Below are 72,089 nucleotides of genomic sequence, written 5' to 3'. Positions count from 1 at the left end.
TGGGGTATTTCTAATTTCTCGGAGAACATCCGGGCTATATATGAATGGGTTGCCCGAGTTTAAATAGAACAGTAGCACTATCTTGAAAAATGCTAACGACTGTCGAGGCATTTGCTACGTCCTCTTTGGTGAGTGAGTAGATCCTCGCATTCGCCATAGCTGGAGGGGCTTCTAATCGGCCCTGGCTGATGAGTGGACCTTCTAGAGCGGCCTGCATCTGATGTAACTGAGTTGGCTGGCCTGTATACTGGATCTGTTGTGGCTGAGGAAGACCGGTCTTGTTCGGGCACTGCTTGGTCATGTGTCCTTCTTGTCCACATTCAAAGCATCCTCGTGTGCCCTTGCGACAAACCCCTGGGTGGAATTTCCCACAAGTGGCACACTTTGGATAACTGGGTCGCTTGCTAGATGGTCCTCCTTTTGAGTCACTCCCTGATTTGCGCTTGCTATTGGAGTTCCCTTTCCAGTTAGAGCTGTGGCCTTGCTGTTTTTGAGTGTGAGAGTTTCCTTGGCCCTTGGACTCTGAGAAGACTTGCCTCTGCTGCTTCATGCTGTTCTGGTAGTGCTCTGTGGTCAAGGCACTGCTCACCAACTCCTCTGTGGTTTGTGGCCTATGTATGCCACCAGCCACGTTCACTGCTATCTCTGGCCTCAGCATCTTGAGCATCAACCTAATCCGTTCCTTTTCTGTGCTGACCAGCTCTGGGCACAGACGAGCCAACCTGTTGAATTTCTTCACGGCTTCCTCAACTGATAGGTTGCCCTGGCGAAACTCAGTGAACTCGTCATAGTGGCGGTTTGTAACCCGCATATGAAAGAACTCCTCAAAGAATTCTTTCTCAAAGTCGGCCCATGTCATCTGGTTCACTGGGCGCTTCGTTCTGATTCTTTCTCACCACATGCGTGCGTCTCCTGTCAGGCAGAAGGAGGCACACTTCACCTTCTCGTGTTCTGGCCAGTCCAGAAGCTCCATCGTGCTCTCCAGTATTTTGAACCAGGCTTGTGCATCCCATGGTTCACTAGCGCCTGAGAAGTTCTCTGGCTTGACTCGCTGCCACTGGATCAGATAGGCTTCCTTTCTTGGCACTGGTGCTGGCGCTGGCGCCGTAGGCTGGGCTGGTGGAACCTCTAAGACTTCGGAGTTGTCGGTTCGGTTCCGGGGTGACTGTGGGGGTATTTCGCGATTAGCCTTTAAAGTGGCTATTTCCTGTTGCTTTAGCTGAATCGAGCCACTAATCTGTAAGATTCGGAGGAGGCACTGAACTGCCTCTTGTTGGGGCTCCGTAGCTAGTGCCCTTCTAGCTGGGCGTTCTCGTGCCATTTCTAAAGACCTAGAGAACATATGTATAACTAATACTATCACGGTTATATAATTACTGATATCATGTTCAAAGACGATCTCATACTAGCAGGAAGTAGGCATATAAACATGAACTGTAACTAGAAAGCAATAACAATAAGGAGAGTAGAGGTATTCTTACTTGGAAGCTGCAGGTACAATGCTGATGTGTGTGTAGGAAGTATGGAACACTGCTCTGATACCAATCTGTAATGACCCACCTTCCACTACTAGGCTGTAAAGCGAATCGCTACAGTTACTGTGCTAAGCTGCGCGGAAAACTGATCTAATTTGAGTTTTTATGCTACTGATATCTGACCTAATACATGTTATTGGTTCTACCTGTGCTAAGGGAGATGATCTAAGGGATACCTGGTGTATCCTACATCCCCTACGGTTAAGGAGCTGGACTGATAAGTTTCTTGGACGAAACCTGAGCTTCCCAATCGATCCGAGCTGGACTGGATCGATTGCTCTTGGTTGGATCGGTCCGTGGATCGATCGGAGCTGGGGAACGTTCTGTTCACGACTGGATCGGTCGGCAGACCGATCCAGGTGTGGCTGGATCGGTCGGTCGGACCGATCCAGGTATGTCTGGATCGGTCGGTTGACCGATCCAGGCACCTGAAATCTCCTGGGACGCTACTGTATCGTGCTGGATCGGTCGGCTGACCGATCCAGGAGGATACAGTAGCATACTGTATCTGGCTGGATCGGTCGGCTGACCGATCCAGTGACACAGCCAGGCCCTGATCGGTCGGGAGACCGATCAGAGTCTGATTTCAGCCGGGGACTCGGATTTCAGCACTTTGGCGTGCCAAAACCTCACTTAACACCTAACTAATGCATCATAACTATTCTAACAACATATAATAACATTCCAACGACATAAACTAGTAATCTGACTTAACATAGGGCATAGTTTACGAATTCATGGCAACACATAACTAAAAGTGCCTAGAACATGGAAACCAAAACCAATAAATAAAATGCTAAAGTAAATGCTAAAGAGTCTAATGCTCAATTTGCTACGTCCCCTAAGGACCTTTGATTCCAGTTCCATACACACACATCCTCATCTGCATTGACCTCCAGCCTCCACTGTTAGTCCACTTTTCCTTTACCTTTATCTGCAGTATAAGAAAAGTAGTATCTGTAAGCTAACAAGCTTAGTAAGAAAGCATCTACCTCACAAAAATATGCATTCGGTGCAATATGGTTTTTAAAGCATGCTATTTGAAAATATGCACTAAACTTGCTAAGTCATGGTATACTGAAATCATAAAGCATAACACATAAGCATGGCATGAGCACTGAATCATATCGTAGCAAGCAATAAAACACTGAACTGAACATAAGCTAAACTAACTGAAACTAAATCTGTAACTGGAAACAAACTCAACTAGCATAATTAATTTTGAGTTTTGAAATCTAATACATAATAGGTGAAAATACTAAACATGCTGTTGGGCCCGGCAACTGTACTTGCTGTGCGCGCATCCCTACTTGACCCGGGGTTGCAAGTCCCGAATTTAGCAGGGTTGTCTAGGCTATCTGAACCTAGGGACGACTGTGGGAGTCCAACCCAATGGATATCTAATCCAGTACAGTGCCACTGAAAATAAAATACTGATATCTATAGCTAAGCATATAATATTGCTGTTTCTAGGTTATCTGAACCTAGAGCTAGGTTATCTGAACCTAGAGGCAACTGTGGGAGCCCACCCATTGGACCGTAGTCCCATAAAACTAAACTAAACTAATGTGCTGGTTTAAATGCCTCTAATGCATTTAACTGAGCTATTAAACATAACTGAGGTGGTATTTAGCTACACTAATATTTTACCGAACACTTGGTGTGCTCCAACTCTCTCCTCTAATAGGGAGATCACCTCTAGGCACCCGACAACGTCTAGAATCTCCAACTAAAGGAGAACAACGTGTCCGGCCCGTCTAGAGGTGTTCAACTAGATCCCTAAATCCTCGAGGAGGGTTTAAACATACCCTATGTGCCGGAAAAACCTGCATATAACTAAAACTAATGCGTAGGAAACCAACCGGAGCTATTATACCGCAGGTGAGGGGTTTCTTACCTCGTACGCTAAATTCCTTACAATTCTATTCGCTAGAATTCCGGTTGAGATGACCTTCTCGACGACCCGCTCACGTCTTCGCGTTCCTCTCGCGGAGAAGAACCTCTTTCGTGTTGGAGTCGTTGCCGGAAGATGAGCCGAGAGTCCTTGGGTTTGGGCGCCGAGAGAGGAGGAGGAGGAGGAGGTGGCGTCGGAGTTGAGGGTTTGGAGAGGGAGGAGTTTGCCGAACCAAGCAAAATAAACCAAACCCACTTAACCCTTCTATTTATATTAAGTGGTAATTCCGGTCAACTCTAATATAAATATAGATGTTTCTCCTTTCTCTCAGCACGGCCCTGCTGGGTTCACTGGTTACTAACATTATCCCTTAAACCATAGGTCTCGGGTTCGATTCCCGCTTAGGCCGTTTTTGTTTATATTTATTTTTGCTACTTCCGCTACTCGGAAAATTCCGAAAAAATATCTAAAAATTCCAGAAAAATCATACTATATTTCTAAAACAGTTTTGAGAATTTTCGGGCATTACACTTAGCCTTGATAGATATTCATGATCAAGGGGGCTAAGTAAGAGTTATCTTCATCTCACAATGATTTGCATTATCTTCTAACCTTAAATGTGAGATGATAGGATGATACAAATAATTCACTTATGCTTATTGCATCTTGATGAGTTATGAGATGTATCAATTTTTAGTGATCATAGCCCAACTATGGGGAAAGCAAATGTTTAATTAATGGATATCTTGCCTATAGATCATAGTTGGACATTTCAAATGTTTTATTTACAATGGATATTTATTTTGAAACATATGAATTGAAAACTAGGGTTTAATTTGATACAAACTTGAGTGTTTTTCAAGGTGTTTGAGTTTTTATCAAAACTTAAAAAAATATGATGAATTTTCATGGAAGCATATTTTTCCTTGTTAAATAACATTATAAGAAATATGTGTTCAAAATTTCATGATTTTTCGAATTTTCTAGAATTTTTTATGTATTTATGAAGTTGACTTCAGAAAGTTGAAATTCAGCCTAGTAATATGTCAGTCGACTGGTACCTATTTTCCAGCACTCTCAAGAGCTGATTTAGGGTATTTTTAAGTCTACATTGATACCATAGAATGTGTACATGTTTAGTACAATTTTTGATGGTGTCAAAGGGGGAGAAATGGGTAGGTTTAAGTTAGAAATCTAATTGTGTGTAAAACTTGAAAATTAAGGTTGAAGAGCATATGTAATGGGGAGCTTGGGAATTATGCTTCATGTTTACATATTGCTTTTAATTTTCATGTTGTTATTAATGTCTAACTTAAACATATTGACACACATAAAAAAGGGGGAGATTGTTGGTGCAATCGACCCAAGTTTGTGTTAGCTAGAGCCCTAGAGCCAATCATTTGATGATTATATTTTGGACTTGTTGTATCATATTCTATATAAATAAATCCATTTGGTTTTTGGTTATTATACTTACTTGTATTGGTGCCAAATAAACTAAGTATAATAACGTCATTAAGTAGAAGGTTCTTACCTATATCAATCGATTGGTTGAATCGATAGTGAGATGATATAGGGAACACTACTCTTAATCATTCCTAGTCGAGTATTAACATTCAGGGACAATGTTAATGCAATAAGACTAGCATGTAGGTCAACTCGATGACTCGATCTCACAAGTCATGGATATGAAGATATCAAGTTGACACATGGGTATGCATTGGAGAATGTATACTGAATGACCCGCCATGAGAAAGTATCATGGATCATTATATGAGTGTCATATACTTTCTCATGTGGCTATTAGTATGACTATTAGTCCTTAGACCTGAAGTCACCATGGTTCCCTACATAAGGAGTTATATACTTTGGTTTCGTCAAACGTCACCCGTAACTGGGTGGACTATAAAGGAGATTACTGGGTATGTAACAAATTATGCGGAGGGATGTTAGTGATGTAGATGGGATCTATCCCTCCTATATGACGGGAGAGACATCGATATTCTTGATAGAGTGAGACCACGAAGTGCATGGTCATGCCCAAATGAGTCAATATAAGATATTGAGCTCATTTGATTTAGTGAGTCTACTTGGAGTTCAAGATTTAGATTGATCAGAGGATGACACGGTCTATGGCTCACATTGATCAATCTAGATGTCTAGGATAGAAGGACACTTGTCATATATTGTGAGGAGTCACAATTAGTAGTCACAAGGTGATGTTGAATCTCAACATTCTTGTAACTTGGGTAGTAATGATGTATTGCTAGATACCGCTCATTACTTATGCTTCTAAATGAGTTTAGGGGCATTGCCAACGTTACAAGAACCTATTGGGTCACAGACAAAGAACAAGTGGATGGAGATTAGGTTCATATGATGAACCAAGAGGATTAGATTCATGTGATGAATCAAATTGGATTAAGAGTCATCCTAATTGGGCTAATTGAGTTGGACTCAAGTTGATTCATGTGTTTAATGAGTTTAATTTAGATTATGACTCATTGAATCAATTTAATTAAATGAATTAGATTCATTATATTAAATTGGCTTGAATTAAATGGTTGGATTAGATCAACCATGAGAGAGATTAAGTCAAGTTTGACTTGACTTGAGAGGAAGAGGAAGAGTCAAGTTTGACTTGACTATTTGCCACATCATTAGTGATTTGGCATTAGGAGGACTAATGATGATGTGCCACATCATCAAAGTGTGTCACCTCATGGGGGTTACAAATCTATTCTCTTTAATGGCCACATTTAATGAGACTGGGGGTTACCTTTTTGGTTTTGAATGAGAATGAATTTTTCATTCACTCACATTCACATCATCTTCTTCCTCAAGCTCTCTTTTTTGCTTCTTCCCTTCTCTTGGTCGTGGGTTTCAAGCAAGGGAGAAGAAAGGAGAGTGAGTCTAATCTAAGAAGAAAGGTTAGTGAAAGTCACATAGAGATTTTTTAGAGGAGTGTGTTCTCTTCTTTTCCTTTCTTCTTCTTCCAATCCCATCCGAGAGCATCAAGAAGTGCTAGCACACTTGTGGTGTTCTCTTCTCCATCCTTGTTTGTTAGAGAACACATCTTGTTCGTGTGGATACTTCTAGAGGATTGTCTACGTTGACAATCTTGAGATCCGACACTTCCTTGGACGAGCGGGATTCGAAAAGGGCACGCATCAAGGGTAATTTTCTAAACATATAGATCTAAGAGTAGATCTAGTTAGTAAACTCGTACATGTAAAATTTTGTTATATACTCTTCGCACGGATCCGTTGGCTAGGGAGTTTCGGGGTTTCCGCGATGCGAAAAAGCGGTTTTCGCGGCCCGAAAAATCCAACAGTTTGATCGGTACGATCATGGTTTTGATGTGTGTGTCAAAGAGTTTAAGTTAGACTTTCATATGTGTTTGATATGTGTGTTTGAGTCTTGCAGGACTTGGTCAAACACACATGAGGAGCTTGGTGCAACTATGCTTGGGAAACTCATCCTAGGGCTCAGATCCTTGAGTCGGTGAAGGATGGTGTGGAAGGCATCCGAGGGACCGTCGGACGAGGAGCAACGGAGTGGAGCCGAGGGAAGTAGACTTCAAGGCAACGTGAAGGATGACACAGAAAAGAGTCGCGAGCTCGAGTGCATCTGAGGGACGAAGGCCGAGGAAGAGGACTTCAAGGGCGACTCCGGAGAGGATGAATGTGAGTGTGTAACAAGGTGCAGTCCAGTCGATTGTAACTTTTAGTAGTCGACTGCACCAGTCGACTGCGCAGTCGACTTGCAGCGAACAAAAACATTCTGTTCGCTCATTCGGCAGTGACCAGTCGACTGATAAAACATGCAGTCGACTGGTAAATGACCGTTGGCAGATCGTTGGTGTTGCAAAGTAGCCGTTGGCTACCTCCAATGCTAGCACCAGTCGACTGATGGTTTTGTCAGTCGACTGGTGCCGAGATGAGTTGATATGATGATCAACTCTCTCCTCTTATTTAAGGGAAGTTTTGGGGCTTGAAGGAGGTTACTCATGCTTGTTGAATAACTCCTTGTCATTACCCAAAGCTTCCAAGCCTACTCTCTTCCTCCTAAACCTAAGTTCATCATTGTAAAGAGGAAGAGATCCTTTGTGAGAGGTTTGCTGCACCGAGAAGGAGAAAGATCTAGCCGGAGATTGCCAGGGAATGATCCACCGAAGGATCAAGGGCTCGTCCACCTCAAGGACACGCCGTGGAGTAGGAGCAAGCAATCTCCGAACCACGTTACATCGAGCTTGTTAGCGATTTGGTATTCTTTCTTTATTGTTTTCATTAGTTAGTTGTATTTCCACGTGTGCACAAATCTTTTGTAGAGAAGAAAAGAAGTTGGGGGAGACCTAGCTATCCAACCCCCCTTCTAGCCGGCCACCGATCCCTCACAGAAAGCATATAAGTGAAGTTTGATGTTCTCAAGATGTATGCCACAAAATTTCAAAGGACAGTCAAGTGAATATCAAAACAAGCAATTAAAGCAAGACAATCGAAATAAAGTGCAAAACAAAAACTAAACATGAAGAAAACAAGAAAACAAGCAAAACTGGAACTAGAATGACACCCCCCTAGACTTAAACTTTTCATCATCCCGATGAAATCAATATGGTGGAGGTGGAGGTGGAGGGGGATGAGGAAAAGGGTGGCTATGACGTGGTTGGCCAATGGGAAAACTAGGGAAACGGGGAGTTTCACTCAGGATTATATGATACTCAAACAAAGCATCTACTTGTTGGCTAGTGACACTCATGCTTTGCATAAATCCCTCATTCTAGCTTGATCCGTATCATAATCCTGGACAAATTCGGCCACTTGACCCTCAAAGTTCCTCGTGAACTGAAAGTGCTCTTGTACTTCTTTAAACTGATTATCTGATAAAGAAAAGTGACCTTCCAACATTCTTCATTGGGCATCATGCTTCTCGTGAAGCGATTCTAGAAAAGTACGAAAATCAGAAAAGTCAAATCTGGAGGGACCCGTACCATAGGCAAAAGAATGCCTAGCAGGATCCGGATGTCTAGAAGGCTGCGGATATCCAGATGTCGAGGGCTCAACATGTGGCTCTGTGTCTCCGGATATGGAGGGGGCATTCTCGGGGTCTACATCGGTGATTATCCAATTAGCTGGATTACGAATGGAGGTACGTTCGGGACAAGGAAGAGGTAGAGGAAAACCATTCCTCCTAGGAAATGCAAAACTGTTCTCATCCCTAATAATCATTTTCATGGCAAGACATGCATCCATATCAATCATATCATTACCATGAACAACCTCCAACCCATCTAAATCAAGTTCCAAGTTAACTGCTACTTGAATAATCAACCCACCAAAAACTATTGATCCCGAGGATGCCCTCGCAGTTCTCACTAAGGTTTGTAAGAAATGAAAACCGGAATCAAAATCAACCTTATGTAGCATAGCCCATAGAGAATAAAGTTCTACTTTTTTTATGGCTCCATCACTTTCCCCCCTACCAAAAATAGTTTTGCTCATGATTCTATGTAGATATCTAAAAACAGGGTTTTGCATGTGAGAAGTCTTGGCTCTAGAGGGTTCATAAGGGTGATCTACTTCGGTGATTGAATTCCAAAAATGATTCTAATTAAACCTATAATCAAACATTCGAGAACTACCGGAAGACAATCCAAAACAAGTGTTAAAGTCACTAAATGTCCATTGAAAGTCTTGATTCATCAGCCTAAAAGTTATCTTGCCAACAAAATCATCTTCATTGGCAAAATGGACATCTAGAGAACTTTAAAACTCCAAAACAAGTCGAGGATCAAGGAGGAAAGCTTATATAGAGGTGAGGTTTGGGCGCCACACAACCCCGAGGCACAGCCGTGTGAGGTTCACACGGCCTGCCTCAATTCCCTCTCTGCACAACTCACACGACCGTGTGTGAGACACAACCGTGGCACACCCTGCATTTGCTACCTTCGCATGGCCGTGTATATCTACACGGCCTGGGCAGTCTCTGGCACTGGAGATCTCGCATGACCGTGTGGTGTACACGGCCAAGCCCTTCATGGTCTCTGGAAACCTCACACGACCGTGTAGATCTACACGGCCATGTAAGTCTTCAACACTGGAATGCTAGTACGACCGTATATTGTACACGGCCTGCTCCTGCTGGGCTCCATATCTTGACACAACCGTGTGAGGTTCACACGGCCGTGGCAACTTCCTTCTCTGTTTCAGCCATATGGCCAGAAATCTCCACACGGCCAGGGCAAGCCCCCATGGCAGGGTCGTGTGAGGTTCAGGAATGATGCTTTTTTCCTTTGCTCTGCTTGCAGATTTGGCCTTGAACATGAAATCTTCACCAAATTCGACTCTTGTGTAAAAAAAATGTACCAAAGGAAATCTTCGAACAAAAAGAGTAAATATGCTAAAAGGAAAGATGGAAGTATGAAAATACGTAGACAAAGCATGTACAAAGTATGTGAATGTGCATCAAAATATGTTAACAAGTGTATACAATCTACGCACATCAGGTTATCATCCCCTAGGACTTTTGCCTGAAGCCCTCGACCCACCAAGACTTTCTGCATAGGGTTACCGCCCCCTATGACCTTGGGTTACCACCCTCTAGGGTTTTTCTTCTGCCTAACTGCATCTAGGACTTTTGCCTAAGTACTACTTAGGACTTTCCTGAAAGCTCCATGAACCTTGTTAGATAACAACATTACTTTAACTTTGAATTCCTTTGCCATTATCAAAACAACGGTTCGATTGTCGGATGCTTCCCGCACCAACAATCTCCCCCTTTTTTATTTTGACAACTGAAATTCAAGGTTAAGTAAAATAGATGCATTAATATTTTTCAAAGTTTAAGCAAGTTAAATAAATTTAAATGCAAGCATAGTTAAGCTAAGACTAACTTAAACTTTGTAATGCAAGGCTATCTTTATAAATTTTACTTTTTCTAATTTGAATTTTCTTATTCTCCCCCTATGCCATTTATCAAAAATAAGCAAGTTTGAATAAATCTAACTTTTCAAACATATTTTATAGTTAGAAATTGAATAAATATTAGGCTTTAAAGAGGGATAAAGATATTTTGATAATACTTAGCCTTTTGAAATTAACTGTAAAATTAGCCTTTTGAATAATTCTTAGCTAAGTGAAATAAGGGTCTAAGAGTTTTTTTTTTCTTTCAACTGAGTGTGAGAAATAAAACGTTGACTTTGAAAGATAACGTTAGCCAATATTTGAAACTTAGTTGAATTCTGTGTTGTAAAATTTGAAAAACATATTGAAGCATACTTCAGGTGAGTTGAAATACTTTGAAAGTCTTAGATAAATTTTGAATGTCTGTTAGAAAAATACTTAGTTAAATTTTAGCTAAAGTTTCAAAAATCTATTGAAAGACTTAAATAAATACGAAAGGTTCTATTGGTAAATATTTTCTTAATTTTGAAAAAACTTTTTGAACAATAATTTGGAAAGATACTTAAAGGCAAAGGAGGATTAATAGGCTTAAAACCTTAATGTCCAAGCATGAGCTAAGTTAGAGATATTGCTTAATTTCTTTTAGTAAGGTATTAGAGCCCTAATGTCTTAAGCATGAGTAATAAAAATTTAAAATAAAGCACTTAAGTTCTTGGCCACATGTCTAAGCATCTAGCTACTAGCTGATTGCCTAGTGGACAACAACTTTTCACTTGGCTAATCAAGTTAAGTCAATAGATCCAGTTAGATTTGACTAGTGTTGGATGACTTAAATTGATTAATGTAAACTTGATTTTTAACGCCCAGACTCACTATCATGCACAGAAATAAGAATTCTGGAGTCCAGGCTGTACCCTATGCATCTCACATCGTTCTAAGTTTTGCAAACACAAACAAGTTGAGCCTAGTGTGCTTGTGAGATGCTCTAGCTGAAACAAGGGGAGCAAGATATCTAGGGGTAAGATCCTAGGCTAAGCCAAAATTTTGAAAAACTAATAAAATTAGGATTTGAAAACATTATTTTTCCTAGAATTTTAAAACAAGTGAAGGATGATTTTGAAAACAAGTAAAAATATTTAAGAACAAGGTAGAAAATTTGATTTGAAATCCAAGATCTATTCTACCACACTTATCAAGCAAAATCGAAAACCATAAATGTCACACCCCAGATAGTCCCTGTCCGAAGAAATTTCGGCAGCATCTCCCCTGTACGGGTGACAATATGAATCCAGAATACATATATCTATACCTCGACCACACATGGCTGGAACAATACAATACAAATAAGAAACAAACCACGCAGTTTATATCAACATTCCACACAGCTCAACATATAATCAATCCACGCAGTTTAATAAGGAAGAACGATATAGAATCCTCGAAGATATATGTAAACATCCTACTCTACTACAACAAAGAAAACAAATCCACGAAGTAGTGAGAAAATCCGCAGCGGAAAACAAAAGTAGCAAACCCGAATGTTCAATGTCCACAATACAAACCCACAATACAAGTATATAAGATGTAAAAGCAAAATATAATCCGACAAAGAAAATCCTCGTGATAATGGGGCTAGCGACTGGAATATCTCCCGACGGCCTCAACCTGAAAAATAGTAACAACGGGGTGAGTTCAAAGAACTCAGCAGGTAATCCAATAGATATGCACAGCAACATATAACCACCATAGAGCCTACAGTACAGTTTCCTAACAGTACAACTTACGGTATAGTCTCCTAACAGTATAACAGATATGCATAGCTGAAATAAACTGTAATAACCAGCAATAGGCATAAAGTACAGTCTATAGCAAGAATAATAAGAAAATGCATAACTGAAATAAACTGTACTCACCTGCGAGGCTTGTGCAACTGACTGTGAACATATACAGATAAAAATAGTCAGAGCAAAAGCAAATAACCTGTATGCATGTCAATCATATGCAATCACCAAAATGCATCAATCACAAATAATGCAATCTATGCATATGATGCAAATGACATGTCCTGGTCACCCCTACTGCCATGCTCAGCCGTCTCACACGCAATGGCGAGACCGAGTGGGTAGGACTATGACAACCGTGCACTCTGCCGTCACTACCCCTGATGAGTGACCGAGTGGACGAGATGCTGTCGGAGTACACCTATCCTCCTACCTCAGACATAGTGAGGGAGCGCAATGCTCTCATCTCCCGGTACGCGATGACGGGGAGGGATCCCGGCTGCAACCCCGCTGTATCGTGCTACCCATGAGCACCCCGGCGGTGCACCACCAAGCAACCTGCCATACACACCCTGAGTGCTGTGTCACTACCCATGCAGTGGTCACGCTGTGTGCAGGCCCTCATGTAGCCGGCCGATGAGCTCAACAATAATGGAGTCGTCAATCGTCCAGCATGCAATCATGCAATATGGTGCGTGCGACTACATTATGTCATACCTGAACATATCCTCCTCCATATGCGTAGGTGCCAAAAAGGTAAACGCATATATAATAGAGATATAAGCAACATAAATCCAACAACATATAACAAGTACCTACAGCAACTAATCAAGTGTAGATAAGCATTATAAATATCCATCTCTATGAACCTATATACACATGGCAAAAGATAAAAGCATCCAATTCTAAAGTAAAGCAACTAACAGAAGAAGCATGTGATAGGTATCAACTAAGCCAAGACCAGGGAAGAGATAATCTACCATCACTAGTAAGTATATATAAACTGCACATATCATAAGACACTATCAAGAGATAAGTCAAAGGGTACCCGCCTCAAATAGAAGGTACAATCCAGTCCTAATCCAATATCGAGATGCTCGTCTCGAATCAGAGTCATGTGTAAATAAATACATTTACTTTTATTTAGCTAGAATACAAACAAATAGCTAAATAAATCCTAAATAGAAATTTAGGAACAAACCCTAAATCATAACCCTCAACCTTTCTAACGGTTAATTAGGGATAATTTCCTAATCTCTAATTAACCGTTAGATAAGCAAAGCAAACCTAAATCCATATAACCAAATTAATCTACACAACCTAATGATGAATAGATTATCAATAGGCATCAAGATCATACCTAATCATCTAACACATGATCATCTGACAAATATCCAAATTCGAAACATAATCTACAACTAAGAACAAAAACTCAACCCTTACCTTAGTTCACAGCCCTTCCTTCAGTGGATTAAAGTTGTATGCTGTTGGACAAGAATACCACAGAGCACTACTTCACCTCTAATCAAACCTAATTCTTGCTAACACTCCAACAATTCCAGTTCATAGAAAACAGAACTCACCTCACTGAAGTCAACCGGATCAAGGAGGAAGTGGTGATCGACAACAGCAACTTCCCACAGCAAACAACCTACTGTTGAGGCTGGAACCATGCAAATCCACAGATCCCAACAAAATGGAACAGAACCTCCTCTCTGCTGGATTTCTTCCCTACCATTCGGATCAAGGTGAGATCAAGAACACCACAGAACAACAACCTACTGGCTCAAAGAACACCACAACACCAGAACATCATAGTAACCAAAACTCACCTCACTGATCGGATCAAGAAAAGAGATCAACCAGTGTAGATCACTAATCAAGCAACAATCCTTTTAGCCCCTGTCCGACACCTCAATGATCCCAACATCTCCAATCCGTGACCTAATCAACCTCAAAGAAAAGGAGGTGCGTCGGTAATCTAGGGCAGAGACCAAAACGTAAAGAAGAAAGGATCGGTCGAGGTTTCTTACCCTCGGAGCCCTAAAGACCCTTCCACGCCGATGATCGGGTGGATCTGGATCGATCTAGTGGCGTCGGATCGGGGAAGAAAGGTCAGCTAGAGGAGATGCGACGCCATGTCTGCGATCCGGAGAGGAACAGCACCGCCCGGATCTGTGCTCAATGGCCGCCGATGCCGGTAAAGGAAGATCGCCGGAGCTGGTGCCTTGCTCCCGTCGCCGTCGCTTGTCCGCGAGAGAGAACAGAGAAAGAGGGAAAGAAGGGAGGTCGGCTTCGAGCAGAGGGGAGATCGGGGAAGGAGTTTGGGATCGACATTTTTGGGGAGGAAATAAAAAGAAAAGGTATTATATAATAAAAACATTTCCTCACTTAAACGGGTATCCCAAACAGACCTTATCCGTACCCGTAAATTCATCCCCTCGAAACCCGTCGTACAAGCTCCGAAAAATTCCCAGAAAATTTCTAAAAATTCCGGAAAAATTCTATAAGGCTATTTTCCAAATAACCCTATTAATTAAATTTTCCGAGATCTCACAATAAAGGACTAGTGTGCATAAATAAGTAGAGTAACTGACGACTTCTAAGCAAAAGTACAACTAGACGAAGCAAAGTAATGTCTGTGTCCAACATCCAAGGTACAATGCATAAGATGAGAGCGTCAAAGAGTAGGGTCATCAGCTGGAGGGTCGTCAGCTAGAGGTAGTGCAAGGGGCTGCTCAGGTGCAGGCTGGCCCTGGCGACGTATCTCACCCCGGAGAGAAGTGAATCCGACAACTATGTCAGATTGTAGGAATCGGAGGAAGCGATGGCTATCTCGAACAGCCCGTCGAGTCTCAATGGATTGAACCTCGAGACGAGTGAGTCTGTCCTCGATGGAAAGTGGTGCCGAAGTCGAAGGTCCGGCTGATGTGGAGGGCCCGACAGAGGTGGAAGGTAATGGATCTGCGAAAAACTCCTCGGCTAAGAAGTCGGGCCATTCCTCTCCCTCTCACGGTGCATCCTCGGCCTCTGGAGCAATAGGAGCAGCGACTGGCTGTGGCCAACCCTTTTAGGCTAGAATCCCCTCAGCGGTGACATCTATACTGGCTAATCGAAGACTACGCTATCGTAACTCGTCGTATAGTGTAAGGGGGATAAGTGTCCCTACGACCGTGTCTATCCTACAGGAGGAAAAGATCTGAGTCAAGATATGACAGTAGGGCATATGGAATACTCCTGATGTGACTGTACTAGATGCATGTATGATGTTATGGAACATATGCAGTGTAATATCTATATCTAAACGCTGACTCAGGGCATACAGAAAGAATGAGTGAGAGGATCGCATCTTCATGACGTCACGAGATGTGATCGGCAAAATGCATGTTGTCAGGACTCTATACATAACGTAGTCCTGAACCCTAAGAAGAGTTGACCTGAACTCAGTCAGGCCAAATGGTCTCTCCTCCACGAAAAAATGCATGTAGATGGTGTCTAAGGTGATATGGGAATAGGGATCACCGAATGGTAGATCCCTACCCGGGTAGCAAAGAAATGTACAGGTAGACTCCCTAAGCTCTAAACTAGTGTGAATCAGGGAGGGAGTAAACTGGATATCAGTTCTACCAACTCTGGTGGAATACGTACTATCATCAACCTTCTCGAGGTTTTGATAGAACTGTGCGCACAAATCCTGGTTTACTGTATTGTTGCAGTAAACCAATTTCCCTAACTGATAGTATTCTATCATTTGGACTGCGGGGTGACAGAACTGGGCAAAAAATGACCGACCTACGTACCTAGGTTTAATGGATTCAAATGTAAATCTAGCAAAGTCTACCCTATACCGCTCAGAGGGGAATCTAGGATCCGTAGAAGGGGTCCTAGCTGGTATAGGATCAGCATGTCGGTGTTTTCTGATTTTTGCAACATATAACAAAGAAATGCATAAAAATAACATATAAGGACAATAGGATGATTGAAGATATACCTAGGAGGCATTGTAGGATGAGGGAAGGAGTTGGAAGGGGTTGAAGGCGCCTTAGGTGTTGGATTTGCGCGGAGAAACACGGGAAACTCGTGTGAGTTTTCGGCCGAAAACAAACAGAATCGATTCTGTTCGTGTTAAAAATCTCAGGTTGAAGGCACCTTAAGTGTGTTTTAAGGCGCCTTATAAACGCCGTTGGAGGCGCCTCGGAAAGGATCCAAGGCGCCTTAGGTTAAGTCGGTGAGACTTTTCCCACCTCTGTTTAGGGCGCCTCCCTTGTGTGGGAGGCGCCTCCGAGAGATGCCACGTGTTTTTTTTCGAATAAATAAGTAGGTATAATTTTCATTGAAAATAGTTAAGTAATTTTCCATTTTAAAAAATGTTAAAGTTAATTATGATTTTGAGAATATTAAGTTCAACTTAATTTTTGAAAATATTAAGTCTAAATTAACAAAGATATTAAGTTAATTAAAGTTTTGAAAAGTGTTTAAGTTAATTAAATTAAATTAATTGAATTTTGAAAAGTATTAAGTTAATTAAAGTTTTGAACAGTGTTGAAGTTAATTAAATTAAATTAATTGAATTTTGAAAAAGTATTAAGTTAATTAAAATTTTGAACAGTGTTTAAATTAATTAAATTTTAAAAACGTTAAGTTAAATTTGAAAAAAAATAGATAGTTAAGGTGATTAAATTTGAGAAAAATATTAAGTTAATTTTAAAACTTTAAGTTAATTAAATTTAAAAACTAATTAGGTTGATTAATTTGAAAGCTTTAAGTTGATTAAATTACATTTTAATTTTAATTTTAATTTTAATTTTATTTTATTTTATTTTTATTTTATTTTTAATTTAAATTTAAATTTAAATTAAATTTAATTTAATTTTAATTTAACTTAATTTATCCTTAGTCATCTCACCCGATCTAAATTTTCAATCAGGGAATCCTATAATCTTATGAGATGAATTAGGTTCAATTTTCGGGTTTGGATTAACTTTGTGTTAGATTCAGGTTTACCTTTGGGTTCAATAAGTAGACATTCTTTGGATAAACTTCTGAATTATGGTGAGTCACTTGGACATCATTAAAGTAACCATGCCTTCAAGGTTTTCCAAATAGTTCTACCCATTGAACTTAGTACAAAACCTTGGTCTAACTGGTTAGGATCCATAAAGGGAAGCTTCAGTCAGTTCCACTTAGCTAAATGCACTAGGTCGAAGTCATATCTTCCTAGACATGCAATGAATAAGTTTTTCCAATGTACTATCATCCAATACTTCACTAGTACCGTGAGTCAAGTTAAACCTAGCCCTTTTTATTCTAACCTTAATTACCCTACCGGGTAGCCTACTCTTGGTTACCCTTGTCGGGTAGATTAAGTTTTGGAGGTGCCAGCTATTCTGGAGCCTTCCCTTGGATTTTTAAGATTTTGTAAGAATTTAATTTGATTTAAATTTTGAATTAATCTGAATTTGAATTTGAATTTAAATTTGAATTTGAATTTTAATTTTAATTTGATTTAATTTGAATTTTAATTTGAATTCTAATTTGAATTTTAAATTTAAATTTAAATTTAATTTGTTTTTTTTATTAATATAGTTTTTCTTCTAGCTCCCCCTGGATCATAGCCTCGATATAGTCTATCGAGGTAATGCATTTGATCCTTGGGGATCCAATATTGACCAAGTCCAGTTTGATTGATCAGGTTGGACTTGGGTACCCATGCTTGGACTGATTTACTATTTTGTCTGTTTACTAAGGATAGATAAGATCTATATTTCTTTTTGGTTTTATATCATAGCTCAGTTATATTGTAAACGGCTCTTTGTGTCCCAAGAATTAGGTCAAGGTTCTTGGAGGCCAAAGTAAACCGTTCTAACGTTTTCTCCAAATCCTTGACCTGAGTTTTCAGACTAGAATTTTCTTCCTCAAGTTTTTGGACTTGAGTTGAACTTCCAGTCTGAACTGGGTCAGGCAAGGTTTTGGGGTTGTCACTTCTTTAAGGACTGCTACTTCCTTTAGAAGTGACTTGACCCTAATATTCGATTTTGCTATTTTTTGTAATAAATAATTAACTAAATTATTTTGTCGAGGAATACTTACAGCGAGGTCTAGCCCTTCGGAAACGGATACAGATTCGTGGCTTCTTTCCGATTCTGCTTCTGACTCGCTTTCGCTCTCGAACACATCGATGTGGTCCCGGGCCATCAGTGCGAGGAGACTCGTCTGATCAAGTTCGTCGTCGGTATCTTCTGAGGACGATTCATCCCATGTCGCCTTCAGGGCCTTCTTTCTTCGCTTCTTTGCATCCTTCTGATTAGGGAAGTTGGCCTTGATGCCCCTTCTAGTTGCACCCATAGCAGATCACCTCGAACTTGGCTTTTGAACTGGGTTGAGTCTCCTTGGATTGTACTGCCTTCTTTAGGTCTTTTTTGTTGAAGCCCTTCTTCTTCTTGTAGAGCTTCTTCACGAGCTTCACGAGCTCGGTTGTCAGTTCGTCGTCTTCATCGTCTGAGTCGGGTTCTTCTTCCGACTCTGGTTTGGTTCTTCGTCATGATCTTGGTTCGCGAGTTCTACTGGTACCTGCAAGCAAAGCTACACCTTTCTCGATTGGATGTGCATTAGTCTACTCATGTAATTCAAACTCAGAAAATAATTCATCTAATTTTATACAAGATAAATCCTTGGAGACTTTGTAGGCATCTACCATTGATGCCCATAATGTACTCCATGGAAAAGCATTGAGAGCATACCTTATGATATCCCTGTTTTCGACCTTTTGCCCGATTCCGTGGAGGGAGTTGAGGATGTCTTGAATACGTGCGTGGAGTGAACTCGCCGTCTCACCTTCCTGCATCTTTAGATTATATAGTTTATTAAACAATAAGTCACGCTTACTTACTTTGGTGTCTGAGGTGCCCTCGTGCAGTTCTATCAGTTTCTCCCACAGCTCCTTTGCGGTTGAAAATGAACCAACTCTGTTTAGCTCCTCTTTGGTCAGGCCACATTGGAGGGTGCAGGTCGCTCTGGCATCGGCTTCCACATTCTTGATTAGGGATGGTTCTCATTTTTCGCAGGGTGTAGGCTTGCCATCTTCGTCAGTTGGAAGTTGCAGTCCAGTCTTGACCATCATCCACATCTTGAACTGGATTTTGAGAAAAGTTTCCATTCGTCCCTTCCAATAACCTAAATCTTCTCCGGTGAAGAGCGGGGGACAAACAGTGCTGAAACCCTCTTGTTGGACCATCGATAGTATGCAGAAAGAAAAAAAAAGAGATATCCCAAGACTAGGTCTTGGATTAGCAGTGCAGGAAATAAAGTTAAGATTGCGAGCTCGAATGGTGTTGCACCAACTTCGAGCAAAAACCGATTCGTAAAGGGAATTAGAATGTAGCTATTACGCTAGATTCTAATTGACTCCGTAAAATCGAAAACACCACGAAAAAATTGCGTGATTGGTGGTTGCACCAGATCAACGTGACCCCGCTCTGATACCAATTGTTGGATCGAGAAGTGCTAGAGAGGGGGGGGTGAATAGCGCTCGTGGCTTTTACTCGTTTCGGAATTGTAAATCGTTCGAGAGTTTAAGCAGCAGAAATAAAAGAACAGAGGAACAATCACAAAATGACACAAGGAGTTACTTGGTTCGGAGCCTATGACTACTCCTACTCCAAGGCCCATGATTGTTGATCGCTTCCGGTGGGCAACAACTATAAGCTCGAAAATTATTACAAACTAAGTACAGAGAAAGACAGTAATTAGATTAATACCGACAATAGAGAAATGAAAAACTGAAGCTCTGGGTCATTGGGAAGTCGTTGCAGCACTTTGGGATCGTCTCGTTAGTAGCTTGTAGCGTAAGGATTGCTCGGAAATTGATTGTCTAAGTGCTGCCTCAAACCATTCTTTTATACTGTGCTAGAGGCGCCTCCAAGCCTATCCAAGGCGCCTCCAGGCCGTCGAGTCGCACGGGTGGATCAGCACAAACTTGGTCGCACCTTATCAGGTTTAAGGCGCCTTCAAGCCTCCTCAAGGCACCTTCAAGCCTTGGTCCAAGGCGCCTCCAGCTTCATTCGAGGCGCCTCCAGCTCCTCTAGACAGCTGGCTTCGGCTTGCACCCGAGGCACCTCCAAGCTCCATGGAGGCGCCTCGGACACTGTTCATCCGAGGCTAAACTCTAGTTCTTGGCCCTGCAAAACATGTTATTCCACAAATATAAACACATCCTGCAAAATCAAGTTAGCACAGATATTAATCATGATAACAGAGTATTCTGACAGTCTTGGACTGTCCAGATCTGACTTCGAATTTTCGATCGGAAATCCTAGGTCGACCCGACGCCTACTCTTCCCTCTGCGGGGAGCACGTCCTCACCTACTCCACTCAAGAGTTTTACCTGTTGCCAGTACGATCCTCTAGATCGACTGGACTTTTGCTCGGCGCTCGATGCTTCCGGACTTTCTGCTGGACTCCCGCTTTCCGGCTCGTCCAGTCTTCCACCTGGTTCGCGACACCAGGACTTTCCACCTAGGGTTACCACCCCCTAGGACTTTTGCCTGAAGCCCTCGACCCGCCAAGACTTCCCGCATAGGGTTACCGCCCCATATGACCTAGGGTTACCACCCCCTAGGGTTTTCCACCTGCCTAACCGCAGCTAGGACTTTTGCCTAAGTACCACTTAGGACTTTCTTGCAAGCTCCATGAACCTTGTTAGATAACAACATTACCTTAACTTTGAATTCCTTTGTCATTATCAAAACAATGGTTCGATCGTCGGATGCTTCCAGCACCAACAATTTGTTCTTATTTTTATACCGCACTGCTAATCCAGGATCAAGTCCTGGGACATTCTTTTTGTTCATTTTTGCTAGATGTAAAATGGCTTTCCAAGAAGGTTTCAACACTGCTCGCCCACCGCTCTTCTCCAGAGATGATTCCGGGTACTAGAAGGGCCAGATGGAGGTGTATCTCCAGACTCACTTTGAAGTTTGGGTGATCGTCAAAACTGGGCTCGAAATACCAACTGACGGCACCGACAAGCCACTACCATATAAAAACTGGGATGCAACCCTTATCAAAAAGGTAGAAGCCAACGCTAAAGCGACCTGCACCCTCCAATGTGGATTGACGAAGGAGGAGCTGAACCGCGTCGGCCCGTTCACGAGCGCCAAAGAACTTTGGGAGAAGTTGATCGAGCTTTATGAAGGAACGTCCGACACCAAGGTAAGTAAGAGGAATTTATTATTTAATAAATTATATAATATTAAAATGCATGAAGGTGAGACGGCTAGCTAACTCCACGCCCGGATACTGGATCTACTCAATGGTCTACATGCAATTGGATAAAAAGTAGAGAACCGGGACAGCTTGAGGTATGCCTTGAACGCTTTTCTGAGGAATACCTTGTGGGCATCCATGGTAGATGCTTGCAAGGTTTCCAAGGATCTCTCTTCCATTAAGTTAGATGAATTATTCATAGAATTTGAATTACATGAACAGGTAAACTCACGTCCGACCGAGAAAGGTGTTGCTTTGGTTGCAGGTACAAGAAAAACCAGGGAAGCAAAAACAAAGCGCAGAACCGAACCGAAATTTGAGGAAGAACCAGATTCAGACGACGACGAAGACAAGCTCACAACCGAGCTTGTAAACTTGGTAAGGAAGATCTACCGAAAGAAGAAGGGCTTCAACAAAAAGGATGTTTGAAAGGTGATCCAATCCAAGGAGACTCAATCAAAGGTGAAGTTCGAGGTAACGTGCTACGGATGCAACCAAAAGGGGCACATTAAGGCCAACTGCCCGAATAAGAAAGACACCAAGAAGCCCAGAAGGAAGAACGCCCTAAAAGTGACGTGGGACGAGTCCTCTTCGGAAGAGTCCGACGGCGAAGAACTCGAACAGACGAGGTTTCTCGCAATGACGACCCGTGACCAAATCAATGACTCCAAAAGCGAGGATGAATCGAAAGCTGAGTCCGAGAGAAGCCATGGATCCGTATCCATTTCCGAAGGCCCAAAACCCTATGTAAGTAAATTTCGGTAATATAATTTGATAAATTATTTAATGCGTAAATTAGCTAAGTCTAATGTTCGGATCAAGTCGCTTCTAAAGGAAGTAACATCCCTTAAAGAAGTGACTAACTCCGAATCCTTGACTGACCCAGTTCAGACTGGAACCTCAACTCAAGTCCAAAAGCTTGAGGAAGAGAATTCCAGCCTGAAAAGTCAAGTCAAAGATTTGAAGTTAACATTGGAATGGTTCACTCTGGGTTCCAAGAATCTTGACTTGATTCTTGGAAATCAGAAAGTCGTATACAATCGATCTGGACTAGGATTTAGAACTAAAAAGAATATCAGTCTTATTTATCACTTATTAACAGACCGAATAGAAAGATAGTCCAAGCATGGGTACATAAGTCCAACTTGGTCAATCAAGTTGAACTTGGTCAATATTAGGTCCCCAAGGATCAGAACCATTACCTTGATAGACCATATCGAGGCTATGATCCAGGGGGAGCTAATAGAAAGACTATTTTTAGAATTGTTTGATGATTGTTTTTACTGTTTTTATACAAATGCTTAGATTAGGCTAGATTAAGGACCTAGGCGTAATTTACACTTGGATAGTTAGACCTAGGGATTTCAAAAGGAAAATTAAATATATAATTTCTTTGAAAGGCTTTGTCTAGAAGTGGTGGATGATCCCATACCCAAGAAGGCATAGTGCCTCGCCACAGCTTGGAAGCCTATATTTGAAATATATATTTAATTGACTAATTGAAAAACCCAAGTCTAACTCAAATGTAAATTAATCCTTAAACAATTTAAATCTAAGACAAAATTAACCATCTCACAACAACGTACAAGGTTCCATGATTGACAACTTAAAATCGAGTGAGACGGACCTAGGATGAACTTAGTCAAATTTAATTAACCTAATTCAATTTAATCAATTTAATAAATCTAACTTAGTTAATTTTAATTTTGAAATTATAACTAATTTTAAAAAACTCATAATTAATTTCATAATTATTTTAAAAATAATAATTAATTTGATAATTATTTTAAAAATCATAATTAACTTGAAAATTATTTTAAAAATCATAATTAACTTGATAATTATTTTAAAAATTATAATTAATTTGATAATTATTTTAACAATCATAATTAAATTTATAATTATTTTAAAAGTCATAATTAATTTGATAATTATTTTAAAAATCATAATTAATTTGATAATTATTTTAAAAGTCGTAATTAATTTGATAATTATTTTAAAAATCATAATTAAATTGTTAATTATTTTAAAAATCATAATTAACTTGAAAATTATTTTAACAATCATAATTAATTTGATAATTATTTTAAAAATCATAATTAACTTGAAAATTAATTTTAAAATCATGATTAATTTCAAAATCTTATTTAATTCCATAAATATTTTCAAATCATTTTTCAAAATGATAATTACTTTCAAATCATTATAATTGTCATAATTAATCTCAAAAAGTTTATTTTCAAATTATTATGAAATTAAAAAAGTTAACTATTATTAAGTTTCAAGTCTTAATTTCAAAAAAAGTTAATTATTATTAAATTTCAAATTTTAATTGATTTCTAAAAGTTAATTGTAACAACCCGGCCCTCTTGGCCCATTTGGCGACCTCTCATTTCGTCGACCATCGGCCCTTATGTCGTCGGCCTATTTGGCGATCTCTAATGTCGTCGACCGACGACCCTTGGCCGTGTCGTTACTCACTAGGACTTTCCATCCCTGGTCAGTGGATTTTTGCCTCCCCCAGGATTCGAACTCTAAACCTCCAGGCTTAAGTATTAGAGTTTATGAATCCTAGTAACCAAGTGATTCAGCCTCAGTCAGTGCAGATCCAAGAGGATCTTAGTTATGAGAGCAGACCTACACAGATAGTGGACAGAGCAGTTAAGAGATTAAGAAATAAAGAAGTACCACTAGTGAAGGTCATCTGGCAGAACGAGAAGCACGAGGAAGTCACTTGGGAGCGGGAGGACAGTATGAGACAGAAGTATCCAGAGCTATTCTAAGTTCAAGGACGAACTTTTTATAAGGTATGGGGGATTGTAACGACCCAATTTTTCATATTTCAAGTTCTAAAAGTCCATAAAAATATTTGGAAACACTTTTAAAATATTCTAGAGATTTTTAGAAATTTTTAGAGTATTTTTATGTAATTTTTGGAGGTCGTTTAGTATGGTTACAAAAGAAAGAAGTTTTGATCAAAAATTATTGAAGGTGAGACTCGAACCCAAGACCTCCGGCCGAACCTGACCCAACCGGACACAGCCAACCAGCTGGGCTACGTGTGGTTTGTTAATAAGTATGAAGCGAGATATATAAAAGTTATAGTAAAGAACAAAGTTAGACCTATTTATAAAAGGATAAGTTAAGAGGGATTAGGGGATATTTTCTCCCGAAACCCTTTCTTCTCCTCTGCTTCTCGCGTGCGACGACGCCGTTTCTGCCGAGTGAATAAATACGAAGCCCTAGCTTCATCTCCGGCGGCTGATGAAGGTCTTCTTCCGGCGAACCTTGCGGATCCGAGCTCCTCTCGTCGAAGAGAATGCGTGAGCACAAAGGAGAAGTCGAAGTCCTCATCTCCGCGAAGCCCAGCTGCCTCCTTCCGGTTGTAAGTCCTAAAAGCAAGGGTAAGTACTACTCACCTGTGGTAGGAGTTGCTCCGAACTTTGGATTTCGTTCCTTGCTTCTGGATCTTGCTGTGCTGAGTAGAAGAGCATGTTAGGGTTGCGTTGCTGAGCTAATTTGCTGTGTTAAAGGTTGTTGTACCGAATTTGCCATGTTAGGGCAATAGAGTTTCGGATTTTTTATGCTAGGCCTTCCTTTTCAATCAATTAGGGTTGTTGTGTGGAAAATTCTATGTGAGTTTCCTTGTAGAAGCTGCTGTGCCGAATTTTACCATGCAAAGTGCTGTGCCGAGAGTTCTCGCTTGGGTTTGCTGTTGAACAGGACTATAAGTTAGGGTTTTTCCCTTTATTCCTCACCTTCTGTAGCATAACTATTGAGCATGCTAGGTTATGGTTTGAGTTTAATTGTGTAGAAGGAGTTTAGCTCTTAAATGTTGTATCCGTGTAGGTCTACTTGCTGCCCATAAATTCCAGCAAAGTTGCTTTCTTTTGCTCTATTTTATAGCTTGATTAGTAAGCTCAAAGTTGCCTTCTTTTGCTCTATTTTATAGCATGATTAGTAAATTCAGATTTGCTTTCCTGTGCTTTGTTTTATAACATGCTTAGAGAGTTCAGATCTGCTTCCCTTATGTTATTTTTATATAGCATGCTTGGTTAGTTGTAATCCTACACTTGTTAGATATATCTACAGAATTCTAATAAGCTCTAATCAAGGAGTATGAGAAGTATGAGTAAAGAAAAGACTAGAGTTTAGTTAAAAAGAAATAACTAGTAAATTAAAGTAAGAGGCTAGTACCCGACTTCCAAGGTTGTCGTTAAATAAATCCAGGTGACCAATTCCAAGGTCTTGGCCCTGGTAAGACCAAGGTCTTTACCTCATAGGACTAGAGGCTCGCTACCTCAGTCACTATTAGAGAGCGCGCAAAACAAAGATGGTACTAAGCCTGGGCCCAAAGAAGAAGAAAAGAAAGAAGAAAAGAAGAAGAAAGTAAAAGAGAAATTAAAAGATTAATTTCTGGTATAAAGATATAAGAAAATGAAACAAGTATTATGCTTAGAATCAATAGAAGTTAGTTTCTTTAATTCTGAGCCTACAGTAGTAGTTTCATTATTTTCCTATCAGTTAGTGAGCATGTTTAGTATTCAATTTTATTTCTGTATACCATGAGTACATGTAGCTTTGCTTTTAGCATTTCGGTTTTAGTATTGTTGCATTCTTTTTATGCACTTCGAGTTTTGTGAGATAGATTAGTACTTACTAAGCGTTTCGCTTATAGTTTATTTTCCTCCTACTGCAGATAAAAGAAAAGCTAAAATATGAAAGGAAGGCGACAAGGAGATGCATGTGTGTGATGTCGGACAATGGAAGCTTGTGTTGGTTGCTACTCGGAAAACCTAGAGGTTCCACTGTACAAAAAATTTGTACAAAGGTCTGAACCTTTTCCTAGCTACCATGTGTTCTTTTAAATTAAATTTTGGATCGCCTGCGGAACTTAACACGTTTGATCCAAAACTTAATCTATTTGTTCTTTTAGGTTTTGACATGGATCTCCTGCGGAACTTAACACGTTCGACCCAAGTCACCTTAAGTTATTAATTCCATTAAATATTAAGTTCCATAATTAGTTCCCAATACTGATGTGGCGAGGCACATGGCTTTCTTGGATATGGGAGCAACCACCACTGACTAGACAAAACCTTTTATGGAAAGCTAATATTTAATTTCCTAAAATAACTTTAGGTTAACCGAAAGGAACAATCAAATCACAAGGAAAAGAAAAAACAAAAGAACACAACTTCGAAAAACATATTCGAAATCCTAGAATCGTAAGCCTCTTGTATTTGGTATTATTTCCAAAAATAACTAGTATGATGCGGAAAGAAAAATTACTAGTTATACCTTTTAGAAAGACCTCTTGATCTTCTACCGTATTCCTCTTCTAACGTCGGACGTTGTGTGGGCAACGATCTTCCGAGATGAGAAACCACCAAACACCTTCTTCTCCTCCTAGCTAGGTTCGGCCAAAACAAGAAAGCTTCACCAAGGAAGAAGAAAACCACCAACCAAGCTCCAAGGGATGCAAGCTTTCTCTCCTTCTTCTCCTTCTTCTCCAAGTAGTATCCGACCACCACAAGAGCTTCAAGGGAGATGAAGAATTCGGCCACCACAAAGAGGAAGAGAGAAAGAGAGGATGACCAGCCACAACACCAAGGAAAAGAAGAAGAGAACAATAGAAGTTGTGTCCCATGAAGGCACCCCTACCCCTTCTTTTATATTTCTTGGCTTTGGCAAATAAGGAAATTTATTTATAATAAAATGTCCTTAACTTTCCTTGACAACAATTAATTAAGAAAAATTAAATAAAATTTCTTAATCAATTAATCATGGACGGCCACCTCAAATAGACAAATTAGGAGAGTTTCAATCAACAATAAAAACTTCCTTATTTGTCTTTGGAAATTTTTAAAAAATAAAATTTCCTTTTAAAATCCCTTCATGGTTGATAAAAAGAAATTTCTATAATTTTAATTTTTCAACATGTGAATAATTTTCAAAGAGAAAATAAAATATCTTTCCAATCTACAAATAAGGAAAGAGATCTAATCTCTTTCTTTAATTTTTTGTAGATCTTTTAAAGAGAGATATTTTAATTTTAATTCTCTTTAATAAATTATATCTTCCACATAATAAAAATTAAAATTAAAAATCTTTTTAATTTTATTATGGTCGGCCCCCTCTAGCTTGGGTTCAAGCTAGGGTCGGCCACCCATAAGCCAAGCTTAGGCCGGCCCTAGCTTGATTCCAAGCTAGCTTGGCCGGCCCCCTTTAGGTGGGTATAGGTGGGTAAAGTACTCTATAAATAAGAGGCTACGATAGGAACCGAGAGGAGGAATTGGTTTTGGTCTCCCGATAAAATTAAGCATCCCGTGTTCGCCCTGAACACACAACTTAATTTTATCAATAATAATTCATTCCACTAGAGAACTATTATTGAACTACCGCACCAATCCCAAATTACATTTTTGGGCTCCTTCTTATTATGAGTGTGTTAGTCTCCCTGTGTTTAAGATATCGAATGTCCACTAATTAAGTGAGTTACTGACAACTCATTTAATTAATATCTTAGTCCAAGAGTAGTATCACTCAACCTTATCGTCATGTCGGACTAAGTCCACCTGCAGGGTTTAACATGACAATTCTTATGAGCTCCTCTTGGGGACATTATCAACCTAGTATCTCTAGGACACAGTTTCCTTCTATAATCAACAACACACACTATAAGTGATATCATTTCCCAATTTATCGGGCTTATTAATTCATCGAACTAAATCTCACCCATTGATAAATTAAAGAAATAAATATCAAATATATGTGCTTGTTATTATATTAGGATTAAGAGCACACACTTCCATAATAACTGAGGTATTTGTTCCTTTATAAAATCAGTATAAAAGAAACGACCTCAAATGGTCCTACTCAATACACTCTAAGTGTACTAGTGTAATTATATAGTCAAGATAAACTAATTCCTAATTACACTATGACCTTCCAATGGTTTGTTCCTTTCCATTTTGGTCATTAGCTACTGTTTATAATTTATAAGGTACTGATAACATCATCTTCTGCATGTGACACCACATACTATGTTATCTACAATATAAATTAATTGAATAACTACAAACAAATGTAGATAATTTGACCAAATGTGATTCTTTATTCAAAATAAATGTTTACAAAAACTTAGGCTTTCAGTATACACTCCAACAATCTTTCACTTATACTAACGACTAAGCTGCCATATCTTCTGTCATACATCTGATTCACATTCCCTCCACATGCCGATCGAAAGCTTTAGCTGGAAGAGCCTCAGTGAAAGGATCTGCCAGGTTATCTGCTGATGCAATCTTGGCGATGACAACTTCTCCTCGCTTCACGATATCTCGTATCAGGTGGTACTTGCGCTCTATATGTTTACTTGCCTTATGGGCTCGTGGTTCCTTCGAGTTTGCAACTGCACCGCTATTATCACAATAAATTGTGATGATTTTGGGCAAACCAGGAATCACATCTAAGTCCATTAGAAAGTTCCTGAGCCATACTACTTCTTTAGCTGCCTCAGAAGCTGCTACATATTCAGCTTCCATGGTTGAGTCCGAAACGCATTTCTGCTTAACACTCCTCCATGCAATGGCTCCACCTCCTAAAGTAAACACATAGCCTGATGTAGACTTACTGTTGTCCCTATCTGATTGGAAATCTGAATCCGTGTAACCCACAGGGAGCAAATCGTCTGCTTAATAAACTAGCATATAATCTCTAGCCCTTCTCAGGTACTTCAATATATGCTTTACCGCAGTCCAATGTCCTTGTCCAGGGTTACTCAATCATTCCCACAACAAAACAGATATCGTGTCTCGTACATAGCATTGCATACATTAAGCTTCCCACAGCAGGAACTGCTTTCATGTCCTCTATCTCCTTTGATGTCTTCGGAGACATCTCTTTAGATAGAGCTACTCCATGCCTAAAAGGTAAGAAACCTTTCTTGGAATCCTGCATGCTAAAACGAGCAAGAATTGTATCTATATATGAAGCTTGGGACAGACACAACATTCTTTTCTTACGATCCCTTATAACTTTGATCCCAAGAATGTGTGCACAATCTCCTAAGTCCTTCATATCAAATTGTTTGGGCAACCATACCCTTACGTCTGATAATACCTTGACATTGTTGCCAATTAACAAAATATCATCTACGTATAGTACAAGAAATACCACCACGTTTCTGTTACACTTCTTGTATACACAAGACTCATCCGGACACTGAATAAATCCATATGACTGGATTACTTCATTAAACCGGATGTTCCAAGACCTTGAAGCTTGCTTTAGCCCATAAATGGACCGATTGAGCTTGCAAACTATGCTCTTTGCCTTTTTCAATGTATCCTTCTGGTTGCTTCATATGGATGTTCTCTTCAAGACTTCCATTAAGAAAAGTTATCTTGACATCCATTTGCCAAATCTCATAATCCATATGAGCAGCAATGGATAAGAGTATCCGGATAGACTTAAGCATGGCTACCGGTGAAAAGGTCTCCTTATAATCGATTCCCTCTTTCTGAGTGTACCCTTTCGCAACAAGCCTAGCTTTGAAGGTTTCTACCTTCCCGTCTGTCCCTCTTTTCCTTTTGTAGATCCACTTGCATCCAACGACTTTTACACCATCAGGTGGTTCTACAAGCTCCCAGACCTTATTAGAGTACATAGACTCTATTTCAGAATTCATTGCCTTTTGCCAAGATGCTGCATCTATATCTTGGAGTGCTTCGTCATATGTTCGTGGATCAGGTTCATGTTTACCCGTGATCAAGTCCGAAGACTCTCCCAAAAACATGAATCTTTCAGGCTGCCTTACAACCCTCCCACTACGACGAGGCACTGTCTGTGGTTGCGTATCATGTGTGACACGTGTTGCAGTCTCTTGTGGTATTTCATCTTGTACTGTTGGTACTGAAGTAGACGTGTCCTCTCTAAGTTCTTCTAAAACAACTTTGCTACTGGGCTTGTGATTCATTATATAGTGTTCTTCTAAAAACTGGGCATTTGTGCTAACAATGACCTTCTGGTCTTTAGGACTATAAAATAAATCACCTTTCGTTCCTTTGGGATACCCTACAAACACGCGAACTTCTGTACGAGATTCTAACTTATCAGCATCTGGTTTCAGCACATGTGCTGGACTACCCCAAATCCGAATATGTCTTAGACTGGGCTTTCGCCCATTCCACAATTCTGTGGGAGTAGAAGAAACTGATTTAGAAGGTACTAAGTTCAGAATGTACACTGCTGTTTCCAGTGCATATCCCCAAAACGAATTTGGTAATTCTGAATAACTCATCGTCGATCTAACCATCTCCATAAGAGTCCTATTCCTTCGTTCTGCCACACCATTCTGTTGGGGTGTACCAGGTGCGGACAGTTGGGATTGAATCCCAGCCTCTGATAAGTAATTCCTAAACTCTCCTAAGAGGTATTCGCCACCACGATCAGACCGTAGTGTCTTGATACTCTTACCTAGTCATTTCTCCACATCAGCCTTGTACTCTTTGAACTTATCAAAGCACTCGGACTTACGGCGCATTAGGTAAATGTATCCATATCTTGAATAATCGTCTATAAAAGAGACAAAATATTCAAAACCTCCTCTTTCCTGGACAGACATAGGACCACACAAATCAGAATGAACCAATTCTAACACTTCTTTGGCTCTATATTCCTTGGCTTTGAAAGGCCTCTTGGTTATTTTACCTTCCAAGCAAGATTCACAAGTTGGAAAATTTTCCAACTCTAATGAACTCAAAAGTCCATCGGCTATAAGCCTTTGAATCCTACTTAAGTTAATATGACCAAGCCTTAGATGTCAAAGATATGCTTGGTTCATTTCCGAAGGTTCTTTTCTCTTATTAGAGTTAGAAGATGAATTATAAATTTACATGTTTTGCTTTGTGGGAGAAATTGGATTTAAAGTATACAAATTGCCAACTAATGCACCAGAACAGATAATCACTTTATTTCTCTTAATAACTACATCGTTACTAAATGAAACTGAATATCCATCTAAAAACAGTTTAGAAACTGAAATTAAATTCTTTCTAAAACTGGGTACATAAAGATAATTTCTTAAAACCAAATTTCTATTTCTATTAAAAGATAAGTAGACATCTCCCACTGCAACAGCTGCCACCTTAGTAGCATCACTACAAGAAAACAGGGCTTTAGAGACGAAAAAATCTGTCTCTGAAAATCATTTTTCCATTTCTAAAGAAAGTTTGAGACGGAATATTCCGTCTCAAAAATCCGTTAGTGAAAGCCCCGTAGCTAATTTTGAAACGAAAATATTTCGTCTCTAATTTTAGAAACTGATGAAAAAACTGTTTATAAATCTGTTTTCAAGTTAACAAAATAAAATTAATTTCAAATATAAATTCTGTCTCAAATTTTGTTTTAAATCTGTTATTAATCTTGTTTATAAATCAGTTTACAATTCTATTTATAAATCCGTATATAATTTTATTTTTAAATTTATCACTAAATATTATTATATTATATTTTTATATTTTTCATCAATATATTTAATAATTCTTCATTTCAAATAAATTAAAATTATTAAAAAGAAATAACTTCTAATTCCAAATATATTATACAATTAACATTAAAATAAATAAATATTTACATTATCCAAATAAATTTGACCAATAATCAAACTATAAAGACTAAATTTTCCTAGATATAAATAATTTGTAAATTTCATTTCTTGAATCATTTCCGAATCATCTCCTTAAGATTTTCTTCCCTCTGCCTACTTTCTGTATTAACAAATTTTTTTCCCCTTTCAAAAATTTGTTCCTCCATCCTCGAGCTAATAGCATCCATGTCTTTAATTTCTTCTTTTTGCTCTCCCTGTCTTTGAATTTCATGAGATAAATTGCTTCTCTTGTACAGATTAATGAACCAACCAATTTTGTTGAGAAAATCTAACAAATCAAAATATAAAATAAGTAAGCCTTACAATATCAGAATTTTTAATACAAAATAAATTAAAATTGTACAAAAGTCATAATCAGTATCAATTATCACCCACTAATTAGTCCATAGTTGTCAATGCTAAAGAATTAACTAGGGAGTTTGGATTTTGGATTCTAAGACTAAGATTTGAAATAGCAAAGCAAGTATAAAATCAAACCTAATGAATAAAATACAATGAAAGAATTGAGAGCTAAGTCTAACCTAACTACAAAATACAAGTATATTATGCTTACGTGGAATTCAGCTGAGCTATTGTGAATTCTGCATATAACAAAATAAAAGCTGCCCACTAAATTACACTTAACCTGAAACAAAGAATTACCATAGTTAAGTAACAATCATTGAATTTTTCATACATAGTTAAGTAACAACTACAAAGCAAATTTGGGACTTGAAGCAAAGGTATAACTAACTTTGATTACTTGAGAACAATAGTTACTACGAACTATTCGATTACTTGAAGCTACATAACCAAATACCAATGGAGTCCTCCATGTCCAAAAAAATAATCTTCTATTATTCAACAATCCCATCCAAATCAAGAACTGAGTTTGATTGTTTCAATCAAGAATTAAGAAAACCAAAGAAGCTTCATATGAGGTCAGGACAAGAGGTACACATATGATAGGTGAAAGTGCTTATCCAATCAAAAATACGTCCTGATTGTTAGGCAATGATTACCCTACCATTTTTCAAGTAAAACAATCCTTCTAATGACACATTGATTGAATAACATCTTCTCTGTATGAATTGAAAATGAAACTGCATTGGCCAATACTAAAGATAGCCACTACCCAAGGATGTACAGATGACCACTTATTACCACTCCCATCATTATCTTTGCAAACTCACTCAGAACTATACTTATGCTAATTCAGAGTATCTCTGTGATACATTTTTTCACATATTCAACTGTTTGGTAGAAGATTGGTTGAATATGTGCAATGGTGACTTTTTAAGAACTAGAATGCATTAGTCTCATTAGATGACATTTGTATTCATATCATCTCACAGCTATGTCAAGATGATTCTGTCAAAAAAAAAATCAATAGAATGCTTAAACAAAACTAACTTCTCCAGAAAAAATCCCTAAGAGCAACAAAATTGTATAGCCAAAAGGGTAGCAAAGCTGAAAGCAAGAATGACGTTCTACGACATATAGCATACTCATAATCATTTTTACATTGACACCAAGATTCAATGCCCTACGAATTGTTTCTATGAATTGTTTTTACACTATTATGTCTCAGGGGATCAAAAAGTGGCATGAGAAAAATGAATTGTCATGGGCCTCCTGGACTCTCTTTTCTTCCATATAAACTTTCTATATAGAATTACAATTAAAACCACGGAGCAAAGGTATATAAGTTGCAAAGTAATCCAATTTAGTGCACAACTACATAACAAATTTGGAACTTGAAGCAAAGATATAACTGACTTTGATCAAGGGTGTGAGAAATTTATATGCTGTGAATAATGATGAAAAGACCCAAAGCATGTCTCAACTGCTCCATTCACCTTCCCATCGATATCAATTTTCCACAATGCTGTGAGATCCCGCTACACCACAATATCATCATCCAAGAACACAAAAATAGTACACAAAAAACAATCAGTCTTACTTTCCATGGATTACTCTCACATCCAACAGGTCAATCCTATTGATACCAAACCTAGAAATCAATCAACCATATCCATGGATTACTCTCACATCCAACAGGTAGAGCAATTAAGAATGTGAAATCTTAGAAATTAGGAACACAACTTACCCAATTCCATTGCACTCCACTGTTAGTTTGTGATCGAAGCAACCCTACTACTGGAAATCACGGGTAATACTTACTGTTGCCCACACCATCACCCAAATCCAAGAAATATATCAACTAACCATATAATGAAATCTAAAATCAGTTCATAGGCTTACCCCAATTTAGTCTCCAATCACTGGTAGAAATCTTCATGTCGGACTAAGCAAGGAGATCAAACACTATCCCCAAAGGTAAGGGACTAACCAGAGTGGATCTGCTGGCGGGCACAATCAGAGACGACGTCTGCGCCCATGGGAACAGATCAGTCGCGAATGAATCTAGGCAACGACGTCTGCGCCCATGGGAACAGATCAGTCACGAATGAATCCAGGCAATCACTGGATCATGGGAACACGCACCCAATGTCACCGTGAGGGAGAGGCCGCGGATGGAAGATCGGGAACAAGGTACTGGATAGGCAGCGCTCAGGTGGCGCTCAGGCGACACTCAGCAGCTTGGAACGATCCGCTGGACTCGATCCCAGTGATGGTAGCTAGGGCTCGAGATGGGAAAAGGAGTTAGAGATGGGAAGTGGCAACGAACAAGAACGGCGGCGTCGATGGCTGGTAACTATAGGCGCCAGTATCTCACAGACAAGGTGCCACGACGACGGGTGAAGGTGAGATCGCGGTGGAAGAAACCCCTCCGTCGGCGATCTAGGGCAAAGACACAAGAGAGAGGAAGGGAGAAGAGGGCGTCGGTGGAGCACGCGGAAGGAAAGACTGCTGCCCGGCGATGAGCTCGTGGAGATCGGCGTGGTGGTGTGGACCAACGCCGGCGATGAAGGGGTTGGAGGAGCAAAATCGGAGAAAGGAACGAAGGATCGGGGAAAAATGAGAAGGATTCGGGAAAAATCGATTAAATACGTAGGTTTAGTTTAATCAAACCCAAATAGTTATATGATAACATTATCAAAATTTATCATCATAAATAGTCTAAAATAATATTTTAATATTTAAAATAATCTCTTTTGATATATATCATTAAAAATTATTTATAATGACATTTAAAATTAAATGTCATAAAAAAAGTGTCATAGTAGATGATATTTCTAGTAGTGAAATTCTGTTAAGATTATTCCCTAATTAAATTTTATTATTTAATTATTATTTTTTTATTACCGTAATTTACAATAAAAGTGTACAATTATTAATAAAAATTAATAAAAATAACAAGAATTCAGGGACTATAAGGTGGACGACCTCACAGTCGCATGAGGGGGCTAATTGAAAAGGTCACGAATCTTGCGACCTTGAGAAGCAACTGTAGATAACCTCAAGTGGTTGCGACCGACCTCACAACTACAACCGACCTCGTAGTTGTGAACGACCTTGCAGTCGTATGAGATGGCCACCAAGCACGAGAAAAAAAAATCAAAGCGGGGGAAAAAGAATTTGTACCTGCTCTGATAAAGCCAAAGACAAAGCCAAAGCCAAATTAGGACAAGGAGAAAGGGTTAGAAAATCTAATTCATATCTATTTTTGTTTATAAAAAGTTATATGTAATTTCATATTAAATTTGGTTTAAATTCTTTCTTAAAGTTTTTTCATATATTATATTATATTTCGTGCATCTGATTTATATAAATATAAAATAGATTTATTTTCGTTTAAAATTTTCATTAAATATTTAAACAGTCACAAATTCCATTTATAATTCATATTTATTTTTTAAATAAAATTTATACATAGTTTCGTATCAAAATTTGTTTTAAATTTCTTTTCAAATATTATATTTCATTAAAGTTAAACAAATTAATTATTATATAATAAATCTGTATCTGATTTATATAAATTCGAAATAGATTTTATTTTCGTTTTAACTTTTAATTAATTTATAAACTAAATTTGTCACAGAAATTATACCGTCTCAAATTTTATAATTCATATTTATTTTTGTTTATAAAAATTTATATGTAATTTCGTTTTACATTTGTTTTAGATTCAGTCTTATTTTTTTAAAAAAATATATAATTTACTAAAATGAAATGGATTAATAATTCCGTATAAAATCTGTCTCTGATTTATATAAATCTGAAACAGATTTTATTTCCGTTTTAACTTTTAATTAATTTATAAACAAAATTTGTCACAGAAATTATACAATCTCAAATTATGTTTATAATTCATATTTATTTTTGTTTATAAAAATTTATATGTAATTTTGTTTCAAATTTGTTTTAAATTTTGTCTTACTTTTTTTAAAAATATATATTATTTACTAAAATGAAACGGATTAATAATTCCGTATTAAATCTGTCTCTGATTTATATAAATCTAAAACAGATTTTATTTTTATTTTAAAAATCTATTTCTGAAACCCTATTTTTTTGTAGTGCATTGCCCATGTAGACTGTAATTTCTCCTTCAGATAGTCGTTGGGTTTCTTGGAACCCCTGCAAGGAATTGCAGACATGATCAGTGGCTCCCGTATCTACACACCAGGTGCTGGTAGATAACACCGCTAAACATGTTTCAACAACTAGAGCATGAGATATACCTTTGTTGTTCTGATTCCTACGAGGACAGTCCGCCTTCCAATGTCCTGACTGCTTACAGATGAAGCATTTGCCCTTCGGCTTCTTCATTCCAGCTTTAGATCCCGTACTCTGAGATTTATTCACTTTCTTTGCTGAACCAATTTGTTTCTTCTTCTTCTTTCCTTTCGGTTTAGAAGTAGAACCATTTTCAGCATAGTGAATATGAGAATTGTGACGAAACAAACCTTCTGCTGCCTGAAGTTCTGTCAGTAGTTCCGCCAATGAATATACCCTTTTGTTCATATTGTAATTCAGGCGGAATTGCTCAAAACTTCTAGGTAGTGTTTGGAGGATCATATCGATCTGGGTTTCCCCATCAATTTCTCCTCCAAGGATCTGTATCTCGTTCAGATAAGCCATCATCTTTAGGATATGATCCCTCACAGGAGTACCCTCTTGCATGGTGGCTGTCATTATCTTTCTCATGGCTTCTTGCCTAGAAGCCCGATCCTGATGACCAAAGAGTTCCTTGAGATTGTTCATAATATCATAGGCTGTTGGTAAATCTTGATGCTGATGTTGCAATACATTTGACATTGAAGCCAAAATGTAACACCGCGCCATCTCATCTGCTTTTACCCATTTCCTATGATATTCAATCTCCTCTTGGGTAGATTCCCCAGTGAGTGCATCAGGACAAGGTTCAGTCAGTACAAACTTATAGCTTTCAGCAGTAAGAACAATGTCCAGGTTCCTTTTCCAATCTATATAATTAGGACCAGTAAGTATATTCTGTTGTAGTATGATGGACAGTGGGTTGAAAGTCATCCTAAGAATCACAAATAACTTTTGGTCAGAACTCTAAATTTAGAATAATATTGATTCCTCAAACAATACTATTTTAAATTAACCAACACCTTAAAACACCGCGAATGTTGTATGCCACGATAGTATGGACGTATACAAATTTAGCATTTGTAAAAGGAGGGTTTAACCCATTAATTTTACTATCTTGTCAACCTAACTTTTTGACAAATAAAATTAATAGTTGGTATCCTTTGGTCACACGAATAATAGCAGTGACTCCGATGGGGAGGATACTATTAGACGTGCCTAAGTGTATACCACTACTTGACACTAAGTCCATTAATAAGATTGTGCCCCTTCCGATGGGGAAGATCACACGCTCTTAATTAACTTCCTATAGTCATCCAAAATGGAAGTTTGTTCTAGTGATCCACAAACAAGCTCATCCGAAATGGAGGAAGGCACTCAGAGCCAACGCGCAAGCTTGTTTGCATCACTTACAAACCAGTAATGGAGACCGTGGAATTTATTTAAAATCCCTCTCCCACTTAGTTATTTATAAATGAGGAATTTTAACTATGCTAGCCTACTAGACATGTATACTAACATGCACACACAGCACAATATAAAAGCAATAAATAGAAAATCTAATTTTCAACTATTATGGCTTTTATCTATGGTTGTCCTCCGTGTGTTGTCATCCCTAGCTGCTGCCATATTTGGCCACCGCCACCGGGTCTAGCTGTCGCATCCATCTTGCTCCTTGTTCCACTGCGCCTCTGGTCCTCAGAAGGTTCCACGCTTTGCAAGATTCGATCCACGACATAAATAGAATTTTACAATTTTGATCCTATATTCCTCGAAGGAATGTACATGTAAACTAGATCGAACATAAAATAAAAATTTACATCCATCGATCATATATTTCTTAAAAGGAATGTACATGTAACTAGATCAAAAATAAAATCCTAATAAAAACTAAATACAGCTCCTGCTGTATTTTATAATACAATCATGCACACACATATAAATTGCCCTTGACATGTCCAAGGGTCCAATCACACACATAAAAAACTATAAGCCATAATAGTTGGATCCTGCATCCACAAAATTAGCACATCCTACTATTAACCTGCCTAAATTATGTATGACATGTGCATAATTAAACTAATACCAAATACACAGAGGCAAAACCCTAGCTCTGATACTAATTGTTGGTTGCTACTCGGAAAACCTAGAGGTTCCACTGTACAAAAATTTTGTACAAAGGTCTGAACCTTTTCCTAGCTACCATGTGTTCTTTTAAATTAAATTTTGGATCGCCTGCGGAACTTAACACGTTTGATCCAAAACTTAATCTATTTGTTCTTTTAGGTTTTGACTTGGATCTCCTGCGGAACTTAACACGTTCGACCCAAGTCACCTTAAGTTATTAATTCCATTAAATATTAATTTCCATAATTGGTTCCCAGTACTGACGTGGCGAGGCACATGGCCTTCTTGGATATGGGAGCAACCACCGCCGACTAGACAAAACCTTTTATGGAAAGCTAATATTTAATTTCCTAAAATAACTTTAGGTTAACCGAAAGGAACAATCAAATCACAAGGAAAAGAAAAAACAAAAGAACACAACTTTGAAAAACATATTCGAAATCCTAGAATCGTAAGCCTCTTGTATTTGGTATTATTTCCAAAAATAACTAGTATGATGCGGAAAGAAAAATTACTAGTTATACCTTTTAGAAAGACCTCTTGATCTTCTACCGTATTCCTCTTCTAACCTCGGACGTTGTGTGGGAAACGATCTTCCGAGATGAGAAACCACCAAACACCTTCTTCTCCTCCTAGCTAGGTTCGGCCAAAACAAGAAAGCTTCACCAAGGAAGAAGAAAACCACCAACCAAGCTCCAAGGGATGTAAGTTTTCTCTCATTCTTCTCCAAGTAGTATCCGGCCACCACAAGAGCTTCAAGGGAGATGAAGAATTTGGCCACCACAAAGAGGAAGAGAGAAAGAGAGGATGGCCGGCCACAACACCAAGGAAAAGAAGAAGAGAACAATAGAAGTTGTGTCCCATGAAGGCACCCCTACCCCTTCTTTTATATTCCTTGGCTTTGGCAAATAAGGAAATTTATTTATAATAAAATTTCCTTAACTTTCCTTGACAAGAATTAATTAAGAAAAATTAAATAAAATTTCTTAATCAATTAATCATGGCCAGCCACCTCAAATAGACAAATTAGGAGAGTTTCAATCAACAATAAAAACTTCCTTATTTGTCTTTGGAAATTTTTAAAAAATAAAATTTCCTTTTAAAATCCCTTCATGGTTGATAAAAAGAAATTTCTATAATTTTAATTTTTCAACATGTGAATAATTTTCAAAGAGAAAATAAAATATCTTTCCAATCTACAAATAAGGAAAGAGATCTAATCTCTTTCTTTAATCTTTTGTAGATCTTTTAAAGAGAGATATTTTAATTTTAATTCTCTTTAATAAATTATATCTTCCACATAATAAAAATTAAAATTAAAAATCTTTTTAATTTTATTATGGCCGGCCCCCTCTAGCTTGGGTTCAAGCTAGGGCCGGCCACCCATAAACCAAGCTTAGGCCGGCCCTAGCTTGATTCCAAGCTAGCTTGGTCGGCCCCCTTTAAGTGGGTATAAAAGGTGGGTATAGGTGGGTATTGTACTCTATAAATAAGAGGCTACGATAGAGACCGAGAGGAGGAATTTGTTTTGGTCTCCCGATAAAATTAAGCATCCCGTGTTCGCCCCGAACACACAACTTAATTTTATCAATAATAATTCATTCCACTAGAGAACTAATATTGAACTACCGCACTAATCCCAAATTACATTTTTGGGCTCCTTCTTATTATGAGTGTGTTAGTCTCCCTGTGTTTAAGATATCGAATGTCCACTAATTAAGTGAGTTACTGACAACTCATTTAATTAATATCTTAGTCCAAGAGTAGTACCACTCAACCTTATCGTCATGTCTGACTAAGTCCACCTGCAGGGTTTAACATGACAATCCTTATGAGCTCCTCTTGGGGACATTATCAACCTAGTATCTCTAGGACACAGTTTCCTTCTATAATCAACAACACACACTATAAGTGATATCATTTCCCAATTTATCGGGCTTATTAATTCATCGAACTAAATCTCACCCATTGATAAATTAAAGAAATAAATATCAAATATATGTGCTTGTTATTATATTAGGATTAAGAGCACACACTTCCATAATAACTGAGGTATTTGTTCCTTTATAAAATCAGTATAAAAGAAACGACCTCAAATGGTCCTACTCAATACACTCTAAGTGTACTAGTGTAATTATATAGTCAAGATAAACTAATTCCTAATTACACTATGACCTTCCAATGGTTTATTCCTTTCCATTTTGGTCATGAGCTACTGTTTATAATTTATAAGGTACTGATAACATCATCTTCTGCATGTGACACCACATACTATGTTATCTACAATATAAATTAATTGAACAACTACAAACAAATGTAGATAATTTGACCAAATGTGATTCTTTATTCAAAATAAATGTTTACAAAAACTTAGGCTTTCAGTATACACTCCAACAGCTTGGGACCTTGTAACAGGATTTTATCAGATTCTTTCATTTAATTGTTAAGATAACTAGTCGGATTATTTCCCTTAGGTCATTGGACTTTGTTTATTTCGCATTATTTTTTTTATTACCATTGCTAGTCCTGTTGTTGAAAGTTCGGCCGAACTTGATTGCTTTGGTTGCATGTTAAAATTAGGTGCAGTATTATTATTCCTTGCACTACTGGAATTTAGTTATTTCTGAAATTTCTCCCATTTGAACTACCATATACGTACCTTTTTATTAATGTCGTAGCATCATTTGTGCTGGGATACACTGCTGTTTAAATTCAGAAAGATCTGCATGCTCAGTTGCTGTACCAAACAGAATTTCACGATACATCCGTAACCTGCATTTGTTCATAAATGTGATGCAATTGCTTTCGAGCCTTGAAATGAGAAAAATGCATGTTAGACTTGTTTATGTCGTGTTATTGGAAATACTCCTATTAGAATTGTTGCTATGGTGTCTTTAATTGTATGCTAAGAAGGTTATTTGTGTACCTGGAAGAAAAATGTTGCTCTTTTTGTTTTGGGAGAATAAATTGTTAGCTGTTACTTATTTTTTTGTATCAATCAGGTTGCTAGCACTACTAGAAGCAGCAACCGATCCTGTTAGTATATAATGCAGCTGGTTATTTTTGTTCCAGTTGCTCTAAACTGAGAATTCTATGCGAAACCGTAACATGCATGGACTTACCTTTAAGCTTGAATGTAGCATACTGAGGATTGGTTTTTCTATAACTCTGTCTATAACATTTTCTAGGTATGCTAGTTTATTGTTCGAGTTTATTTTTTATAGAAGGAGTTCTTTTCATTCCTTAGCATGTAATCACATATAGAAATGTTTAAATTGCATGATATGAAGGGCGTTTACAGTAAGAACAGTGGAAAAGTTTTGCATGGCAGCCCAAAATTTTTAAGCTTTGCTCTTACTAGCATACGCAACATTACTTAAGTAAAGTGATAGTTAAGTAGCATCCATCCTTAGAGATTAGTAAGAAGGGTGGCTGTTACAGTTGGTATCAGAGCGGTTCCCATTCTCCAGCATCACACACACATCAGCATCAGCCTTGTCGTCTTCAAGTAAGAAAGTATTTAATTTCTTTCTTTATTGCTTTCCTTTATTACTATTTGCAGTATAAAGTAATTGCTTATAAGTGCTTAAGTCAGATAAGAGTTTTTACTGTTTTCTTTATTCCTGTACAAATGTGTATGTTAGAAAGGATAGAGAAAATATCAAGTCTTTTTCCTTGAATAAATAGATGGCAAGAAGAGGGCGTCCCCGTACCGTTCGTGCTGAGGACCAAGCTCAAGAGAACGAAGTTCCTAGAGCAACTGAGCCTAATCTTTCTGAAGTTGTGGCTCAACTCCAGAAGCAAGTAGTGGAGCAGCAGCAATTAATTGCCAATCTGATGGCGAATCAGCAATCAATTCCTCCCCCTCCCCCAACAGTCACTACTGAGACTCCAGTGGTAATTGAGGTTCCACCAGCTGCCAAGGAGTCGCCACAGCACCTCAGAGACCAGAAGCTTACCTTATACAGTGGCTGAAACTGAAACCAGAGAGTTTCTCAGGCACGACTGAGCCCTGGGATGCCCAGGCTTGGTTTAAAACACTGGAGAGCACTATGGAGCTTCTTGACTGGCCAGAAGTCGAGAATGTCAAGTGTGCCTCTTTCTGCCTGTCAGGAGATGCTCGTATGTGGTGGGAGAGGATAAAGACCAAGAGAGCAACCGATCAGATGACTTGGGCTGATTTTCAGTCAGAGTTTTATGAAGAGTTCTTCCACCTACAGATCACCAACAAGCACTATGAGGAATTTATAGAGTTCAAACAGGGTGACTTGTCAGTGGAAGAAGCAGCCAAGAAGTTCAACAGACTAGCTCGTCTCTGCCCAGAGCTAGTAAGTACAGAGAAGGAGCGAGTCAGGCTAATGCTCAGAATGCTGAGACCCCAGATAGCACTGAATGTGAGCAGTGGAGCTCATCGGCCCCAGACTGGTGAAGAGTTGATCAGTAGAGCATTAATTGTTGAACACTACCTGAACAACATCAAGGCACAACGAGCGCAACATAAGCCAGTGAAGACAGAGGACAAAACAGCAGGAAGCCAGAAATCACAGTTAAGTAAACAGAACTGGAAAGGCAAAGGTAAAAGGAAGCAGTGGAACACAGGAGGTAGCCAGAAGGGAGGACCAGCAAACAAGCAGACCAAGTTTCCTCCCTGTCCCAAATGTGGGAGAACACATCCAGGAGCCTATCTTTTGGGTAAGCCTGGATGTTACTCCTGTGGTCAGGAAGGACACATGGCTAAAGAGTGTCCTGACAAATTCAAAGCACCTCAGCCACAGCCATTGCAATATGGAGGCCAACCTGCACAGTTGCACCACATGGAAGCAGCATTGGAGGGACCTTATATCAGTCAAGGAAGGTTGGAAGCTCCACCAGTTCCAGCATTTGATGGTGCCAGAGTATTCTCCCTCACCAAAGAAGAAGCTGCTAGTGCCTCCACGGTGGTAACAGGTCAAGTAGTTATTTTCCAGTACATAGCTACTGTACTATTTGACACTGGGGCGACCCATTCTTTTGTATTGATACCTTTTACCAGTAGATTACAGGTGCCTACAGAGAGTACGAACTCCAAGTTCTTGACGACCCTACCTTCTGGGGAAGTCATGGAATCCAATCAGTGGCTCCGAGCTGTATTGGTCAGGATTGCAGACCGAGAGCTATATGTAAATCTGATAGTTCTCGCCAATGCAGGATTTCGATATCATTTTTGGTATGGATTTCCTCAACAAGTACAGTGCCTCAGTGGACTGTCGCAGAAGGAAAGTGATTTTTAGTCCAGAAGGTGAACCAACTTTTGAGTTCACAGGAGTGCCAAGGAAGAAGACCCAGAAACTTCTCTCTTCTCTAGCAGCTCACCAGATGTTAGCTAGAGGGTGTGCAGGTTTTCTTGCATACATAGTGAATGCAGAAGAACAGAAAGGACTCAAGCAGGAGGACGTTTGGGTAGTATGCGAGTATCCAGAAGTATTTCCAGAAGAGCTACCTGGGCTACCTCCCAACAGAGAAGTGGAATTTGAGATTGAATTAGTTCCTGGTACCCGTCCAATTTCAAAAACTCCGTATCGCATGTCTCCAGCAGAGCTGAAAGAGTTACAAGAACAACTTCAGGAGCTGCTTGACAAAGGCTTCATCCGCCCTAGTCACTCACCATGGAGAGCTCCCGTGTTGTTTGTTAAGAAGAAGGACGGATCTATGCGAATGTGCATAGATTACAGAGCTCTGAATCAAGTGACGATCAAGAACAAGTATCCCCTTCCCAAGATCGACGACTTATTTGATCAGCTGAGAGGGGTAACAGTATTCTCGAAGATAGATCTGCGCTCTGGGTACCATCAGCTGAAGGTGAAAGAAAGAGACATACCCAGAACAGCTTTCAGAACCAGATACGGACACTACGAGTTTGTAGTCATGCCTTTTGGTGTGACTAATGCACCAGCGGTCTTCATGGACTTAATGAACAGAGTGTTCAGAGAATACCTTGACAAATTTGTCATCGTATTCATCGACGACATTCTGGTCTATTCAAGGACTCCAGAGGAGCATGACACGCACTTGAGGATAGTACTGCAGACTCTTCAGCAAAAGCAGCTTTACGCTAAATTCTCAAAGTGCGAGTTCTGGTTAGATCAGGTGGCATTTCTAGGTCACATAATTTCTAAAGAAGGCATCCAAGTGGATCCAGCCAAAATAGAAGCAGTCAACAACTGGAGCAGACCTAAGAACGCCAGGGAGATCAGAAGCTTCCTTGGTTTAGCTGGGTACTACAGGAAATTCGTGGAGGACTTTTCTAGGATAGCCTCTCCACTAACAGCCCTCACCAGGAAGAACAAGAAGTTTGAATAGTCAGATAAATATGAGCAGAGTTTCCAAGAGCTCAAGAAGAGACTGACCAGCGCTCCTATCCTGACAGTTCCAGAGAGTGACAAGAGTTTTGACATCTACAGTGATGCTTCCAAGATGGGCTTAGGAGCTGTACTCATGCAAGAAGGAAAAGTCATAGCCTATGCTTCCAGACAACTCAAAGACTACGAGAAGAACTATCTCACTCACGATCTTGAGCTGGCAGTTGTGGTTTTTGCACTGAAACTCTGGCGACATTATTTGTATGGAGTTCAGTGTAGAATCTTCACAGATCATCAGAGTCTTAAGTACTTTTTCACTCAGAAGGACTTAACCATGAGACAGCGTAGGTGGCTGGAGTTGGTCAAAGATTACGACTGTGAAATCCTCTACCACCCAGGCAAAGCTAAAAAAGTGACAGATGCACTAAGCAGAAAGTCCAGTGCATCCCTGATGTCTTTGTCATCATTAGCCCTGCCACTGCAAAAGGAGTTGTCAGATTTTGGACTTGAAATTATTGAAGGGAAACTCTCTGCATTAACCTTAGAGTCTACATTGCTTGAGGAGATACAGAGAAAGCAAAGTGAAGATCCAGACATCCAGAAGATCAAGCAAGGGATACAGAAAGAAGACAGATCATAGTTTCGAGTAACAGATAGCGAGATTCTTTATCAGGGAAGTCGCATTTGTGTGCCCAATGATGAAGAACTGAGAAAGAAGATTTTAGAAGAAGCTCATAGCACCCCATACTCCATGCATCCTGGTTATACCAAGATGTACCAAGACGTGAAACAAAGGTTCTGGTGGTCCAGACTCAAAAGAGACGTTGCTAAATATGTCAGTACCTGCCTGACATGCCAGAGAGTCAAAGAAGAACACCAGAGGCTAGGAGGAGTTCTTCAGCCTCTTCCAATACCAGAGTGGAAGTAGGAAGACATATCCATGGACTTCATAACAGGTCTTCCAAGAACTACAAACGGATATGACGCAATATGGGTAGTAGTGGACAGATTGACTAAGTCAGCCCATTTCCTAGCCATCAAGGTGCCCCACTCCATAGAGCAGTTGGCACAACTATACGTTAAGGAGGTGATCAGACTTCATGGAGTTCCTAAATCTATTGTTTCTGATAGAGATGGGCGCTTCACCTCACACTTTTGGGAGTGCGTTCAGAATGCACTAGGCACCAAACTCAAGTTCAGCACAGCTTTCCATCCTCAGACTGATGGACAGACAGAGCGAGTAAATCAGATTTTAGAAGATATGCTCAGAGCTTGTGCGCTAGATTTCAAGGGAAGTTGGTGTTAGAGTGTATACTAAAAGCCTAGCTTTTGGTATAAACATTAATCTAGAAATAAGAATCGCATTGGTCAAATGTCTACATTTATGATAAATGTAGTTGCTCAATTAATTTATATTGTAGATAACATGGTGTGTGGTGTCACATACAGAAGATCATGTTATCGGTTCCTTATAAATTATAAACAGTAGCTCACGACCAAGATGGAAAGGAACAAACCATTGGAAGGTCGTAGTGTAATTAGGTATTAGTTTATCTTAACTATATGATTACACTAGTACACTTAGAGTGTATTGAGTAGGACCATTTGAGGTCGTTCCTTTTATACTGACTTTATAAAAGAATAAAGACCTCAGTTATTATGGAAGTGTGTGCTCTTAATCCTAATATAATAACAAGCACATATATTTGATATTTATTTCTTTAATTTATCAATGGGTGAGATTTAGTTCGATAAATCAATAAACCCGATAAGTTGGGAAATGGTATCACTTATAGTGTGTGTTGTTGATTATAGAAGGAAACTGTGTCCTAGATATACTAGGTTGATAATGTCCTCAAGAGGAGCTCATAAGGATTGTCATGTTAAACCCTGCAGGTGGACTTAGTCCGACATGATAATAAGGTTGAGTGGTACTACTCTTGGACTTAGATATTAATTAAATGAGTTGTCAGTAACTCACTTAATTAGTGGACATTCGATATCTTAAACACAGGGAGACTAACACACTCATAATAAGAAGGAGCCCAAAATGTAATTTGGGATTGGTGCGGTAGTTCAATAATAGTTCTTTAGTGGAATGAATTATTATTGATGAAATTAAGTTGTGTGTTCGGGGCGAACACGGGATGCTTAATTTCATCGGGAGACCAAAACCAATTCCTCCTCTCGGTCCCTATCGTAGCCTCTAGTATATAGAGATTTATACCCACCGCATACCCACCTTCTTACCCATCCAATGGGGCCGGCCAAGCTAGCTTGGAACCCAAGCTAGGGCCGGCCAAGATCAAGTGGATGAGTCATGTAGGGCGGCCAAAGCTTGGGTCCCAAGCTTAGGTGGTCGACCACTAGAATATTAAAAGGATTTTTATTAAAATTATTTCTTATGTGGATATCATGATTTTAAAGAGAGTTTAAAAATTAAAAATTTCCTTTTATAGTTTTCTACAAAGATTAAGAGAAGAGATTAATCTCTTTCCTTATTTGTAGTTTAAAAGGATGGTTTTAATTTTTGGTAAAACTTTCCTTATTTGTAAATCATCTACATGTTTAAAAGAGAGTTTAAAATTTGAAATCTTTCCTTATTTGTTGATTAAAGGAGGATTTTAAATTTTAAGAAAACTTTCCTTTTTAACCATGTTCATGATTTAAAAGAAAGTTTAAAAATTAATAATTCTCTTTTATTAGTTTCTACAAAAGATTGAGAAAAGATTTGATATCTTTCCTTATTTGTAGATTAAAAGATATTTTAATTTTTAGAGATAACTTTCTTTTTATCCACATGTTTAAAAGAAAGATTTTAATTTATTAAATTTCCTTTTTATAAACCAATCATGAAGGGATTAAATTATTGGAGAAATTTTATAAATTTCTGGAGACAAATTAGGAAGTTTGTAGCTTTGGTGTGGCCGGCCATGTAAATTGAGAAAAGGAAAATTGTTTTTAATTAAATAAATTTTTCCTTTTCATGGCAAAAGAATTAAGGAAGTTTTTAATTAAATTTCCTTATTTGCCAAGACCAAGGATTATAAAAGAGGGGGTAGAGAAGGCTTCATGGTGAACAACCTCTATTATTTCTCTCCCTCTTTTCCTTGGTGTTGTGGCCGGCCAACCTCTCTTCCTCTCTTCCTCTTGGTGGTGGCCGAACCTTCTCTATTTGCTTGGAGCTCTTGTGGTGGCGGATACTACTTGGAGAAGAAGAAGAAGAAGAGAAAGCTTGTATCCCTTGGAGCTTGGTTGGTGGAAAAAGATCTTCATCTTTTGGAAGCTTTGTGCTTGGCCGAAACTTGAAGAAAGGAGAAGAAGGTGCTTTGGTGGATTCTCATCTCGGAAGATCGTTGCCCACACAACGTCCGAGGTTAGAAGAGGAATACGGTAGAAGATCAAGATGTCTTTCTAAAAGGTATAACTAGTATTTTTTCTTTCCACAGCATACTAGTTATTTTTGGAAATAATACCAAATACAAGAGGTTTACGATTCTAGTATTTCGAATATGTTTTTCGAAGTTGTGTTCTTTTGTTTTATTTTTCCTTGTGATTTGATTGTTCTTTTCGGTTAACCTAAAGTTATTTTAGGAAATTAAATATTAGATTTCTATAAAAGGTTTTGTCTAGTCGGTGGTGGTTGCTCCCATATCCAAGAAGGCCATGTGCCTCGCCACGTCAGTACTGGGAACCAATTATGGAAATTAATATTTAATGGAATTAATAACTTAAGGTGATTTGGGTCGAACGTGTTAAGTTCCGCAGGAGATCCAAGTCAAAACCTAAAAGAACAAATAGATTAAGTTTTGGATCAAACGTGTTAAGTTCCGTAGGCGATCCAAAATTTAATTTAAAAGAACACATGGTAGCTAGGAAAAGGTTCAGACCTTTGTACAAAATTTTTATACAGTGGAACCTATAGGCTTTCCGAGTAGCAACCAACAATTGGTATCAGAGCTAGGGTTTTGCCTCTGTGTATTTGGTATTAGTTTAATTATGCACATGTCATACATAATTTAGGCAGGTTAATAGTAGGATGTGCTAACTTTGTGGATGCAGGATCCAACTATTATGGCTTATAGTTATTATGTGTGTGATTGGACCCTTGGACATGTCAAGGGCATTTATATGTGTGTGCATGATTGTATTATAAAATACAGCAGGAGCTGTATTTAGTTTTATTAGGATTTTATTTTGATCTAGATACATGTACATTCCTTTTATGGAATATAGGATCAAAATGTAAAATTCTATTTATGTCGCGGATCGAATCTTGCAAAGCGTGGAACCTTCTAAGGACCAGAGGCGCAGCGGAACTAGGAGCAAGATGGATGCGACAGCTAGACCCGGTGGCAGTGGCCAAATATGGCAGCAGCTTGGGATGACAACACACGGAAGACAACTAGAGATAAAAGCCATAATAGTTGAAAATTAGATTTTCTATTTATTGCTTTTATATTGTGCTGTGTGTGCATGTTGGTTTACATATTTAGTAGGCTAGCATAGTTAAAATTCCTCATTTATAAATAACTAAGTGGGAGAGGGATTTTTAAGTAAATCCCATGGTCTCCATTACTGGTTTGTAAGTGATGCAAACAAGCTTGCGCGTTGGCTCTGAGTGCCTTCCTCCATAACGGATGAGCTTGTTTGCGGATCACTAGAACAGACTTCCATTTTGGATGACTATAGGAAGTTAATTAAGAGCGTGTGATCTTCCCCAACGGAAGGGGCATAATCTTATTAATGGACTTAGTGTCAAGTAATGGTATACACTTAGACACATTTAATAGTATCCTCCCCAACGGAGTCACTACTATCACTTGTGTGACCAAAGGGAAACCAACTATTGATTTGTCATAAAATTAGATTGGCAATATAATAAAATTAATAAACCCCTCTTACAAATGTTTGAATTTGTATACGTCCACACTAACGTGGCATACAAGATTCATGGTGTTTGAGGTAATTTTATTTGTCAAAAGTTATATTGACAAGATAGTCAATGGGTAAAACCCTCCTCTTACAAATGATGAATTTGTATACGTCCACACTAACGTGGCATGCAAAATTCACGGTGTTTGAGGTGTTGGTGAATTTAAATAATATTGTTTGAGGAATCAATGTTATTTTAAATTCAAAGAGTTTTGACCAAATATTTGATCAAAGACAGATCAACTATTAATTTTATTCGTCATAAAGTAAAGTTGACGAGATAATAAAATTAATGAATAAAATCTCCTCTTCGATTTTGTATACACAAAATTCATGGAGATTTTAAGGAGTTGATCTTGACCAAATATTTTTGTGATTCTTAGGATGTTTGTCAATCCCCAGTAGTCATACTATAGAAAAGACTTAGTAGTCCCAATTGTAATGATTGGAAATAGGACTTGGACATTAAGGTAGACTGTCTTCTAAGAACTAAGAACAATTTAGGTGTATTTAATTCATTAGTTGAAACATGTCTAGTGGTGTTATCTACCAGAACCTGGAGTGTAGATACAAGATGCCATTAATCATGTCTGCAATTCATTGCAGGGTTCCAGGAAACCCGACAACTAAATGAAAGGTAAATCACCGTCCACATGAGTACTACTGTAAAAGTGGTAGCTGTTGCAGTGGGAGATGTTTATCCTTTGATAAGAATAAAATATGGATTTTAAGTAATTGTCTTTACGTACCAAGTTTAGAAAGAACCTGATTTCAGTTTCTAAACTACTATAGATATTGTGTCTATTTTGATAACAAAGTTGTTATCAAGAAAAATAGGGAAGTTATCTATTCTGGTATGATGGTTGACAATTTATAATCCAATAATTCCCACGATACAACAAATGAAAATTAGTAACACATCTTCTAATTTTAAGAGAAAGCAACCTTCGGAAATGAACCAATTATATCTTTGGCATCTAAAGCTAGGTTATACTTGAGTAGGATTCATTGGTAGCTGATGAACTTTTGGGTTCATTGATAGTGGAAATCTTTCCAACCTGCGAGTCTTACTTGGAAGGAAAATAACCAAGAAGCTTTTAGTCCAAGGGGTATGGAGTCAAAGATATGTTGAAATCGGTTCATTCTGATTTGTGTGATCCTATGACTATCCAGACAAGAGGTAGTATTGAATATTTTGTCTAATTTATAGACAACTATTCAAGATACAAATAAATTTACTTAATGTACCGCAAGACTAAGTACTTTGATTAGTTCAAAGAGTACAAGGTTGATGCGGAAGAATAAAGTACAAAGTCACTATGGAAGATCGTAGTGGCAAGTACCTCTTGAGAGATTTTAGGAGTCACTTATCAGAAGTTGGATTTCAATCCTAACTAACTGCATCTGGTATACCCCAACAGAATGGTGTAGTAGAAAGAAGGAAAAGAACTCTTATGGAATAATTAGATAGATGATGAGTTATTAAGAAAATTACCAAATTTGTTTTAAGGATAAACTCTGAAAATGAAATTGAACATAGTGCCTTCCAAGTCATAACTCTCTACTCATATAGAATTGCTGAATAGGCGTAAGCCTATTTTGAAGCATATTCGGATTCAGGTAATCCAGCATATATGTTAACGAGAGATAATGATAAGTTGGATAGGAGTTCACTTGTTTGTAAGTTATCCTAGATAAACAAAAGTAGGTTTATAGTCTTAAAAATCAGAAGGTCATTGATAACATCAATGACTGATTTTTAGAAAAGGACTATATAATGAACCACGTGCTCATAAGTAAATTTGTTCTTAAGAAAATAATAAAAGACATGTCTAATCTAGTACCAACTGTACAAGATGAGATACCACAAGAAAACTGCAACACGTATCACAAATGATACACAATTGCAGAAAATGTCTTGTCGTAGTGGGAGGTTGTTAAGCAACCTTAAAAGATTCATGTTTTGGGAGAGTTTTTGAACTCGATCCCTGAAGGACATGAACCTGACCTCCGGACATATGACGAAGCACTCCAAGATAAATATGAAGCATCTTGGCAAAGAGTAATGAATAATAGAATTAGAATATATGTATTCTAATAAAATCTGGAAGCTTGTAGAACCACCAAGTGATGTAAAAGCCTTTGGGTGTAAAAGGTCTATAATAGAAAAAGAGGGATAGACAGGAAGGTAGAAACCTTCAAAGCAAGGCTTGATGAAAAAGGAAACCTTTTTCACTGGTAGCCATGCTTAAGTCTATCCAGATTTTTTTATCTATTTGGCAAGTGGATGTCAAGACAGCATTCCTTAATGGAAGTCTTGAAGAAAGCATCCATATAAAGCAACCAGAAGGGTTCATTGCAAAGTGCTAAGAGCATCTTGTGTGCAAGCTCAATTAGTCTATGGACTGATACAAAGCTTCAAGGTCTTGGAACATCCAGTTTATCAAAGTAATCCACACCTATGGATTTATTGAGTAAACGGATAAAGTTTTGTGTATACAAAAGATGTGATGGAAACGTGGTGGTATTTCTTGTACTATACGTAGATAACATTTTTGGTAGTTGGAAACAATATCAAAATGTTGTCAGAAGTAGGGGTATGGTTGTCCAAATAATTCGATATAAAGGACTTGGGAGAATGTATATATTTTTAAGATCAAAGTAATAAGGGATCACAAGAAAAAATATATTTATTCCAAGCTTGATACATCGAAAAAAATCCTTGCTCGTTTTAAGCATGCAAAACTCCTCAAAAGGTTTCTTACCTTTTAAGCATGGAGTGTCTTTATCTAAAGAGATGTCTCCGATGACATTAAAGGAGATTGAGGACATGTAGGCAGTTCTTTATGCTTCGGCAGTTAGACAACCTAATGTATGCTATGCACGAGATCTGAAATTTGTTTTGCCAAGGGCATAGTTAGCAGATATCAAAGTAACCCTTGACAAGGACATTGGACTGCAGTAAAGCATATTAGAGGCGCTAGAGATTATATGCTAGCTTACAAGGCAGTTAATTTGGTCCTAGTGGGTTGCATGGATTTTGACTTCCAATCGGATAGGGATAATAATAAGTCAACCTCGGGGTTTTGTGATTACTTTAGGAGGTATAGTCATAACTATGGAAGAGTGATAAGCATAGGTGTTTTTCTGGACTCCACCATAGAAGCTTAGTATATGGCAAGCCTCTGAGGTAGCCATAAAAGCTGAATGACTCAATAACCTCAAGATAGACTTAGATATGATTTCTAGTTTGTCCAAAGATTGTTACAATTTAATGTAATAATGTTGGTGCAGTATCAAACTCGAAGAAACCATAAGTCTATAAGGCAAGTAAACACAATAGAGCGCAAGTACCACCCAATACGAGAAATCGTATAAACGAGGAGAAGTTGTTGCTGCCTAGATTGCATCAGGTGATGACCTATAGATCTTTTCACTAAGGTCCTTAAGGCAAGAGCTTTTGATGGGCATGTTGAAGGGTTGGGAATCAGATGTATGGCAGCTTAGTCTTTTAGTATAAGTGGGAGATTGTTAGAGTGTATACTAAAAGCCTAGCTTTTGGTATAAACATTAATCTAGAAATAAGAATCGCATTGGTCAAATGTCTACATTTATGATAAATGTAGTTGCTCAATTAATTTATATTGTAGATAACATGGTGTGTGGTGTCACATAGAAGATCATGTTATCGGTTCCTTATAAATTATAAACAGTAGCTCACGACCAAGATGGAAAGGAACAAACCATTGGAAGATCGTAGTGTAATTAGGTATTAGTTTATCTTAACTATATGATTACACTAGTACACTTAGAGTGTATTGAGTAGGACCATTTGAGGTCGTTCCTTTTATACTGACTTTATAAAAGAACAAAGACCTCAGTTATTATGGAAGTGTGTGCTCTTAATCCTAATATAATAACAAGCACATATATTTGATATTTATTTCTTTAATTTATCAATGGGTGAGATTTAGTTCGATAAATCAATAAACCCGATAAGTTGGGAAATGGTATCACTTATAGTGTGTGTTGTTGATTATAGAAGGAAACTGTGTCCTAGAGATACTAGGTTGATAATGTCCTCAAGAGGAGCTCATAAGGATTGTCATGTTAAACCATGCAGGTGGACTTAGTCCGACATGATAATAAGGTTGAGTGGTACTACTCTTGGACTTAGATATTAATTAAATGAGTTGTCAGTAACTCACTTAATTAGTGGACATTCGATATCTTAAACACAGGGAGACTAACACGCTCATAATAAGAAGGAGCCCAAAATGTAATTTGGGATTGGTGCGTAGTTCAATAATAGTTCTTTAGTGGAATGAATTATTATTGATGAAATTAAGTTGTGTGTTCAGGCGAACACGGGATGTAATTTCATCGGAGACCAAAACCAATTCCTCCTCTCGGTCCCTATCGTAGCCTCTAGTATATAGAGATTTATACCCACCGATACCCACCTTCTTACCCATCCAATGGGGCCGGCCAAGCTAGCTTGGAACCCAAGCTAGGGCCGCCAAGATCAAGTGGATGAGTCATGTTGGTGGGCCAAAGCTTGGGTCCCAAGCTTGGGTGGTCGGCCACTAGAATATTAAAAGGATTTTATTAAAATTATTTCTTATGTGGATATCATGATTTTAAAGAGAGTTTAAAAATTAAAAATTTCCTTTTATAGTTTTCTAAAAAGATTAAGAGAAGAGATTAATCTCTTTCCTTATTTGTAGTTTAAAAGGATGGTTTTAATTTTGGTAAAACTTTCCTTATTTGTAAATCATCTACATGTTTAAAGAGAGTTTAAAATTTGAAATCTTTCCTTATTTGTTGATTAAAGGAGGATTTTAAATTTTAAGAAAACTTTCCTTTTAACCATGTTCATGATTTAAAGAAAAGTTTAAAATTAATAATTCTCTTTTATTAGTTTCTACAAAAGATTGAGAAAAGATTTGATATCTTTCCTTATTTGTAGATTAAAGATATTTTAATTTTTAGAGATAACTTTCTTTTATCCACATGTTTAAAAGAAAGATTTTAATTTATTAAATTTCCTTTTATAAACCAATCATGAAGGATTAAATTATTGGAGAAATTTTATAAATTTCTGGAGACAAATTAGGAAGTTTTAATTAATTAAAACTCTCCTTGTTTGTAACTTTGGTGTGGCCGTAAATTGAGAAAAGGAAAATTGTTTTAATTAAATAAATTTTTCCTTTTCATGGCAAAAGAATTAAGGAAGTTTTAATTAAATTTCCTTATTTGCCAAGACCAAGGATTATAAAAGAGGGGTAGAGAAGGCTTCATGGTGAACAACCTCTATTATTTTTCTCCCTCTTTTCCTTGGTGTTGTGGCCAACCTCTCCCTCTCTTCCTCTTGGTGGTGGCGAACCTTCTCTATTTGCTTGGAGCTCTTGTGGTGGCGGATACTACTTGGAGAAGAAGAAGAAGAAGGAGAGAAAGCTTGTATCCCTTGGAGCTTGGTTGGTGGAAAAGATCTTCATCTTTTGGAAGCTTTGTGCTTGGCGAAACTTGAAGAAAGGAGAAGAAGGTGCTTTGGTGGATTCTCATCTCGGAAGATCGTTGCCCACACAACGTCCGAGGTTAGAAGAGGAATACGGTAGAAGATCAAGAGGTTTTTCTAAAAGGTATAACTAGTAATTTTTCTTTCCGCATCATGCTAGTTATTTATGGAAATAATACCAAATACAAGAGGCTTACGATTCTAGTATTTCGAATATAGTTTTTGATGTTGTGTTCTTTTGTTTTATTTTTCCTTGTGATTTGATTGTTCTTTTCGGTTAACCTAAAGTTATTTTAGGAAATTAAATATTAGATTTCTATAAAAGGTTTTGTCTAGTCGGTGGTGGTTGCTCCCATATCCAAGAAGGCCATGTGCCTCGCCACGTCAGTACTGGGAACCAATTATGGAAATTAATATTTAATGGAATTAATAACTTAAGGTGACTTGGGTCGAACGTGTTAAGTTCCGCAGGAGATCCAAGTCAAAACCTAAAAGAACAAATAGATTAAGTTTTGGATCAAACATGTTAAGTTCCGCAGGCGATCCAAAATTTAATTTAAAAGAACACATGGTAGCTAGGAAAAGGTTCAGACCTTTGTACAAAATTTTTGTACAGTGGAACCTCTAGGCTTTCCGAGTAGCAACCAACAGTTGGTGCAAGTATCTATGCTTAGCTGAGTTTGTCTACAACAATAGTTATCAGGCGACCATCAAGATGGCACCATATGAGGCACTGTATGGCAGGAAGTGTAGATCACCCCTTTGCTGGCAAGAAGCAGGTGAGAGAAAAGAAATGGAAGTAGAGCTGGGCATTCAGACAAAGTTGATAGATGAGACTACTCAGGCGATCCAGAAAATCAGACAGAGAATTGAGACTACCCAGAGCAGACAGAAGAGTTATGCTGACACACGCCGTAGGCCACTGGAATTCCAAGTAGGGGATTCAGTCTTCCTCAATGTCGCTCCTATGAAGGGAGTGATGAGATTTGGAAAGAAGGGTAAGTTAAGCCCTCGCTATGTAGGACCTTACCTAATCATAGAGAGGATTGGGAAAGTAGCTTACAAGCTGGACTTACCACAAGACATGTCAGCAATACATAATGTATTTCATGTCTCCATGCTAAAGAAGTGTCTCCACGACCCGAGTCAAGTGATTCAGCCTCAGTCAGTGCAGATCCAAGAGGATCTTAGTTATGAGAGCAGACCTACACAGATAGTGGACAGAGCAGTTAAGAGATTAAGAAATAAAGAAGTACCACTAGTGAAGGTCATCTGGCAGAACCAGAAGCACGAGGAAGTCACTTGGGAGTGGGAGGACAGTATGAGACAGAAGTATCCAGAGCTATTCTAAGTTCAAGGACGAACTTTTTATAAAGTATGGGGGATTGTAACGACCCAATTTTCCCTATTTCAAGTTCTAAAAGTCCATGAAAATATTTGGAAACACTTTTAAAATATTCTAGAGATTTTTAGAGTATTTTTATGCAATTTTTGGAGGTCGTTTAGTATGGTTACAAAAGAAAGAAGTTTTGATCAAAATTGTTGAAGGTGAGACTCGAACCCAAGACCTCCAGCCGAACTTGACCCAACCGGACACAACCAACCAACTGGGCTACGTGTGGTTTGTTAATAAGTATGAAGCGAGATATATAAAAGTTATAGTAAAGAACAAAGTTAGACCTAGTTATAAAAGGATAAGTTAAGAGGGATTAGGGGATATTTTCTCCCGAAACCCTTTCTTCTCCTCTGCTTCTCGCGTGCGACGACGCCGTTTCTGCCGAGCGAAGAAATACGAAGCCCTAGCTTCATCTCCGGTGGCTGACGAAGGTCTTCTTCCGGCGAACCTTGCGGATCCGAGCTCCTCTCATCGAAGAGAACGCGTGAGCATAAAGGAGAAGCTGAAGTCCTCATCTCCGCGAAGCCCTAGCTGCCTCCTTCCGGTTGTAAGTCCTAAAAGCAAGGGTAAGTACTACTCACCTATGGTAGGAGTTGCTCCGAACTTTGGATTTCGTTCCTTGCTTCTGGATCTTGCTGTGCCGAGTAGAAGAGCATGTTAGGGTTGCGTTGCTGAGCTAATTTGCTGTGTTAAAGGTTGCTGTACCGAATTTGCCATGTTAGGGCAATAGAGTTTCGGATTTTTTATGCTAGGCCTTCCTTTTCAATCAATTAGGGTTGTTGTGTGGAAAATTCTATGTGAGTTTCCTTGTAGAAGCTGCTGTGCCGAATTTTACCATGCAAAGTGCTGTGCCGAGAGTTCTCGCTTGGGTTTGCTGTTGAACAGGACTATAAGTTAGGGTTTTTCCCTTTTATTCCTCACCTTCTGTAGCATAACTATTGAGCATGCTAGGTTATGGTTCGAGTTTAATTGTGTAGAAGGAGTTTAGCTCTTAAATGTTGTATCCGTGTAGGTCTACTTGCTGCCCATAAATTTCAGCAAAGTTGCTTTCTTTTGCTCTATTTTATAGCATGATTAGTAAGCTCAAAGTTGCCTTCTTTTTCTCTATTTTATAGCATGATTAGTAAGTTCATATTTGCTTTCCTGTGCTTTGTTTTATAACATGCTTAGAGAGTTCAGATCTGCCTAAATTCTTATCTACTTTCCTAACCCTAGGTGTGATAGTTTTAGCATGAAGAGCCATGTGTTTTTCTTGAATGGCATCATGCTTCCTATTTTTATGGTAAATAGCATTAAAATGATATAAATTAGAACTAACATTCTTTTTACCATTATTTAAAAGGATAGGCTCAATAAATGATACCTTTCGTTTTACCTTGGAGACTCCCCCTTGATTTGTGCTTCCTTCTTGAGCCTTGTCCGCTTTCTTCCCCTTGGGACATTGACTTCTATAATGTCCCTTTTGGTTGCACAAAAAGCACACAATGTGCTCCTTGCTCTTCTTTGTTGAGGGAGCGGTCTCTTTGGGCTTCTCCTTACCCTTTGGTGCCACTTGACTCTTTTTCTTGGCCAATTCAGGGCACTTGCTCTTGTAGTGCCCATGTTCCCTACACTCAAAACATATAATATGATTTTTTTTATTGTTAATTGGAACATTTATACCTTCATGTGTAGGGATGACACTTGATCCTCCATTTGATTTAGCTTGACTTGTGGAGGTGGAAGCTTCTTCATCCTCTTCTTCTCTTGACCCGGATGTGGAGGCTTCTTCTTGCTCCAGTGTCAATGATCTACACTCCCCCTCAATCCTAGAGGTGGAGGCTTCTTCATCTTCGTCGTGTGAATGGAACAAGGAGTATACCCTCTCCTTGCCCTCTTCATTGCATTCCTTTGAAGATGAAGCTTCTTGGACTTCTTCTTCGGAAGATGAGCATCTCTCACCTTCGGAATTCTCCACCTCTTGGTCTTGCTCCAATGAGTCACCCTCTTTGAATTTTTCTTGGATTGGTACAGTGGAGGGGATCTCATGAATCTTAGCCAATTTGCTCCATAGCTCTTTGGCATCTTCAAAATCTCCAATTTGCTCCAAGATGTTGCTCGACGATAGATTGACCAAAAGCTTGGTCACTTTATCATTGGCCTCACATCTTTGGATTTTGTCTTGGCTCCACTTGCTCCTCTTGAGAATTTTGCCCCTTGAATTCTTTGGAGCTTCGAAGCCTTCCATTAGAGTAAATCATTGCTCTATCTCCACCATTAAGAAATTCTCGATCCTTGATCTCTAAAGATCGAAACTCATCATTGTGAATGGTGGAGCAACCCTTGTGTCGAATCCAAGACCATCTTGGAATTCCATTTGAAGTTGAGCTTGATGATGAAGTCTTTAACTTGATAGAATTTTCTCCAACTTCTACACCCTCTAGCTTTGTTGTCCCTTCCGGCGATGATTCCGGTGAAGAGCGACCTTGCTCTGATACCACTTGTTGGGACCAAATATGTAGCTAGAGGGGGGTGAATAGCTTGGCACGCTCCTCGTGCTCTTCGTTGATTGTTTCTTCAATGATATGCAGCGGAAATACAAGAAACAAAACATACAACGCTAACACGAAGGATTTACTTGGTATCCACCTCAAGAAGAGGTGACTAATCCAAGGATCCACACACTCACACACCCTCCACTAATAAAAACCCTCATTTACGGTAACTACCAAAGGCGGAGAAGCCTTACAAGCTCTCAGTACAAGAAGAAGGAAAGGAAAAATAAGATACAAGCAAAAGCTTACAAGTTTGCACATGAAACCCTAACCTAACTTCTTCCTCGCCTCTTGACTTGGACGTGCACCAGCACAAGCCTCCAAGAACCTTCAAGAACTGGCGATCTGAACCTGAGAGAGATGCTGTGGAGATGTTGTGAAGATCAGAGATGGAAGCCGTGAGTTCTACCGAGAGAAGCGCTCGCCAACAGATATATCCTGCGCCAACGGTCAGATCTCGATCGATTGGATTGCTCCCAATCGATCGGGGAGGCTTTAGATCGATCGGTCGATCGATCCAGAGCGCCTCTGTGCTCTCGAGAAATGCCTGGATCGATTCACAGATCGATCCAGGGCTTATTGCGTAGAATCGCACCTCCCAATCGATCGCCCGATCGATTGAGAGCTCTGGATCGATCGGTTGATCGATCCAGCGCTGTTCTGTGTGATTTCGAGCCTCTCCCAATCGATCCACCGATCGATTGGGAGGAATCTTGTCGTGGGGACTCACCCAATCGATCGGTCGATCGATTGGGCATGACCCAATCGATCGGCTGATCGATCCAGCTCCTTGATTTTGCCCAAAATTAAGCCCAAAGCCCCCTAAACCAACATCCGATCACCTATAACCTGTTAGTACATCATGCCTAGCATCCGGTCACCCTTGACCTGCTAGAACTCGTTCACCAAGTGTCCGATCAATCCCTTTGACCCACTTGGACTTTTCTTCGTGCCAAGTATCCGGTCAATCCCTTTGACCTACTTGGATTTCCTAACACCAGATGTCTGATCAAACTTGATCTATCTGGATTTCCTGTGTCTGACTTCACTCACCAGGACTTTCACCTAGTTTCACTTACTAGGATTTTCCTTCTGCCTAGCTTCACCCACTAGGACTTCTCATTTGCCTGGCTTCACTCACCAGGACTTTCACCTAGTTTCACTTACTAGGATTTTTCTTCTGCCTAGCTTCACTCACTAGGTCTTTCACCTGGCTTCACTCACCAGGATTTCCCATACTGCCTAGCTTCACTCACTAGGTCTTTCACTTGGCTTCACTCACCAGGATTTTCCAGTCAAGTATCCAGTCAACCTTGACCTACTTGACTCTTCTTAACAATCTCCCCACATGAACAATTGCCCCTGCAATTTCCATGTGTTGTTTACATGTATTGTCAAATATCGAAACCCAAACATCAAGACTCGAGCTTGACTTAGTCCAAGCTCAGTCAACTTGGTCAACCTTGACCTGAGGAATATTGCACCAACATGATCAACCAGGAGGCAACGCGACTATTAAGAAAGAGGGTCGAACGGTTCACCTTGGTCAGAGATCAGTTGTATAAGAGAGCCTTCTCTAGGCCCTGTTCAAGTGCATTGGATTAGAGTACTCAGAGTATATCCTGCAGGAAGTGCACCATGGCTCCTTTGGAAACCATCCGGGCGGTCGTTTGCTGGCTCGAAAGATTCTCCTGGCCGGATACTTTTGGCCAACTCTCCAAGAGGATGCCGCTCGGACAGTAACCACATGTATGTCCTACCCAAGGTATCACAATATCCTGCGCCGACCGACCGAGGAGATGAAGGCATCCACGGTGTCTTGCCCGTTCGACCAATGGGGCATGAACATCATGGGACCATTTACCATGGTGACTGGTCAGGAGGTTCCTGCTCGTCGTAGTGGACTACTTCTCAAAATGGGTGGAGGCTGAGCCACTGACAAGGATAAGTGAGCAAATGGTCATCAAATTCATCTGGTAGAATATCTTGTGTTGGTTTGGCATCCCCCACCAACTCGTCTCGGATAACGGGAGGTAGTTCGCAGGACGGAAGCTCAAGGAGTGGTGCGAAGGCTATGACATCTAGCAGGCCTTCACTCCAGTGGCCTATCCCTAGAGCAACAACTAGGTGGAAGTCACAAACCGAGAGATCCTTAAAGGCTTACGAGCTCGACTCGACTACGCCAGGGGCAGTTGGGTCGATGAGCTCCCAAGTGTCTTGTGGGCACTTCACACGAATCCAAAAGAGACAACCGGTGTAACACCATTCCAGCTGGTGTATGGAGGAGAAGCGGTGGTCCTCGTGGAGGTTGGAGCAAAATCTGACCGGGTGTGTTTCTACGACTAGGGAAACACGGAGCGGAGGTTAATGGAGCTTGACTTGGTGGATGAAGCACGGGATAAAGCTGTCGTCTGGCTAATGACATACCGACAGTGAATGAGGCAGAACTACAACCGAAGGATGATCCCGAGGTCTTTTCAGGTTGGTGATCTGGTCTAAAAGAGAGTCAAGCCAGTCGGGGACGTCACCAAGATCGAGGCGCCATGGGTGGGACTTTATAAGGTCGTACAGAAACTCTGCTCGGGGGGTCTACTACTTAGGAGATAGAAATGGAAGATGGCTCGAGCGGCCATGGAGCGTGAATAATCTCTAACCAGATGAGAGGTGTGTGAGTAAATATAGATGTACTTGCGTATATGCATTCTAGATGCAAGACAGACATGAATAAAAGCCAAGTTTCCAGACTCTTGAGTCGATTAGCCAAGTTAAAAGTCGAGCGGTGACTGTAAACCCTTGTTTAAGTCAATGGTCGAGCGGTGACCTTAAACCTGTCTTCGTCAATGATCGAGTGGCGACCTTAAACCCTTGTCTCCATCAACAATCGAGCGGCGACCTTAAACCCTTGTATCGGTCAATGGTCGAGTGGCAACCTTAAACCCTTGTTACCATTAATAGTCGAGCGGTGACCTTAAACTCTTGTCGCCATCAATGGTCGAACAACGACCTTAAAACCCTTGTCACCATCAATGGTCAAGTGGCGACCTTGAACCCTAATCTTTATTAACGGTTGAGTGACAACATTAAACCCATGTCTACGCCATTAAACGGTCGAGTGGCAACATTAAACCTGGAACTGATCGATCATCTAAGAAAACAGATAGCCCATTGTCGATCGGAAGAGCACGAGGCCACACGGATATAAGCAACTCAATTTCGATCGATTTTGCGTGACAACGCGTAAACTAAATGCAAGTCAAAAATCGAAAATGCCGAATGGCAAGAAAGGAAATAAGGGTTCGTCGGACGAATGAGCATTCATTGATACTTCAAAAACTTATAGAAGCAAAACTCACACGAACAGGCTCACTCCAAAAAATCCAAAACATCATCGGGCAGCGACTCAGTCAGCTTGTCCCGATTGATGACCTTGCTTGTTAGAGCGGAGGAGAGGTAGCCACCTTCCATCATTTGAGCGAGTGTCCCGTCAATAGCAAGGTCGAATAGACGGAGTGCTTGATTGACGACCTTGTTGTTACAAGTGTCCAAGTGAATGTAGGGTTGTTTCATGAGATCGAACATGCTCGACTTAGCTCCCTTATAAGTCTCTAAGGCCGCTTGGGAGGCCTTCATCTCTTCCTTCAACTTGGCCAGCTTTTCATCTTTGGCATCGAGCTAGGTCTTCGCTGCGGTCTGCTCAGCCGATCGTCCATCCCGTTCGGCCTTCAATGTGGACTCAACTTCCTTTAGGTTTTGGGCTAACACCCGAGACTCATTTTGATCTCCAAGTCCTCAATGGTCCGGAGCTTCCTGGTGTTGGCCAAATTGAGCTTGGACTCGAAGGAGCTAACTTGTTTATCAAGCCGAGCCAATTATACAGCTTGCTCGGCGCCTTTGCTCTTCTCCGCTTCCAGCAACTCAGAGCTCTTATTCAGATCGACTCATAACTAGGCCATCTCAGCATTCATCTGCTCCAGTTGTGCTTGAGAAGCAGATGATTGGCCACTCGGAGCATGGAGCTACTGGACTTCATGCTCCAGGTAAGCATGCCTATGGCATATGGCCAGTTTTTCCACCCAATACTATAAAAAATGCTAAGCATTATACAAACTGAGGGGACGAGAGAAAGGGGAAAGGTATACATACCCCAGTAGACATCTGACTGTCACTATTAGCCAGTTCCCCTGGAGCTACAATTGCCGCACGGGCTTGGGCATCAGCCCATATCTATGCGAGCGACTCTTGTATTCTTATTTGATGCTCGGGGATGAGGGACGCTGGGTCATTCGATCGGCAAGTGGATGATTGCCGTTATTGATCTTTGACCACTCGGGTCAAAAGGTGCAGAAGTTGCCCAGTAGATGGGCTATGAAGAAACTGGTCGGATGCGGGACACCTGTGTCGCCGACAGAGGAGGGGGCATGAAGGCGGTCAGCGGAGCGCAGATCGTCCCTTGAGGCAACCCGAACAATGAATGTATCCAATCTGAGGACAAGGACGCAGGGAGTTCCCCAAGGCCTTGCTTAAGAGGTGGAAGAGAAGTATCACCCCGCTCAGATGTGGGTCAAGAGCTGACCGTGGTAGGAGTCTGTAGGGCTGAAGTGGTAGTTCAGGATAATAGAAATAGTGGAAGAGTCGAGGATTAAGAGGAATGTCATGCAAGAGGAACAAAATGACGACCCCGCACAGTAGCCGAAAGGAGTTCGACACTAGTTGATGGAGACAAATACGAAAATGTTTACAAATGGCAGAAAAGAAAGGGTGGATCGGGAATCATAGACCAATGGTAAATTGGTCCCTAAATAAGCATACAAAACTCGGAGGCGGCTCATTCGGGCGGTCAAAGGCCGAAGGAAGATCGATTTGATAATCAAAAGGAATTCCAAAGGCAGCTCTCAAACTATCAGCATCACCTCCGTCGAACCTAGACTCGATGGACATGTAGAAAAGCCTAGGGACGAAGACAGAAGGTTGAGAGGAGCTTGCCATCAGACATAAATGCCGACAAGAAACAATGAAGTTGTTCGATTGAAAGAAACGATGCTAATAACAACGAACAGATCCAGTTGAACGGCACAGAAAGCTTACTAGAGAGATCGCTACGATCACCGACAAGGAAGAAGAACGCAGTGTCGCTGGAAAGCTCAAAGACGAGGATGCAGAGTGAGGAAGAAGACAATGCACATGATGTTTATAAACCTCGCTGTCGATCGACCTCAGCGGTCTGATCTAAATCTACGGAAACGTAGAAGCAGATACCATCGTTGATTTTGAAAAGGTGCACGCCTCGTTGCAAGAGAACATCCGCCTGTCACATCGAGCGTGCGGCGAAAGTGAGGACATATGTCCTTTGGTCACTGGATAGCATTTAATGAGTTTAATTAAAAAGGTATGGTCGTGTGCTCGACCATAACTATCAAGGATTTACACGGTCTTCAAGAAATCTAAATGATGTCAGCCAAGACTGAGCTCGCCCAAGGACGCATAAGGAAAAGGAAAACATGTGCTAAGTCTTGCTATCATCGTCTCGATCAACGTAAAAGAACGGGTCACACGGCTAAACCCGACAACGGTAAAATGAAGCTGTGTGTCATTGGCTTGTTGGCTGATCAAAGTTTATAGATCGAGCACAACCCAACCGGACATTGTAGCATTTGGGTCGAACAGGCCTTAGAGTCGCCGAAGAAACATCTTGTCCAGTCAGTCAGACTTGCAGCCTCCTTCGACTAGACTTGAAGGAGAGACTTGTGATGCGGCGATAGAGAGGAACCTACCTAACACCAATTAATTGTCATGATGTAGGTCAAAGTCAAGGCGGTCAAGGCTAGAGCTTAAGCAAGGCTCAGCCGCATCCGAGCGGGAAGCGGTTCAACAGCTGATCGGAGGGATCATTGTCTGATCGGCCGTTTGAGTAAACCAATGTCTAGTCAACCCGGTCGATAAGAGAGCAAGCTGAGCAGGCCAGTTGCCCGAGCCAAGCGAACCTGTCACACCCCAAAGGAGTACCTACCGACAAAATTTCAGCAGCATCTCCCCTGTACTGGTGATAATATGAATCATTTATACAAGAATATTTACACAATATAACCATCAGCCCACACGGCTGAAATATATACACAACAATGCAGTTATATACTCAGCCCACTCGGTTGGAACAAAATAAACACAACCACGCAGTTATATATATATATATATATATATATATATATATATATATATATATTAAATAGCCCACTCAGTTGTACTATAAACCAACACAGCAAAAAAACAATAAAGAAAGCCCATACGAACTAAAACAACACACAGCTAGCCGGTTAGGCTTTATACAACAACCACAACAACACAAAATTCAACTCCACATAATAAAATCCAAAAGATAATCGAATTAATATAATACCAAATACAAAATACGAGGAAAGAATAAATAAAACCCGATGCAGTCTTCGGATGTGACGTAGGACCGATAGCCAGGACTCTCCCAAGCATCCTTGATTCATTTACCTGCTACCTGGCGAAAGAAAAATCAGTTTGTGGGGTGGTAAGTGCTGGGACTCAGCTGGTAAAGAAAAGATAGTGCATGAACATAATATACAAATAGAGAGTGAGCCAACAGTATACAGTCCCATAAGAGGAATAGAAAATACTAAAATAAAATCACAATCAGTGTTCGTACCTATAACCATATCCTAGGCTAGTAATAGAAGATCAGGGGTAATACAGATCAACTACTGAACTGCTCATCACTATGAAGGTAACATGTGAGGTAAAGACATTCTATTAATAAGTAAATCGGAGTCGAAAAACATGCAATCAACATATATATAGCTTAACAAGTATACGTGTATCACATGGCAAAACGAATAACTGTAAACATAGGAAAGCAATAGCATAGAAACAACAGCATATGCAGGTATAATAATAATAAAAGCGTATGCACTGGTGGTCATTCCTGCCCACCCCTCTGCACCATGACCCCTGTATAGTCGACAGGCCGGGTCAGTGACAAATTGTAAGACACTCCAACTACCACTCTCTCGAGTGGCCGAGTGGATAGTTACATAGTAGCTAACTAGCTACATCTACGATGGGGGCCCCTGCTGCTCGCAACTTCAGCTTTCTCTACTCATGAGTAAGCGAGTGGGGGCACGACAGGACAAGCGACATATGCTCCAGCTACCACTCTCTTGAGTGGCAGAGCGTTCGGCCCTAGTCAACGACTCTCTCAACCGCAAGGGAGAATTTGTCGTTGACATGCATGCAATGATATGATGCGCAAAATACAACAGTCATCATATACATATAAACAGGAGTCAGGTGTGCTACATGAAGCCAGCATGCTCAATACGTTATGTAAATAAACAACAATCAAAGCATAAAAGGTTGGTATCTAATATTTGCTAAATAACATAGATGGCAACAAGAGACTGTATGGATATAGAAATGAATAACTCAAAGGTTTGAGTGGAAGTGTAAAGCACAGGAAATATTACGAGTGGAGTCAAGGTAAAGCAGTCCTTATCCAAAAATAGCTCATGCACCAAGTTCCAAAGAACTAAAGAGAGTTAAAGTAAGAAGTACCCGCCTCAAACATAGCTCGTGTAAAATCCTATCTTCACGTCAAACAGCTCATCATAAATCAAGGTCATGTAATAACATATTTATGGTTTCAGCTAATTCAAGGTACAACAATTAGCTAAATCTAGACTCCAACTTAATGAGGGAAAACCCTAATCAATAGATCATTAATTACCTTGATTAATGATTAGCTTCAATTAATCCAAAATTATCACCATATCACAAACTTACCCAATTTAGTATCAAGGTGGCACTAGAAGTGGCTTACAACCAACCGCAGCAATCTACAACTATCCTCCACCTCCTTCTCTTGTAAACTTAACAACCCAAACTACAAATCCATTAATTAGCTTTCTAATCCCAAATCAAGCCTGAATTTCAGCAACCTTACCCCAACAAATCTGAAACCCTTCGGTGACGAAATCCGAAACTGCTATGGAACCAATGGAGCTCTTGATCAGGGGACGACACATTCAAGAGGCGATGCCCAACAAAGATCTGGCACAATCAGGAATAACGGGACAGCTGGTCGGCCCTGGTTAGTCACGATGTTGACCTCAATTGCGGCTGATGGTACGGGCTAGGGACTATACTGGCGACGACAACAGGTGACGTGGCATCGAGCCTCGGTGATCGGTGGCAAAGCAGGGTTGTGAGAGAGGCAGCAGTGGTGGAGACAGCTAGGGCACGGCAGAAGGTGATGGAGAGGCGTCGCGTTAGCCGCTGGCTCATTGTACCGGTGGTGGTGTAGTGTATGTGGTGCTTGCACGAGGGAGAAAGGTCAGCGGCTGTGGTGCTCACGTGAGGAGGAGACGTGGAACTCGCGAGAGGGAGAGGGAAGAAAGGGGTCGATGGTTGTGGCTCGAGAGGGAAGAAGATCAGCGATGGGTTGGGGAGGAAGGGCTTTGCAAAGGAGAGGGCGGCGTCGTCGTGAGATGAAGAGAAGGGTTCGGCGAGAGGATATATAGGGCACGGAAAAAGCAAATAAATGGAAAAAAGAAATATTTAAGAAAATTGAACATTTCCTCATTTAAATGGGGTAGCTTAAACAAGTTTTCCCCTGGCCCAATAATTGATCCCCTTAACCTACATCATACGAGTTCCGATTAAATCCCAAAAAAATCCTAAAAATTCTAATAAGATAATTTTCTCAAATACCTTATTATTTAAATATTATTTGGGTACCGTATTTTACATTCTCCCCCACTAATAAAAATTTGGTCCCCAAATTTATTGCTCAACACAAGGATCCTCATCTAAGAGTAACAACCAAATTTCATACTCATATACCACTCCATCCAAATAGTATAGAAGAAATATAAGAGAAACAGTTGCGTCTGAAGACCCAATTACCAGCTTAGATCATTCAATATGCCACACTATACTTTCTTGTTTGAAATTTTGAATAATTAGTAAAAGAATAACAAAGTAATATTTCGAAAGCTGTGTTGCTCATAAAGATCTAATACAGCAACTCAAAAGTTCAAGAATTCACAACGTGACCATTGCCCCTAAAGTAGCACCTTCAATAATTCAGGAATCTATATTCTGCCTCTACTAGAATAATTTAGCAAGTAAAAGGAAGCTAGCTATATCATTGCATGTAGGTCCTGAAATTTGGAACAATTCACTGCGACATAATGTAGACTCCTTATGCAGAAGAAACTAAGGAAAGTTTAGATTCTTGCCCATCAATCTCAGTAGCTATTCAACTACTATAGGATGTAAGTTGTCTACTATTTATTTAAATATTATTTGGGTACCGTATATTACATTCTCCTCAACTAATAAAAATTTGGTCCTCAAATTTCCTACTCAACTCAGAGAATCCTCATACAATCGTAACAACCAAATAACACCCCCATATACTAGTCCATCATAGTATCACGATCAAATCCTTAACTGAAAAGGATGTTTCTGTGGGTTATGGGCTCATCTTGCTACCACTGCACCACTCTAATATTCTGCCTTCACTTGTTGATACACAAAAATTGGACTTTAAAGTTCACAATATCATCTTCTGCATTTTCCCTCAAGTACAGCCTAATTCCGTAAATAGTATGTAGTTAATTCAACCGTGTCTGCATCTGTACCAATCATGTACTCAAATGTGCCCTCCAAGTTATCTAACTAGGCACAACCTACCTAAGGTCAGAAACCCTATGAACAGAGTAAGTTGGTCCTCTAGTAACCGAAGCAACATGATATTTAGTAGATACTATCCACTACTCAACTACTGATAATAGAAACTAATAATACTGGTGGTATGGTAAAAGAATTCCCATGAGACTATAATCTTTGATCTCTCTAGTAAATGTTTAATGAAACTAGATAGTAGTTGACCCAACACATGTTATACACACTATAAACAACTAGACAAGCACCGATAGAAATGTATGATGACTGTACACAAACATACCTCCTATAGCTTGGAGATGACCTGTCGCTGCCTATCCCAATCTCAAAAGTCACATCGAGGAATAAAATCACAAAGGGAAAACAAAACAAATGAAACACCGAAAATAGGCATCGTAAAACTTTGCTCTGATACCAATAAATTGATATCAAATTAACTCAAAAATCCAGAACACGAACAATAGGCATCGCAAACCGGCTCTGATACCACTAAATTGGTGTTAGGTTAAGTCAAAAATCCAGAACACAAAAAAAGGCATCATAAACCTGCTCTGATACCACTAATTGGTATCAGATTAACTCGAAAATTCATAACACGAAAAAAAATAGACATCGTAAACCAGCTCTTATACACTAAATTGTCACGCCCCAGAGGAGTCCCTACCGATAAAATTTCGACAGCATCTCCCCTGTACCGGTGATAATATAAATAATATATACAAGAATATTTACACAATATAACCATCAACCCACACGGCTGAAATATATACACAATCACGCAGTTATATACTCAACCCACTTGGCTGGAACAAAATAAACACAACCACGTAGTTATATATATATATATATATATATATATATATATATATTAAACAACCCACTTAGCTATACTATAAACAAATACCGCGAAAAAATGATAAAGAAAGCTCATACGAACTAAAACAATACACTGCTAGCCGGTTAGGCTTTATACAACAACCACAACAACACAAAATTCAACTCCACATAATAAACTCCAAAAGATAATCGAATTAATATAAAACCAAATACAAAATATGAGTAAAGAATAAACGAAACCCGATGCAGTCTTCGGATGTGACGTAGGACCGGCAGCCAGGACTCTCCCAAGCATCCTTGATTCATCTACCTGCTACCAGGCGAAAGAAAAATAGTTTGTGGGGTGGTGAGTGCTGGGACTCAGCGGGTAAAGAAAAGATAGTGCATAAACATAATATACAAATAGAGAGTGAGCCAATAGTATACAGTCCCATAAGAGGAATAGAAAATACTAAAATAAAATCACAATCAGTGTTCGTACCTATAACCATATCCTAGGCTAGTAATAGAAGATCAGGGGTAATACAGATCAACTACTGAACTGCTCATCACTATGAAGGTAACATGTGAGGTAAAGACATTCTATTAATAAGTAAATCGGAGTCGAAAAACATGCAATCAACATATATATAGCTTAACAAGTATACGTGTATCACATGGCAAAACGAATAACTATAAACATAGGAAAGCAACAGTATAGAAACAACAGCATATGCAGGCATAATAATAATAAAAGCATATGCACTGATGGTCATTCCCGCCCACCCCTCTGCACCATGACCCCTGTATAGTCGACAGGTCGGGTCAGTGACAAATTGTACGACACTCCAACTACCACTCCCTCGAGTGGCCGAGTGGATAGTTACATAGTAGCTAACTAGCTACATCTACGATGGGGGTCCCTGCTGCTCGCAACTCCAGCTTTCTCTACTCATGAGTAAGTGAGTGGGGGCACGACAGGACAAGCGACATCTGCTCCAGCTACCACTCTCTTGAGTGGCAGAGCGTGCGGCCCTGGTCAACGACTCTCTCAACCGCAAGGGAGAATCTGTCGTTGACATGCATGCAATGATATGATGCGCAAAATACAACAGTCATCATATACATATAAACAAGAGTCGGGTGTGCTACATGAAGCCAACGTGCTCAATACGGTATGTAAATAAACAGCAATCAAAGCATACAAGGTTGGTATCTAATATCTGCTAAATAACATAGATGGCAACAAGAGACTGTATGGATATAGAAATGAATAACTCAAAGGTTTGAGTGGAAGTATCAAGCACAGGAAATATTACGAGTGGAGTCAAGGTAAAGCAGTCTTTATCCAAAAATAGCTCATGCACCAACTTCCAAAGAACTAAAGAGAGTCAAAGTAAGAAGTACCCGCCTCAAACATAGCTTGGGTAAAATCCTATCTTCACGTCAAGCAGCTCGTCGTAAATTAAGGTCCTGTAACAACATATTTATGATTTCAGCTAATTTTAGGTACAACAATTAGCTAAATCCAAACCCCAACTTAATGAGGGGAAACCCTAATCAATAGATCATTAATTACCCTGATTAATGATTAGTTTCAATTAATCTAAAATTATCACCATATCACAAACTTACCTAATTTAGTATCAAGGTGGCTCCAGAAGTGGCTTACAGCCAACCGCAGCAATCTACAACTATCCTCCACATCCTTCTCTTGAAAACCTAACAACTCAAACTACAAACCCCTTAATTAGCCTTCTAATCCCAAATCAAGCCTGAATTTCAGCAACCTTACTCCAACAGATCTGAAACCCTTCGATGATGAAATCCGAAACTGCTATAGAACCAGTGGAGGTCTAGATATGGGCCGACACAATCAAGAGGCAATGCCCAAAAAAGATCTGGTGCAATCGGGAATAACGGGACAGCTAGCTAGCCATGGTTAGTTGCGATAATGACATCAATTACGGCTGATGGTATCGGCTAGGGACTACACCGATGACAGCAGCAGGTGGCGTGGCGTCAGGCCTCGGTGATCGGCGTCAAAGCAGGGCTATGAGAGAGGCGGCGGTGGTGGAGATAGCTAGGGCACGACAGAAGGTGATGGAGAGGCGTCGCGTTGGGCGCTGGCTCGTTGTACCGGTGGTGGTGCGGCGTCTCTGGTGC

At 39.5% G+C, this 72,089-nt stretch overlaps 1 long non-coding RNA gene across 2 annotated transcripts; it reads right to left on the bottom strand.

Annotated features, from left to right (window-relative positions):
* Positions 1-33,684: 33,684 nt before the first annotated feature.
* LOC122003560 lies at positions 33,685-34,569 on the bottom strand. 2 transcript variants are annotated; one of them, XR_006117994.1, is made up of 5 exons: positions 34,536-34,569; positions 34,293-34,419; positions 34,138-34,184; positions 33,991-34,041; positions 33,685-33,928 (listed from the first exon to the last, which is right to left on the bottom strand). It is a non-coding gene; the product is annotated as an uncharacterized LOC122003560 (long non-coding RNA). The 2 variants fall into 2 exon arrangements; XR_006117993.1 differs by lacking the exon at positions 34,536-34,569 and having other exon boundaries at positions 34,293-34,449.
* Positions 34,570-72,089: the final 37,520 nt, after the last annotated feature.

Source organism: Zingiber officinale, chromosome 7B (genome assembly GCF_018446385.1).
Source record: "Zingiber officinale cultivar Zhangliang chromosome 7B, Zo_v1.1, whole genome shotgun sequence".
Lineage (NCBI taxonomy): Eukaryota > Viridiplantae > Streptophyta > Magnoliopsida > Zingiberales > Zingiberaceae > Zingiber > Zingiber officinale.
Note: the sequence above shows the minus strand (reverse complement) of the source record. Positions and strands in the feature narration are given on the sequence as shown.